We start from the raw sequence: 72,089 nt of genomic DNA, 5'->3' as shown, positions 1-72,089 counted from the left end.
GGAAACCAAGAATCTGCAATCTTACTGAAGGTGCAAGAACTTGGGAGCCCACAGTCCCACTGATTCTACTCACTGATAAGACTTCTGAACATATGGTTGCCTGCTGCTACTGCCAGATCCGGAGGCAGAAAATGGGGGTGGGTGTGGGGGTGGAGGGATGGCTTCTCTCTTCTTCCCACCTTCTAGTCTTTTCCCAAGATCTGCCTTTGGCAGAATCTAACTGGCGACTGCCGAGCAAGGAAACCTAGGAAATATAGTTTGCAGATTTTTCAACACCCTGCAATTTAGAAGAGAATGTTGAAGGGCAGGGATAAAGCTAAAATTTCGTTTTCCCACAGATTAATATCATTGTATTAATTTGTATTATTTCCTGAGTTTTAAAAGCCTCTTTTTGTATAAACTGTGTTGTGATCCAGTCTCCCTTGGCTAAGCGACTGGGTCTCTATTTCTTAAACAAGAAAGGAATTTACTGGAAGGATATTGGATGACTCAGAGAAATGCAAGAAACCTGAAGAAACCGGTTGAAGGAACAACAGAATTTGGAAAGTAGGAAATGATGAGGTAGAGTCTTTGCAGATCACTCTTGCTTTAACGAATTCATTTAAACCAATGTTCATCTTAAAATCTCTACTGAAAATTCAAAGTCCAAAGGAAGAGAATTGAATTGATAAACCTTGGGAAAGATAGCACCTTCACTGAGAAAGGCAATTTCTCCAAAGTAATAAAGAGAACTTTCACCCAAAAGATATGGAAATGGTTCCTGGGCATTGAACAAACATACAAACAAGACTGGCTGTCCCTGCCATTCCCCTTTGGCCATATTTGGTTCTCTCTTTCCCTTCTTTCCACCCTGAGTCCATTCTATAGTCTTCTGACCATTTGTATCCATTCTTCCTTCCTGGGAATTGCAGCTGTATCTTTTTTTCCTAGCCTGTGGCCTGGAGTTTGGTGACCTACTCTGGACTTACTGCTTAGAAACCACTTTTCTCCTGAACAGGTCTTCTGAGCACCAGAGCAGGTACCTGCATATTTGTTGAAGCAAATAGTTGCTTTAGCTTGAAAATTTTTGAGAGGATTCCTTAAGAGGAGTTCAGTTTTTGCTTAAATTTGAATATAAGATTTTTGATGTTGTTGGGTTCTTTTTCAAAGAATATTTTTAGTTATAGACGGACACAGTTCCTTTATTTAATTTGTTTATTTTTATGTGGTGGTGAGGATTGAACCCAGTACCGCACACATGCTACGCAAGCGCTCTACCACTAAGCTACAACCCCAGCCCCATTGTTTTTGGGTTCCCTGTGTGTGTGTGTGTGTGTGTGTGTGTGTGTGTAAGAGAGAGAGAGAGACAGAGACAGAGAGACAGAGAGAAAGAGAGAGAAATTACCAATTTATTGTACTTTCATAATTTTTTAAAAACTTTATGCAGAGAAAGTTGCTTTGTATAGCAGGGAAGTTTTACATAATTATATGTAGTGAAACATTTACAAGAAATAAAGTACCCTTGTTACAATATAAAACATTTTTGGTGTTTTTTTTGTTTGTTTGTTTGTTTTTTGGTGGTGGTGGTGCTGGGGATATAACTCAGGGCCTTGTACATGTGAGCTATATCCCCAGCCCACAATTTTAAATTCAAACTAAATAGTATAAACAATGAAAACTAAATATTTAAAATTTTTAAGGAAAGTTCACCTCTGTGAACAAATACCCTTCAACAAATGAATGGATAAAGAAAATGTGGTATATATACACAATGGAATATTACTCAGCCTTAAAGAAGAATGAAATTATGGAATTTGCAGGTAAATGGATGGAGCTGGAAAATATCATGCTAAGCTAAATAAGCCAATCCCAACAAACTAAAGGCTGAATGTTTTTTTCTGATATGCAGATGCTAATTCACAATAAGGGAGCCTGCTGGGGAAGAATAGAGGTACTTTGGATTAGACAGAGGGGAGTGAAGGAAAGGGAGGGACATGGGAGTAGGAATGATAGAAGAATGAATTCGGCATTATTACCCTATGTACATAGATAATTACATGACTGATGTAATTCTACATCATGTACAACCAGAAGAATGACAAGTTATACTCCAGTTATGTATGATGTGTCAAGATGCATTCTGTTGTTATGTATAAATAATCAGAATGATTTTTAAAAATGAAGAAAAAAATTCACAGAACAATTTAACATTATAGCTAAGATCAGGTAGGTTCTATGTATTGTATAACAAGGTTTTAAGTGGTAGCAAATATTTTGAAGAATGCTGTTATTTACTTTTTTGATCCACAAGCAGCATAGTTAAAAATGTTACTAGTGTTTTGCTTATCTGACAGTTTTCCTTATTACTGAGACTTATAGAGTGATCAGTAACTAGTTAGGTTGAATCATGAAATTGTTGATACTCAGAATGGTAACTTATTATTTGGTGACCTGAATGATTGCTCTCTGGTTGTGGCTTTGGCTTTTAGTTGTGGGATTAGGGGCACTGTATATTCCACCCAGTTGAAATATGAATAGAAGACATTATTATCTGTAACATGAATTAAGAAACTCATTTGTTTTTTAATGCTGATTCTGATATTGGGTTAATTGTACTCTCAAGCTCTACTTTATTTTTATTAGATCTTTATGGTTATACCTAGGAGTTGAGTTCATCCCAACAAACTCAGACATGCTTGGAAATCGATTTCAGTTCATGATTGCCCATTTTCCCTCCCCTCCTCCCCAAGTTTTTTTTTTAACCTTTATTTTATTTATTTATATGTGGTGTTGAGGATTGAACCCAGGGCCTCACATGTGCTAGGTGAGCACTTTGCCACTGAGCCACAACCCCAGCCCCTCCCCAAGTTTTAATGAACTTTGAACTTTCTTTTTCAATATGATGAAGGGTTTTTTTTTTTTTTAAGCATCCTCTGCATCCATGAGAGCATCCCAAGTAAGCTAGTACTCATGGTTCTTTAGAAATTTCCTTAAAAATTAATAAAAAGGCCCAGCATTCTCTCCTCATTCTATATATACCTTCTTCTTTCTCTTCTTCCTTCCCCTCAAGGGATATTTTCTGGCCTACTTCATTTTCCTGACTGGTCTAATCTCCATAATAAATACCATTTTGGCTCTCATTTATTGTGTACCTCTTACCTTTCTGGGGCTTTGTGCACATTACTTCATTTAATTCACACCAGAACCCTGAATAATTTCTCATAACAAAGATAGCACAAATAAGACTCGAAAAATTACATGGCTGATCCAAGGTTATATATCTGATTAAACGTAAAACCCATTGAAACCAAGTCAGCCTGAATCTAAAACATCTTATTATAGAAGTGTGGGAGTACATCATCCCATGTGAGTACAGGAGATAAAAGAGAGATCAGAAAGTTTTCTTAAGCTTCCTTCCAGGTCTTAGTTTCAAGAGAACATGTAGGACAAAATGAAAAGATGTGAAAATATAAACAGAATTAGAAAAGCAGGAAATCCCTTTTTCATGATTATTTAATCTCGGTATTTTAGAATAAGGGCATACACAGTGATTTTGGGATTCTTTGGAATTTAGTCTCTCTTCAGTTTGTCTTGACAGTAGAAAATGGAAAATTAAATTAGAAAAATTTAAGAAATTACTCTGTAGTTTCATCCAGAGGCATAATCCCTGCATGGGTTTTGTCAGATTTTATTTAGAGCCAACCCTTTATTGTTTAGGAGAAATAATTTGTGAACCAAAAGAAACAATCCTTGAGACGGATGCTATGAGTACATATACAGAACTCATCATTCCACAAAATGCCTAATGACAGCTGCAAGTATGATGATAGCTGCTTTCATCTAGAAAGATTTGCCATTAATCCGATACTTTCATCAAGATTCTTAACACAACCTGAGAGATACAGAAAGAAAGAGTTTCCATTTACTGAGTATTAACAATGTTCCAAGCTCTTGTAGTGGGTACTTTGATTTATCTACATTGTCTCTTTGAAGACAGCAATATTGTGAAGCAGGTGTTTTATTCTCTCTGTTTTCCAATAAAGTAAAACTTAAGAGTTGAACTCAGTACATCCTGACTCTAAATTTTGGCTTCCTGTCATAACCTCTTGTCTCTGTTTTATTAAGTTCAATAAAGGGGTTTGATAGAGTAATAGACATTGAAGAATGTCTAGAGACCCCAAGAGGTCACCTTTAAGAGAGAGCATAGTGGGTTTCAGTCTTAGGTCATCTTTTGTTATTCTGTGGATTCTCCCAAGGCCATTTTATCTATGCCCAAGTCTCAACTGCCTTGTATAAATCAATGATTTTCAAATCTATGTCCAAATCCAGACTTCTCTACTAAATCCCTTTTCACATATCTACCTATCTTCTGAATATCTGACTTGGGTGATCCACAGGCATCTCTAAAGTAGCATGCTCCAAATCAAAGTATTTTCCTGCCACTCTGCCACTGCTTCCTGTTTCATGCTCCACTGAATGGCACCATCATATGCTTGATCGCCCAAATAAACACCCAGGCAGCTTCCTTGATCTTTTATTTCCCTTACTATTCTCCACCCACCCACCCCACCTCAATCTAATCAGTAGCCAAATCCTGTCAGCTCTGTCTTCCAAACATCTCTGGAATCTACATGCTTGTCTTTGCTAGGAGCTCAGCCAAGCTATTAGGAGTTAGAGTAGTTGATTAAAAATGAACAAATGAAAGTTAACAGTCAAATCTTGAATAACCTAACTGCAATAGTCTAAGGAAGAGGCTAAAAGCAGAGGAAGTGCAGACTCCCGCCCTTTATTTTCCCCCAGGAAAGTGCTGATAAAGAGAGTCCCAAACAAAGGACTGAAACCTGAAGCCAGAGATACAGAAGAGGCAGGAGGGCTAGAAGTGGAAAAATATATACTACTGACAAAGTGAGAAAAGTGTCTTCCAGGTCTGTTGATAAGCAAAATTTCTTCAAATGCAGGTGCCTAGGATAGGATTGCAGCTATGTGTAAGACAGAGCATGGCTGGTCAGGGAGGCCTGATTCCTTAACTGCAATTCCCTTCAGAGACTGCTTTGCATTGGCTGTGCACCATTTCTGGTGTGGAAAAGACAGCTTTTCTTCCATGAGGTCTGCCATGTAAGGCCTTTGTCATTGTCTATGATCAGGCCTGAAAGATCACACATATGGTTTTGTCCAGGGGCTAGATTCCTCACTTCTCAACCCTAGTTTTACTACCTTAACCCTCTACAATTACAACATCCTCTTCACTAGTCTCCTTGAAACCAGTCTTGCCACCCTCCATCCTGTTTTCCATAAAGCAGCCAAAGAGATCTTTATAAAACACAATATGACAAAAACAACTGTAGCAGTCATGGTCCCCAAAGGAAATAGAATTTTAACTCAGGTGGTTCAAATGAAAAGCTTTGATGATGGGGCCACTTATAGAGGGTATGGGTAGGATTTAAGAGACTAGAAATGAGAAGTCTTATCCATCTGTATGTTTGATGGGGTAAGCAATATTTATTCAGTGAAAGCTGGTGCCATAAAAGGACTAGCTGGCAGGAAACTGTGGTCAAGGAGGGATGTTTCCACTGTTAGAGATGTAGCACTGGAATGAGTGAGCACAGGACACGGGCACCTCATATATATGGGTTTATATAATATCTATAAACCCATCTAGGTAATGGTGTCTGGGTGACAGACCCTATAGGGATAATAGCTTTCCAGGGCAGGATCCGAGAAGGGAAGAGAATGGATCTGAATCAGTTGTTCAGTTACCAAACTGAACAACTCTTCTGCATATTATCAACCAATGTCTTCCCTTTGCATATAAGATAAAGTCCAGGCTCTTAAATATGTCTACTAGAGCCTTCCTAATCTGGGATTCCTCATGAGTTTTATCACAATCTTCATCCACTCTCATTCTATACTTCTTTAACATCCATGCCTTTGTTAAGAGCTATTGTGTCCCCCAGATAGTTTCTCCCATCAATCTTTCTTTAGTCTGGGTCATCTTATCACTTTTAAGATCTTAATTTGTTGCCTTATAGACCCTGACTGGGCTTAATGTTTTCTCCTGGGTTCCCATATCCAACTTCCAAATCAAAGTCTTAAGTAAACTGCCTGTGTCTCCCATTGTACTGAAAGCTGTGGGAAGCACAGATTGTATCTATTATAATCACTATTGTAATCCCAGAAACTGTCTGCTACTGTTAGGAACTTAAATTTTTATTCAATGAATGAACACTTATTATATTTCATATACTTGCCATTGATTCTCTTTTTCATTGATTTTCTTCTATTCCTACTTTGTGTAGAGATTTTATTAGGTAAGGCTGATGAATTTCATCAGTGATTTTTCAATATTGATATGGTCATGTACTTTTTCTTTTCTTTCATGGGTTGTTGTAATGAATGATATTAAATTATTGGTTTTAGACCACACCCTTAGATTCCTTAAACATACACCACTTGGAAGTAACAATATGTATGTGTAATGAAAAATTGATCACATTGTTGTAGAAACTGGCAAGTCAAAATCTGTCCAGAGGGCTGGCAGGGAGAACAGATATCCCAGCTCAAAGACAACGAGGCAGGAAATGCCATTGTCACAGATGAACCCCAGTGGCATACTGCTGGAAAATTCTTACTCTAGAAGAATCTGTTTCTGTTTTTTGGGTTTTGTTGTTGTTGTTGTTGTTGTTGTTCTATTTAATCCTTCAAGTAACTGGATGAGTTCTGTCCACATAATGGAGGGCAATCTATTTATTCTATGGATTAAAATGTTAATTTTATCCCAAAACAAAGAAGAGGTAGATATTGGTTAGACAAGACTACAACAATTGCAACAGAGATGAGAAGAGAGACAATTTATTTTCTGGCTTTGGACATCATGGTGCTGGAGCTTTTGCCATGAAAGAAGGTTGTGTGAAGATGAAGACAGGCTAATTAATTTGAAAAAAATCTGGCTCTTCTTTATTGATATACTTGCATCACTCTAGGGTGATCTCATACTTGGGCTTTGTATAAATTTTCCTTTTTTTTTAAAGTCATTTTGATGTCTGAAACTCACAGCCAAAAGCATCTTTATGAATATAGTAATTACATATTCTTTTGTCTAGAATCTTTTACATTTATTCTAAAATTTTATAATAATTTTTTCTGTATATTTAGTATTCCTATTCAAACTGGAACACTTCAATATATATATATATATATTAAAATTTTTTAATGTCAGGGAAATTTTTATCTGATAGTTGGTTGTTATTACCTTGTCTCTATTTTATTTCACATTCTCAAATTTTAGTTAACCATGGGTTAAGTCTATCTAGTCTCTTGTTTTTTTCTTCCTTAGAATATCCTTCCCTGTGTATTTTTTTTTTTTTTTGTTCTGTGTAGTGATGCATTTCTTTTACTTCATCTTGCAGATAGTACCTTTACTACACTTCAAACTTCACATTTCTGGTTCTTGCCTAATATGTGCAAGGCTTTGAGTTCCATCCTCAGCACCACAAAACAAATAAACAAACAAACAAACGAGAGAAAGAGAGAGGGAGAGATGAAATTTAGTAGTAGGATCTGATGCAGGATTTCAATTTTTAACTTTGTAGCCTCCTATTCTTATTATCCATTATAAATTATATATTTATATATACATTATAAATTTTATTATTTTTCTTTAAAGGTAGATTGGACTTTAAGTAATCATTCCTTCTGTAGAAATAGACAAGAATAAGAATTCTAAGAGCCAGTAACACCAGTTTGAGGCTTTGCAATAAAAGTTTGAACAAGCTAATAATTTAAGTGACTTTATCATTGGTCCAAGAAATATTTTGACATGGAAAGAATAACACATTCAAATTTATTTCTTAGCTTCTTTGGCAAAGGATTAATCAAAAGTCTCTTCTTTGGACAGACAAGGATTAAGAAAACTAATTCAATTCCCTGAACCCAATGTATCAGAAATGCAATGGTTTCTGTATGAATCTGAACACCAAGGTGCTATTTGGGGCACAGAGAATATCCAAGCAAAATGAAATATGGTCCCTGAGTTCAAGGTCATACAATCAGATTCAAGGAGGAATCTTATGCCCTTGACCCAAGGAAGAAAGAATTTTGAGTGACCTCATCTCCCTCCTGATGCATTTTTAAGAGGAAGTAGTTCCAGGCCCCAGCGTATGAAGATTTAAAGTGCTCATGATATGATTTTATCTGGGAACTGGGTACAATAATTTCTTTTGTTCTGGGATGGTGTTGAAATATCTCCTGAAGTATTTTCCTGATAATTAATTTCTTCTTCACACAGCTCCTCTAACAGTATGATTAGGCCTTAAGCCAGGTGCAGTAGTGCAAGCCTGTGATTCCAATGGCTCAAGGGGCTGAAGCAGGAGGATTGTGAGTTCAAAGCCAGCCTCAGCAATTTAACAAGGCCCTAAGCAATTTAGTGAGACCCTGTCTCAAAATAAAATATAATAAGGGTTGGGGGCTGTGACTCACTGGTTAACCTCCCCTGGGTTAACTCCTTGGTACAAAAAAAAAAAAAAAAAATAGGTATGAGCCCAGGATTAATTGCCCCAGAGAAGGAAAGGCAGATACTGTGTAGACAGCTCTGAGGTGTTTTTTTTTTTTCTAATGTTTGTACACTTTTTTACCTAATTTTTCATTCTATTGACAAATATATGATAAAATAATAATGACTAGCCTGTTGCTAGGCAAGTGGGAGACATCACAATACCTGATTTTAAGATATACTGCCTAGGCACAGTAACAAAAACAGCACTGTATTGGCATAAAAACAGATACATAGATCAAAGGAACAGAATAGAGAACCCAGCTCTGATTTTTTTTGAAATCATGAAAACTTCTAAGATGGAATCACTTTAGTCAGAAAGAGAGCCTTCCAAAAGGGAATCTAGAAATCATTTGACAAGCAGGCAGCATGTAGGCTGACTTTGAAACAAGCCAAGTAGAATATTGGAATATCATCTGATTCTTGCAGCTACCTGAAGCTATAATCACAATCTGCCAATCAGTCTGGGATCTGTACCTGGAAACTTATTGACCACTTGGCTATGGACTCATGGACTTTAACACTTACTTGCACCAATCATTGTAGGTTTTAGCTTTCTTAAACCCCAGCTCTTTGTTCTCCTCTTTAGAACATTCTTTTGTTCTAAATCTGTGTCTCCCAAATAATAATTCCTAGGACTCCAAATAAAGTTCTTTTGTGCTTTTAGCCTCTATATTGATTATTAATGAATAGTTTAAAGGCAAACTTTTGAAAATCCATGGTAATAAAAGGGTTTTCATTGAACTCCCAAAGCTAGGTTTCTACATTTTAAAACAGAATCTTGGATATTGAAATAGATTTAACCTTAGATTGGGAAGGTCCTGCCACACAGAAATGATATCACTTGGGTAGGAGGGGAAGTTCACAAATAATAGTGTATTAATCCCCCACAAAGGATAGTGGGGGATTAATCTCTTTAAGTGCTATTATAATTAGTTCAAAGTGTTATTTTTCCAACAGCTCTGGCTAGTTCTCTCCTTTGGCTTATCTGTACCCTCTGACTCCAGCAGCTTCCATACTTCTGAGCTGTTCTGTAGTCTGAATTGCATATGAGGCACTAGATCATGAGGACATTAAGCAGGTCTTTTTTAAAAATTTTTTTTAGTTATAGATGGACACAATATGTTTATGTTATTTATTTATGTGGTGCTGAGGATTGAACCCAGAGCCTCACACGTGCTAGGCAAGCACTCTACTACTGAGCCAGAACCCCAGCCCCTCAAGCAGGTTTTTTATTATTATTTTTTTCTTCAGCCACTTTTAAACCATTATTTTCTTACTTGGTTCATAGATCTTGCTGCAGTAGACAGGTGGCTCTTATGAACTTAACATTTTAAATTATAAATATTTATAAGTGGTCACACTTTCCTATGATATATGTTTGAATGAGAGGTATTTTAAATGTTTGGGGTTACTTTGACAAAGAGTGTACCTAGCTGACCACTCAACATCTAAAGTCTTGTCTTGCCTTTGTTGAACTGTAGTCATTGTAATAAACTACATTAGTGAAAAGATGGAAGCAAGTTTTTTGTAGATATAAAAATGGCTATTAGAGGACAGAGTTGAAAGGGATCTTCCTGTGCAGTATGAGGATATGCCCAGGAAACATGAAATTGTCAGTGGGAACTGTGATTTGGGAGGAAGCCAGGAACCTGCCTAAACATTGCTATTTTCACAAATTTGAGATTTATGATCATCTTGGAATGTGTCCATAGTGCATATTAAGGTTCTTGATAGTTAATTCCCCTCAAACATGGAACACAATTGATTGAGTCATTTATTAGCAAGATGTGATTACTTTCTACATGTGTCTTTCTCACTTAGTTTACAAGAAAGAAATGCTGCCTTCCCAATCAGTTTTGGATCATCACAAAGGGAAATAACTGCATTGCATATGACTCATGAATAATAAAGCCTATGCCAGCCATGATCAGAAATAGATAGAAATAATGTTCTATTTATATCATGCCAAGACTAACAGAAAGGCCCAGGTAGCAGGATACCTTCAGATATCACTTCCAGTCAAACTCTTGCCAATATAAGAAGCTAACATAAAAATGAGAAGGTAATTTTTTTCCCTTCTTTTTCTCCCCAAAGATAGAATGGTGCAGGCTTAGTGTTATTCTGAGTTTGGGGATCCTTTGTTTTAGATGTGGGAATGTAATGTTTAGGGCATAAACTGACACATGATAGTATGACAGCCTCCAGGTTGGTTTTTATTTGGGTAGTATTAAATGAGAGTAAGAAGGATGGCAGGTGGTGGCTTGTACTGTGAGTTGATAAAGGCAAATCAAACCTGATCAGGGTGAGAAAGGATTAGCTTCTCCAAAACTGGGTCAAGCCTTTAGAATTTTCATGAATGACAGAGATTGTCCCAAGGTTGCTTGTTGCACTCTCAGTAGGAGGTGGTTAGGGAAGGCCTGCAGTATTCACACTAAGTATTATAATCTTGAGAATAGTACTGAAAGCCTCTATGGTTATACCTTTGGTCAGTGGATAGAACTACTACTACTGGACATTCTTTGAACCCATCCAGAGCAGGATATGACAGAAAGCAGAGGACCAGGCTTGAGAGCAGAAATTTAGAAAGAGGAGCAAAATGATCAGTAATAACCAATATAGTTAAAGAGCTGGAATCATTTCATTGCCTGATAAAATAACTCTCCTACATTATCACAGTTAGTAAGTGCAGAAAGAGAGTTGAACTAATGGGTTGAACCACACAAAATTTTCAACACTTGAACATATTTTAGCTATACAAGTGGAGATTTCACATGACTCAACCAAATAATTCTGAACAGTTTCAAAGTTGTTCTGTTATAAAGAGGTTGAAAGAATTTACCATTTCCCAAACTGTAGTGGTTTAAGAATCAATTTTATGATATTTTGCCATATCTGTGTACTATTGTCATCATGGCAAAATTTATACACTTATGACATACAAGTATTTTGCATTTATTAACACATAGTCATTGTGAAATCACAGTCTGGTGCCTTATCTATATTTTCTACTATATACTAATATAAAAATATACATGTTGGAATTTAAAGTATTTATCTCTACAACCCCTTAAAGTCACTTTTCATACCAGGTGGAGTATCTGTACCACACTTTGAGAAACGTTGGATTAGGGGATTACCAAGATTCGTTTTAGCTTTAACATTCTAACTGGTTGACCCTTACTACACAGAGAATCTGTGCCATGTGACATTTAAGTCTTTGGGCTTTCTGGATCCACTTTTTTTTTTTCTGATACTTGCTGGCTATATGAACTTAGGCAAGTTATTTAAGACCTCTTGGCTACATTGGCACTTCCCTGGGTCTCTGTGAGTTAATGAAATAATAAATGCTAAGTGTTTGGTAGGTGCTTAACCTGTACTATGCACTCAATAAATCCTCATCATTACCAATATCAGAATCACAGCTAAGGTAGAATAATTAAGGCTTTGTTATAGGGCACTGAGATTCTGGAGAGGCCAAAAATTTAACAAATTTAAAAGGTAATGAGGAAAAAGTCAATGTTTACTTTCTGACATGTTTTTATCTCTTGGGAAATAACCACCCAGTTTTTTCTATTGCTCTATCATCTGAATTTCTCTGGGCCCTGAAGTCAGCACTTTTGACCTTAGGAGAAAATGGAAGTAGCAGAGACTCAGGTAATGACTATGATTCCAGTTAAGGTGGCTTTTTAGACATGTTGGAACTATTTTCTTCTCATGATATGAGACATTGCCCCACTAATTTGAAGGTATGTTTCTTTCTGTTTGCCAGTACAACTAGTTAGGACAAGTTCTTCTCACTAAGGTGGAACTTGTAAGGCTAGGTGAGGTTTGAGAAAGCGATTATTTTCTTCTGGAAGTTTTTCTACAATTGATAAAAATCATCCTACAGTGGAATAAGATGCTTTAATAAAAGTTACCAGCTAGGTGTAGTGGTGCACACCTGTAACCCCGGTGACTCAGGAGGCTGAGGCAGCAAGATCACAAGTTTGAGGCCAGCCTCAGCAACTTAATGAGATCCTGTCTCAAAATAAAAAGGGCAGGAAAAAAATAAAAAATAAAAAAATAATAAAAAAAAAAAGGGCAGGTGGTGTGGTTCAGTGGTTAAGCACCCTTGAGTTCAATCCCTGATACCAAAAAAAGAAAAAAAAAGTTACCATCTATGCAGATTTGAATATTTCATAGATTGTCCTAATAGCATTATTTGAAGTAGGCACAGATGAGAAAAGTGAGATGTGGGGAGTGAATCAACTCAAAGCTATAGGGCTGATAAGTAACAAAATGGAGATTTAAAGCCAAACAGTCCTGCCCACATCCCATGTGGGCTGTGGAAGTGAAGGTTCCTCTTGGTAGAGTGGACTGGCAGTGTTATAAAAGCTAAGAAAGAGAAAATGGGGGGTGGAGGCGGGAAACCAGGACACAGAAAGTAATTTTTAAAAATGGGGGCGGGACAGCTAGCCAATATTAGGGATCAAGCTTCCACATTAGAAAGAGAGAATTGGAGCCCATGGTTGCTTTATTTATATGGGGGAACATCAAAGGTTTTCAATAAAACATTTTTTGCCAAATCAGATAGGAGTTGGGCTGACTAGTTCCCAACGGGTTACACCCAACTCCAGAACTTCTGAAGCAGTCTCCCTAGAGCTCTCCCGCCTTGGACAATCTGATGCGCACAGGGGAGCTGGTATAGTTCCTGAGGAAAAACATAAATCTCTAGCTCAATAGCGAGTGAAGACTCTCAATAGTTCACGGGTGGCTCCCTGCAAAACATCTTGGATTAGTCAACATGCTCTTTGTCATTCACAGCACATTGTCTTTCTTTTTCTCTGGTGCTAGGGTTTAAAGCCAGTCAGTTAAGCACACTACCACTGAGCTACATACCCAGCTCCTCAACATTTGCCTTTTTATTTAACCTTCTTACTTATCTTTGATAGACCCAACCTGATCTTTTCTTAAAATTGGGCATCTCGCCCCAAACCATGAAAAGATAATTTCGGCTTTACTATAAATTACTGCAAATTCTGAACCTGCTTGGAATGCCTGCCTGTGCCTTGAACTCACCCATGCCTGGCTCTCTGACCAGATAGCAGCCCTCTCTGAAACTTAGTGACACCTCATAAATATTGGCCTTCCCTGGCCAGACAACGACCCTCTCTGAGGCTCTAATGGTCCTCATAAATTCTGATGTTGGGGCCAGCAAAAAATGTAAACTACCATTAGTGTGATGCTTGTCAGAGTTCTGTTATCTGTAACCCCCCTTTGTGTAACATTCTGGGCTATAAAGCTGGGCTGCAGGAAAGCTGGGGTGCTGTCTTGTTCCCGCCGTTTTGGGAGGGAGAGGCAGCCTGGCCAGTCGAAATAATAAGCTTGCTTTAATTTGATTTTAATTGGAGTCAGTGGTCTTTTTTTGTGTCCTGGTCTAACAATCTTTACCCCAAATCAGCTACTGGCCACATTATTTCCCTGGTTCCTCAGGTAGACTCTGGAGCTTACTGCCACCACTTACAAATTACATGAACTTAGGTAAATTATCTAACTTCTATGCTTTCATTTCCCTATATATAACATGTAGATGATAATAATATCTACTTCATGAGGTTGTTGTAAATATTAATGAGTTTATATTGTATACGATGTTTAGAACTCAAAATAAGTACAGCTATTAGTTATTATTAGTTTCTACCCCCCACATGGAGTGACCATAAAGATACCTTCCAATTCATCATAAAATTTTTAAAAAATTTAGATCTCATGGTTCTTCTCAAGCTTCAGGACTTCCTGTTTATTTAAAATCTGAAACTTTTGTAAGACTTTCTTCCCTTGCTTTCCCTCGGTGGTTATTAAAGTTAGTAATGTGAGTGATCTTGTTGGCCTTCCTAGGCTAGTCCTAACAGTACCTTCCCAATCCTTTGGATTCCAGCCCCTGACAAAGAAAAAAAATTTAAAACTACAATGTATATTTAACATCACTAAAGTACTGATACTAAACCAATCAATATTATGTTACATAATGAAGGAGGAAGGAAGGAAATCCTGTCTTGGGTCTTTCCTTCCAATCAAGAATCTACCTGCTAAAACCCTGATTTCTTTTTATTTTTCTTTTCAATTCAGGGCATAGGACATGCCTTGTTTTTCTTAGTTTTTAACACCTTTCTTCCTCTTTACCAAAAAATTAGGTTTTTGTTTTGTTTGAAACAGGGCCTCGCTATGTTGCCCAGGCTGGTCTGAATTCCCAAAAAACTCAATTTCCTTCTTGATCTTGGTAAGCTAGTGTCATGCGTACCAAAACAGAACTTTAAAAACACACTGTTTCGCTGGGGGTGCGGTGTTACACGCCTGTGATCCCAGCAGCTTGGGGGGCTGATACAGGAGGATCGTGAGTTCAAAGCCAGCCTCAGCAAAAGCGAAGCGCTAAGCAATTCAGTGAGACTCTGTCTCTAAATAAAATACAAAATAGGCTGGGGATGTGGCTTCGTGGTCTAGTGCCCCTGAATTCAATCCCTGGTATCCCCGCTCAAAAAAAAAAAAAAATCACCTGAAAACACACTATTTCAGGGACCAGGGTTATGGCTCAGTGGTAGAGCGCTTGCCTAGCATGTGTGAGGGACTGGGTTCAATCACTGGCACCACATAAAAATAAACAAATAAAATAAAGGTATTGTGTTCACTTACAACTAAAAAAAAAACAAAACCATTGTTTCTGAAGTCAATGAGGTCATTAAATAAGTTTTTAAAATAGTTTCACTAAAGGTCACAGAAAATCTGAAGGCAATATTTCTCTCATTTCTTATTGTGTAAAATATGCATGACCAAATCAAAAGCCCTTCCAAAATAAATGATATTGTTGATGTACACAGATATATTTTATAATAGAGCTGCAGGAATTTATTTTTTAAAATAAGCTGTATCTAATTTAAAACATATTTCTAGGATCTTTCAGGTCGAGTGGATATTGTAAAGATGCCAGGAAATTTTTCAAGTAAAAAGCCAAGTTTGAGGAGATAATGGCTGAGAAGTTTCAGATTTAATTAAAGACATGTCCACATATTGAGGAAGCACATTATTTATTATGTTTGTTTTTTTAGTAATGCATTATTAGACATAGATAGCATGAGAATGAAGCAATTCATGATTAGATATTGAATAATACCAAAAATAAATCTGTATTAAAAGCACTAAAGGAAGAGGTATGTGGAGGGAGAGGGAGGGGAAAGAGAGGGAGAGAGAGGGAGGGAGGGGAAGAGAGAGGGAGGGAAGGAGAGAGGGAGGGAGGGAAAAAGGAATAACATAGAAAGAAATGAAAATTGGGCAGGTTATGTATTGTTTCCAATATTTTAACTGTGGTTAAGTACACATAGCATTTACCATCCTAAACATTTTAAAGTATAGAGTTCAGTGGTATTAAATATATTCATAATGTAATGCAGTGACCACCACCATCCAACTCTAACTCTTGTCATCTCATAAAGGTGAAATTCTGTACCTATTAGACAGAAACACTCCAACTCTCCTTTCAGGACCTGACAATTCTAATTTCTCTCTTATGATTTTAACTACTCTAAGTACCTTATTAAATGGAATCATATAGAATTTGTTTTATTTTGTGACTATCTCATTTCACTTAGTGTAGTATCCTCAAGGTTCATCCAGGTTATTGTATATTGCAGAATTTTCTTCCCTTTTAAGACTGAATGATATACCATTGTATGAATCTACCATTGTATGAATCTTCCATATTTACTTATCCATTCCATGTTTTAATTGTAATGAATAATGCTGCTATGAACATGGGTATACAGATATCGCAAGACTTTGCTTTCAGTTCTTTGGAGTGCATACTCAGAAATGGAATTGCTAGATCATATAATAAATCTATTTTAACTTTTTGAGGAACTACCATAATCTTTTCCACAATGACTGTGCAATTTACATTTTTTGAAGTTTTAAACATTTTATTACTCATGTAATCCTCAGAGATGGGCCATAGAGGGCCATACCATGCCCACAAGCAGGAGGAATATATAGGATAGGTTGCATGCCCACTGCACAGGTGGATTTGTCCAGATGTTTTTTGAGTACAGTCCTTTACTTTACAGCCAGGGTCACTGTTTTGATTGTCACCTAAAGATTGGAGGTAAGGGAAGTGCCAACTTCCCTTCTCCATTTCCTTTCTTATCATACTCTATATAGTCCTTGTTTCACCATAAGCTTTCCTAGGTACTGATTAATGTTTTTTTTTTAATATTTTTTAGTTGTTGATGGACCTTTATTTTATTTGTTTGTATGTGGTGCTGAGACTTGAACCCAGTGCCTCATGCATACTAGGCAAGCACGTTACCACTGAGCCTCAACCCCAGTCCCATGATTAATGTTTTTTAAAAAATTATTCTAATTAGTTATACATGACAGTAGAATGTATTTTGATACATCATACATAAATGGAGTATAACTTGTCATTCTTATGGTTGAACATGATGTAGAATTACACCAGTCATGTAATCATATATGCACATAGGGTAATAATGTCTGATTCATTCTACTCTCCTTCCTACCTCCATACTCTCTCCCCTCCCTTCACTCCCCTCTGCCTAATCCAAAGTACCTCTATTTTTCCCTAGCTCCCACCCCCAGCTTATTGTGAATTAGCATCCACAGATCAAAAAAAAAAAAAAACATTCAAGCTTTGATGTTTTGAGATTGGCTTATTTCCCTTAGCATGATATTTTCCAGCTCCATTCATTTACCTGCAAATGCCATAATTTCATTCTTATTTAAGGCTGAGTAATATTCCATTAGGTATATATACCACATTTTCTTTATCCATTTATCTGTTACATTTTTTAGTACAAGGATTATAATTTCTCTACATCTTGCCAATACTTCTTATTTTATGTTGGAGAGTAGCCATTCTAATGGGTGTGAATTGTTATCTTGTATTTTGATTTGCATTTTCCTAATTAGTGATGTTGGGCAAATTTTCATTTGGAAAATGTCTATTCAAGTCCTTGCCCATTTTTTAATCTTCTTATTTGGGGTTTGTTGTTATTGTTTTTTAGCTTGAGGTGTTGTCTGTTTATTCTGTGTGTAAATCTCTTATCACATTTGTAATTTGCAAATATTTTCTCCCAATTCTGTGGGTTACCTTTTTTGCTCTGTTGATACTGTCCTTTCATAAAACTTTTAAATTACCATGCAGTCTAGCTTGTCTATTTTTCATTCTGTTGTTTATGCTTTTGATGCCCTATCCAATAAATTATCACCAAATTCAATGTTGTGAAGCTTTGTCCATGTTTATCCTAAAGCATTTATTGTTTCAGGTATTAGATTTAGATCCTGATTCATTGATTTAATTTTTGTGTATGACTAAGTAAAGTTCTAATTTTATTCTTTCACATGTGTATTCCTAGTCACCATTTGTTGAAAAGACTGTCCTTTTACCATTTATGGTCTTGGCACCACTACTAAAAATTATTTGACCATTGTATTAGTCAGGATTCTCTAGAGGAACAGAACCAATGGGAAATCATATATATATATATATATATATATATATATATATATATATATATATATATATATATATATATTTGTGTATATATGATTTATATATACATACACAACAGAAATCATATATATTATATATATATATGATTGTGTATATATGATTTATGTATATACATACACAACAGAAATTATATATTATATTTATATATATATATATATATATATATATATATATATACACGCACACACACACATATACACACACACAACCAATGGGAAATCATATATTTATATATAAATAATCATATATATATATATATATGACTATAAAAAGGGGCTTTTTAGATTGACTTACACATTCTGAAACTGGATAATCCCACAGTGGCCGTCTGCAGGTTGGACAGCTGGAGGAACTAGTAGGTGTTAATTCCAAGAAACTGGATCCTTAGAAAAAGAGGGACCAATGATGAAGTCCCTGTCCTGAACTGAAGGCCTGGAAACACACTACAAGATGCAGTGATGAGAGTCCCAGTTGAAAGAGTGAAGGAGCTGGAGTCTGATGTCCACAGGTGATGGCAGCAGCAATAGGTGCACCCATTCAAGAAGAACTGAGCTTTCATTTGCTGCCACTTCTTCTTCCTTCTACCTTTTGTTCCTCTAGGCCCCCAGCCTATTGGACAATACTACCCACATTCAGAGTGGGTCTTCCCAGCTCATTTTGCTGTCCCACATGCCTGTCTCTTCTCTGCAAATACCCTCACGGACACACCCAAGTCTCTTACTAGTAGGCATTTCCTAGGCATCTCAATCCAATCAAGTTGAAAATCCAGATGAACTATTACAAATCCACTCCTTGTCAGTTTGACACCAGTGATTCTGTTTGTTTGGAGATTAAGTATGATTTAAATACAATAACAAGGCCATAATTCTGCCTAACCTGAGATAACTATCCTGCATACAAACAAAAATGCACTAATTCCTTCCCTGTATAGAAGCAAAGTTTCTGAGTGATGCCTATTCTTTTTCTGACATCCCACAATTTAAAATCTGCAATGTGCATTTAACATCACTTAAGTACTGATGCTAAGCCAATCAATATTATGTTACATAATAAAGGAGAGAAAACAAAGACATCCACTTAACTTATGTTTATACATATACACACCTATTCTTAACAAAACAGGAAAGAAATAACTCATGACAATTAACATCCTCATTTCTGTAACTGGTCATGTCATTGTAGCTGGTATTTATAACTACTTTCTTTTTGTTCTTTACCCTTCATTCCTGAAGGCTCTAGGTCATTTGTCATTCTGCCTGGATTGGTGATTGTAGTTTCCCATTGACCTAAATAAAAGGACATGGTAATACTAAGGGACATGTTGAACGTCTCCTGCATTCCAAGCATCTTCTTCCTTACCTCCACTGTGGAGTATAGTCCAATAGTCCTTTTAGTAATCTGAATTAATCACCCTCACCTACACCATAACTACCTTCTTACCCTGTTGACTCAGAGGCATGAGCCCAAAGTAGCTAAGGAGAAGGTTTAACTTCCAGTTAAGCATTCTCCACTGTGAAACTAAGATTTCTAGTCCAGCAGAGAATATGGTTGCAGGGACACAAAACAGAAATAATGCTAGTGGGGGTTCACTAAGGGTAATGGTGAGTGGTACCATTCCCATATCTCCTTTTGATTCTTGGACCCATGAATCCTAACTATGACAAAAACAGTAGATTTATTGGGTTATGATTTAGCGAATGTACAGCCTCTGCAAAACCTTGTCCAAGCCCTGCAAGTTACTGCCACCTACCTGGCACTGTAACTGAATCTTCAAAAGGCCATAGTTCTCTCAAACAAGCTGCTTTGGGATAGTGGGAGATACGGTAAGATCAGTGAGCCCCATGAGCATGATCCCATTGCTGCGTTTCTTTGGCTGTAAAATGAGTTCCTTGATTATAAAAAAAATGCTGTGTGAAACACCATGATGGTGAATATGACATTCTGTAAGTCCATGGATGGTAGGTTTGGCAGATGCATTACATGCAGGGAAGGTAAGTCCATACCTGGAAGAAGTTTCTATTCAGTGAGGACAAAGTTCTGCCTTCCCTGATGAAAGTAGTCCAATATAATCAACTTGCCAACAGGTCAATGGCTGATAACCCTAAGGCATAATGCCATATCAGAACTCAGTATTGGTCTCTGCTACTGGCATTTGGGGCACTCAGCAGTGTCTGAACCCTGATCAGCCTTAGTAAGTGGAATGACATGTTGCTGAGCCCATGCATACCCTCCATTCCTGCCACCATAGCCACTTTGTTCATGTTCCCACTGAGTATTGAAGGAGTGACTGGTAAAGGAGGTTGACTGCTATCCAGAAACTGATTCATCCTATCCACCTTAGTATTAAAATCCTCCTCTGCTGAGATCACCTTTGATGGGCATTTACATGGGTAACAAATGTCTTCACATCTTTCACCCATTTGGAAATGTCTATCCACATACCTCTTCTCCAAATGTCTTTGTCACCAATTTTCCAATCATACTTTTTCCATATCTCTGGCCATTGAGCCACAACACTGGCTACAGCCCATAAATGGATATGTAATGCACATTTGGCCATTTTTCTTTCCGGGTAAAATTTACAACCAGTTGCGCTGCCCAAAGTTCTGCCTACTGTGAAGATTTCCATTCAGGGATATCTCAGAAAAGGGCTATGATACTGAAGCTATCCACTTTTGGGTGGTACCTGTGTGTCATACAGAACCATCTATAAACCAGGCCCTACTTTTCCCTCTTTCTATTGATTATAGGGTATACTGCATGAGACCATAGGTTAATTCTGGAGGACAGAAGCTTTGCAGAAGGAGTAGGAGCCATGGGCATTTGGGCCACCTCTTCATCTAACTTATTTGTGTCTTCAAGACCTTCTTGGGTGTGGTGGTATATATAGCCACTTCTATTAGATGATGGATTGCTGCTGTGCATGTCCAACATTATGATTTGGTGGGTCAGATAACACCAAGTTCACAATGGGCAACTCGGATCCCATGGTAACTTGGTGGCCAGTGTTCAAGTGTTCAGTTTCAACTAAGGGCCACTCACAGGCCAGATCTGCTTCACAAAGTAAGAGTAGTTGTGTGCAGATGACGGGAGGGCCTGTCCATTTTAGTCTGGTTTTAGGTGTAGGAGAAAATTGGGTGGTGAGGGTGGGTCCAGAGGAGTGTCAGCATTGCATCATCAGTTGCACTACAGCTCAGCAACTCCATCTAGAAAGACTTTACTGTTCCCAATGGCAATGCAGGTTTCATTCCTTGAAAAAGAGGTGGAGAGGCCAATACCACAGAGGGTGGGGAGGCCATTTCCTTTGGCACAATAATCTGAAAAGAATGTAGGAGTTTCATGTCCCCAGTCTCATCAGGGTCTTCCCATACATCTCCCTCCCATTTACCGGATACCTTTCTTTTCTGGTCAATGCCCTCACTTTAATTGCAGACATCCTCTGAGGCTGAGAGTTAAACTTGCATTGTAATTCAGCCAATTGTAAGATGAAGGCTTGTGTTTGGTTTTCAGCAACTTCAGCCCTATCACTACAAGAGAGAATATTCTCCTTCAGAGCACACCAAGAAGGCTTTAGTTTGGTTATGTGCATATGGAGCTGAGAAATTGAATCTCTGAGCTCATTCTTGTCCCTTGTTACTTTGTGGATTGAAGCCTGAAGGAACCAGTCAACATCATTATATTCCTTAATTCTCTAGAAATGTTCAAAAATATCATGTATAGTCACTAAAGTCCTTACCTCTCACAAGTGATGAATTAGGAACATGAAATACACACTTACTTTGCATATCTGTTTTTTGTTTGTTTCTTTGTTTCTTTGTTTTATTTTGTTTTCTTATTTTTATGTGGTGTTGAGGATCCAACCCAGGACTTCAAATGTGCTAGGCAAGCGCTCTACCACTGAGCCACAACCCTAGCCCTGCATATCTGTTTTAACACTTCATGCCATGGATTATCAGTGCTTTCTATCCTTCCAGGAGGTGAGTCTTTAGCAACATTAGGCCTATCCAATCTGGAGAGTCATCTTCAGAAACCACAGAATCAAAAAAAAATTCATCTTTACAATTCTTTTTCTCTAGACCTTTCCTGGTACCAAATCTGTATTAGTCAGGGTTCTCTGGAAGAACAGAACCAATAGAATATACATATTTGTGATTATATAAGGGAATTTATTATATCGCTTTACATGATCAGAAGCTGGATAGTCTCACAATGTAGAGATGGAGGAATCAGTAGCTTCTCAGTCCAAAGTGGGAGCCTCAAAACAAGAGATGTCAATAATGCAACCCCAGTCCAAGGTTGAAGGCCTGGAAAATCACTGGAGAATCACTGATGAGAATCTTCACTGGAAAAGTGAAAGAGAGGAGTCTGATGTCCACAGGTGCAGGCAGCAGCAACAGATGCACCTGCTCAAAAAGAAAAAGCTTGCATCTGCTGCCACTGCCTCCTCCTTTTTTTTTTTTTTTTGTCTTTTGTTCTGTCTTGGATCCCCAGCCTACTGGACAGTGCCCTACACTCTCAGAGCAGGTCTCCCCATTTGCTGTCCCATATACCAATCATCTTTGGAAACATCCTCATAGACACACCAAGAAGTCTCATATTTAGGCCTTTCGTAGATACCTCTCAGTCCAATGAAGTTGACAATTCAGATTAACCATCACAACCATATGAAAGTTTACACTTGCGTTTGGTAGAACTGACCATTTGGAAGTTCTTCCAGGTCTTAGGAAGATTCTTAGTGGAGCAAGGGTGATGGGGAAAGAACAGTGACATCAATGGAATAGTCAAATTAAAAGGGCTAGGGGGTATCAGGGGGCAAAAGTGGACCTTTTAAAGCATCAGAAGCAAGTCAAACCCTCAGCTTATATTGTGTTTTCCAGGCAGCTTAGTTGAAGTTTTGCTAATGCCTAGCTAACATCGGTAAGTTAAAAATGAATAAGGTATAGCACCCAGAAACCAAAATCTAGTTCAAATTCAAAGGAAGCAGACTGGGATGTGAGATTTATTCAAGAAAAAGCAGGTTCTTTGTGACTTAATAGCAGATAACCAGGCAAGTTACTAACCTCTCCATATCTCCTTTTAACCATATGGAATGTGAGCATAATATTAATCACCTACCCTATGAACTTGTTCCAGGAATCAATGCTTCAATGATGTCTGGTAAATCCTAACCACTCTAAAAACATTAGCTATTATTACTCATTCTGAAATAATCCAAGCCAGTTTCTTTTTCTTTTTTTCATCTTTCAATGAATCTTTTATTTCTTTTAAATATTCCAGGAGGGTCTAAAGATGTTTTATGCTTTAATTAAAAGAAAAGGAACTAGGTGACTTCAAATTTGTTTACACATTTCCAAGTCATTATTTTCTTACACAAGTTTGTTGAATACTAATAGCTGCCTGAAGTTTGAATATTTTTTAAATTTATATATGACAGCAGAATGCATTACAATTCTTATTACACATATAGAGCACAATTTTTCATATTTCTGGTTGTATACACAGTATATTCACACCAATTTGTGTCTTCATACATGTACTTTGTATAGTAATGATCATCACATTACACCATCATTAATAACCCCATGCCCCCTCCCTTCCCCTTCCACCCCTCTGCCCTATCTAGAGTTCATCTATTCCTCCCATGCTCCCACTCCCTATCCCACTATGAATAGTGGGATCACCAGGAGCAAGGGTGATGGGGAAAGATGCCTCCTTATATCAAAGAAAACACTTGGGATTTGATTTTGGGGGATTGGCTAACTTCACTTAGCATTATTTTCTCTAACTCCATCCATTTACCTGCAAATGCCATGATTTTATTCTTTTATTGCTGAGTAATATTCCATTGTGTATATATGCCACATTTTTTATCCATTCATCTTTTGAAGGGCATCTATGTTGGTTCCACAGTTTAGCTATTGTGAATTGTGCTGCTGTAAACATTGATGTGGCTGTGCCCTGTAGTATGCTTTTTTAAGAATCCAATCAATAAATGGGCCAAGGACGTGAAGAAACATTTCTCAGAAGACGATGTACAATCAATCAACAAATACATGAAAAAAATGTTTATCATCACTAGCAATTAGAGAAATGCAAATCAAAACCATTCTAAGATTTCATCTCACACTAGTCAGAGTGGCAGCTATTATGCATATGAACAACATTAAGTGTTGGCAAGGATGTGGGGGAAAAGGTACACTCATATACTGCTTGTGGGACTGCAAATTGGTGCAGCCAATATGGAAATCAGTATGGAGATTTCTTGGAAAATTGGGAATGGAACCACCATTTGACCCAGCTATCCCTCTCCAAGCCAGTTTCTTAAAGGCAATTGCCTTCGGAGCTTTCACCATTGGTTTATTATGTGAATCACAAATCGTTGTATTTCAAATTTCATTATTAATGAGATCAAAGACATTAACATTTTAGTTACTTTTATTGAAAACACTTTGGGGATAGCTGAACTTTTGTGACTCACTGTTATGATCTTTTTCTTATTTTCTAACTATGTTATTTATGTAATATTTTTCTTTAAACACATCTTTTTCTTACATAGAGTAGGCCTTTTTCCAAATGATCATAATGTTATGAGTTCAATGTCCTAAAAACATTTTCTTGCCGCAGTCTGGCTGGGCACAATTCAGGAGCCACTTGTCAAAAGAAACGAACTTTATTTTTAGAACACACACACCACACCACACAGCTCCTCAGGAAAAAACCTCAGAGCCCAACTGCCACCACCGGCTTCCCACAAGCCTCTCAACCTCCCCCACTCCTCCTGCTCTTGAGGCAGATTGGCTGGGTCATGTGGGCGGAGCCAAAAAAAGTCCCCCAATGAGCAGCTCCGTGGTCTGAAAGGGCAGGGAAACAGCCCAATGAGCATCACCGCAGAGGAGCCAATCAGTTGGCAGCTAGAAGTTTGCTGGCAGCTGGAAGTTTGCTGGCAGCTAGAAGTTTGCTGGGGCCCCTTCAGCTGTGGCTCTCAACATCTTCTACTGAAATACATGACAGTAAACTAATCAGCATAAGTATTTAAAACAAAAACATCCATCTATGGAATCACCTCAAATCATTTTATGTACTATAGCTTCTCGGTTTTGTAGGTTCTTTAGGGGTTTACCTGATATAATTTTCTGATATATTAATCCTTTAGGCTAAGAACCCTAATGAATGTCTAGTTTCTTTCTTGGAGGGGCAAAATGAAGAAGAAGTTATTGGATTCAGCTAAGGGATACATGCTGAGAACCTACTTTTTTTTTTTTTTTTTTTTTGGCAGTACTGGGGATTGAACTTAGGGTCTCAAACATGCTAGACAAACTCCCTATTATGAGCTACATCCCCAGCCCTTTTGATTTTATTTTGAGATAGGGTTTTAATCCTCCTGCCTCAGCCACCCCAGTAGCTGGAATTATAGATGTGTGCCACTGTGCCCTACTCTGAGAACACTTTTTGATTTTGAAAAGTACTTTCTCAAGTACACTCCCTTAGCCAAAGAAAGTATCTCAGTGTCAATGACAAACTATGGGAGACAATTGACTGGACTAGATTAGGTAAGCCAGGTCATAATTTGCTTGCTAGCATAAAGGTGGACAACATCTGAGGAAGATTCTTGGGGAAGTCAGTGACCTGAAAATTTAGCAGACAGTTCAAAACTTATTTTCTCCACCTCTGCAGATAAATCCACATCTTATTTCAGCTCAGAAGTCCTAGTGTATTGTATAATATCATATCATATCTTCTCAATTTGGGGGAACCCTCAAGTTTGGCAAAGAACACCTTAATAAAATATTTCATGTATTGTTTGATAACTTCAGTTCACTGGAAAAGTCACAGCAACTACTATGGAGGCAATGCCTTTTTGACAGAGATGGATGGTAACTCCAGTAGAGCAATATATCCTTTGTGGTCACTTTTTATAGTCCAGTAAAACCCTGGGACTTTTTTATTGCTGCTTACTTAACAATTGTCCATTTTGAGGGGGGAAGGTACTGGGGATTGAACTCAGGAGCACTGGACCACTGAGCCACATCCCCAGCCCTATTTTGTTTATTATTCCAACTACTCCCCCAAAGTTCTACCACTAAACATTGCTGCATTGAGGACCAATCATTCAACACATGAGCCTTTGTGGGACATTGCAGATTCAAACCTTAATAACCATTAACATGAATTTATGGATTGTTTCTAATACATGAAATTTGGGGTATACATTCAAACCATGGCAGAGCACATTTTGTTGCCACAATAATGCCATCCGAAAACTCAACGATTCATTAACAACCATTTATGTCAAGTCTATAGGCCAGTGGGGGTGGTTCTGCTGATTTTGACAGCACTTCTACCACAGTTGTGACTCCTCTCTTAGTTGTGGCTTGATGGCTGGCTGATCTAGGCTGGCCTTGGCTTAGGAAGAATGGTTTTGCTCCATATTTCTCCATCTTCCAATAGATGCCAAGCTCCAACATGTTCCCGTGGTAAAGACAAAGAAGAGAGAGTGTGTGTTCAAGAACTTTGAAGTCTAGACTTAAGACTGAAGACACTTTTGCTGCTTAGACAACTTCAGGACAGCCCAGATTCAAGGGATGGGGAAACAGACTCCACATCTTAATGAGAATAGCTGAATCGCAAGAGGCAGGAGAAAACTGAGGCCATTTTGTAATCAATCAACTTCACTAAGCTTCTTGCTTTTTCATAAATAAACACTTATTTTTTTAAATCTCAGTGCTGTGACAGAGAAGTATGATTAAACCCACATGAACAGTAGAGATGAGATGGCAGTCATGCACACTATAAAACTATATAAATATGTATCCAGTGGCCCTAGGGAAGAAAATAAAGTATTGCTAATGGTTGGTTGAGAATACTTATAAAATATCCTAGGGGAAGCCCTGAGAAAATTAGGAGTATTCAGAAAGAATGACAATAACCATGATGGTCAATCTAGCAGCTTTTACTAGAAGCCACACGGGCAGAATATTTTAACTTTTTTAATCTAGTTTCTTTTTCTAGTGTCTTTAGATATCTCCTCCTGTCTTTCTCACCCTTCCACAGCTCTCCCTCCCACTTCTTACATATTTTAAGTTATCTATTTCTTGCTTTGTTTTAAATAAATATATGAAACAAAATAAAATATTCATAGAAAACAATACAGTTAACAGAGGTGATATTTTTCCCCTTACAGAGTAGAAAGGATAGCCCAGGGACAGGAGGTGGATGAAAGCTGTAGGTCAAGTGCCCTGTGCCTGATGTCTGTGGCTGTGGCTATTAGTAGCCACAGTATGGCTGTGGCTCTCAACATCTCCCCCTCTCTGTTTAAACAACAAGCATGTGGCTTAGGGACCGTGCCTGTTAGGCAGTCCAATTCAACATATGGTCCTTACCCGTCATCGGATGAACTGACCTCTAGGCGTCAGCCTCCTGTCTTAGGTTGGTACCACTGCAATTGGATCATACCTGTCACTGACTACCGGTCCAGCATACAGCCATACTTGTGGATAGGCCTTTGCACCTGTGGGGGGTGAGGTTCTTTGCCTCACCTCTGTTGGCCCCCAAATTTTAGACCATCACTAGTAGAGGAGGATGCAAAATGCCATGACATTAAGCCAATTGAGGGCTCCTTTGAAAAATTGTACCACCGGTGACACCATCAGCAAAAATACTCCAGCACTACCACAATTCGCTGTACCAACAGATAGTTCACAATGCATACAGGTGAGCTCACAATGTGTCCAGGCAAGTTCTGCAAGCAGTTCAGTGATGGCTATTGTAGAAGCTGTAGATTGGTTTTATCTTTGACTTCACCAGCACTGGGATGAAGATAGGAATTCTGGCAATAATGGCTAAAGAAAAAATTATGTAACATTACAGAAGGCACTAAAAGAAAACAATTTTCTTAACAATTTACATTGTCTTCACCGGCACTGGGATGAAGATAGGAATTCTGGCAATAATGGCTAAAGAAAAAATTATGTAACATTACAGAAGGCACTAAAAGAAAACAATTTTCTTAACAATTTACATTGTCTTCAAGAGAATTATTAAATATAATGAAAAGGAAAGGTGAAAGTAAACAAACAGATCTGTTAACCTTCTTTTTTGTTTACATATTAAAACAATCCTCAACAGTTGTTTACCCAATTTAAATTAAACCATATAAATCACGTGAAAAAAAATATTTGGATCCATTTTATCATGAGCGCTCATCATATATGATATATGGACATACGTACATTCAAACATATAACACAAAACACAAGTGTGCACACATAATATAATACATACAACACATAACATTATAGTAAAGGCCTTATAACTTTTTACAGGTGAAATCTCCATTGCAATGTTTAAAAACTCTATAGTCAAAAAATAGAACTGATCAGCAAAACATTAACCTAGGTCTGTATGAGCTCAAAAAACAAAATAGAACTTCATGATATGGCAAAGGGCAATAATAAAATAGATATTGAAAAAAGCATCCTGGTTCTGTTGCAGATGTAAGAATAGCCAAACTGGAGTTTTGGATATCAGTTGTTATGGATTTGAGCCAAATCATCTTCTTTTTGGTCTGTAGAAATCGCTTTAGTTAATCTTTCTGGAATCCAAATCGGCTGCTGTTCTCCCTGTGGAAACACATAAACAGACCCCCGACTCCAGACAATTACTGGGTCAGGACCTTTCCATTGTCCTGTTAGAATATCCTTCCAAAGTACCTTGGGCTTATGTACATTTTTTGGACACATATGCCTTTCCGCAGCACTAAGTCCTGATGAATCCAAATTTAAAAAGTTTAGAGTAAAAAGGGTTATTTTAAGTTTATCTTTGGGGAATATATACCCCTTCCCAGTCTAGCAAACAAAGCATACCTAGGAAAGGGGGTCAGAGACAGAAGCAGCAGGAGGATTCTTGAGACCCCAAATGTGTCAGGGAAACAGCAGAGACTGCTGGTCACCTCAAGGGAGCCACACTGACAGTCACAAGGGATGATATGATGTACTTGTTAAACTTGAATGCTCTGGAGACAGACTCAATGGGTTCCAATACCAGTTCTGTCCTTTACTAGCCTGTGTGACCTTGTGCAAATAAGTAACTTCTATGTGCTTTGGCTTCCTTATCTGTAAAACAGAAGAAAAGAGAAACCAACTTGAAGGGTTGCTGTTTAAATTAATTATCATGCAAAATTTTGAGGTAATGCTTGGTACATAGCAAGTACTATGAAAGGATAAGCTGTAATTATCACTATCTCAGCATCAGTGTTTTCAGTCCAGCAACCAGTTGAGCCTCTGGATGTCGCTGAAGCTGTCTCGGAGGTAGATTCCAGACTAAAGACTAAAGACCCAAGTGTGTCTACTCCATCTCTCATTCTTGTGCACTATGTCAAGCCTCAGACATTTAGAAAAAGCTCTGGCAAAAAAAGAGAAGAATCCTAAATTTGCTGAAATTTTATTTCTGCTACTTTAATGAAATGAAAGTTTCAAATAAGAAGGAGGTTGACTTTAAAAAAATAATCACTTGTTTTTACTTTATGCATTGGGATTTGTATGCACTCTGTCCCCTAGACTAGCTTGTGGGTACCTTACAGGCTAGGATCATTTGTCTTTCATATGTGTAGTTCCTAGAATGTAGAGTTTCTCAATAGACATTAGATGAATGAAGGAATATGGTTATTTTTAATTTCTGAATTTAAAAATTATTTTTATTTTAACCATTTGTAATAAGTAAAGTTGGTAAAATACAATAATATAAAAAATGTTCATCTTAAACGTTTTAAGTGTTCATTAGCATTAAGTACATCACATTGTTATACAAGTATTACCTCTGTCTAGTTCAAAAACATCATTCTAAAAGGAAACTCCATGCTCATTAAATAGTTACTCCTCATTCCCCCACCTTCCAGTCTCCAGCAACTACTAATCTGCTTTCTTTTGCTATATTTACCTGCTATGGATAATTCATATAAATGGAATCATTCAAGTGACCCTTTGTATTTGTTTTCTTTCACTTAGAGTAATGTTTTCAAGCATCATCCATGTTGTAGCAAGTATCAATACTTAATTTTCTTACATGTCCAACTAGTAGTCCACTGTACATGTATTTCACATTTTGTTTATCTTTTCATCCCTTCATGAACATTTAGATTATTTCCACCTTGGAGGTACTGTGAATAAGTTCTACTGTGAACATGCATGCACATGTATTGGTTAAATAAATTAACTAATTTAGTTTTAATTAATTAATTAATTAATTTTAATTAATTAATTCTTCTTTAGGAGAAGAATTGCTAGAAAATGTGGTAAATTTACGTTTAAGTTTTTGAGAAATGGTCAAGCTCCTTGCAGATTAGGAGTAGGGTTATTAATCGAACCAAAGCTTTATCATATTGTCTTTCTAAATATCTTGGATGGCCAGACCATTTCTTCACCAATTTCCCTCTAGCCCAGTGGTTCCCAGAATTCTATTATCTGTTCTTAAGAGCCTGAGATGGAGATCATAGTTTCTATTTCTCAGGAAGCAGCTGGAGCTGCCCTTTGCCTCCTGGAAGATCCATGGAACACCATACTTCTCTTCACTCTGTTTATACTCTCTCCATTCTGCTTTCTTGGAACTGATTCTTGGCCCAGCTCATGGGTACATATTATTGCAAACCTAAATCTGCTATTACTTCCTTCAGACTTAATGATTTAAAAACAATTTTTTTAGTTGTAAATGGACACAATTCCTTTATTTTGTTTATTTATTTTTATGTTGGGATCAGGATGGAACCCATTGCCTCACACTATGCTAAATCACAACCCCAGCCTCAGACTTAATGATTTTTAAAAGTGTTTTAGTGCTAAAATAGCACAATAACAGAAAAAGTCTTAAATATGAAACTTAATGAATTATCAAGAGTTTTATTTTTCTTTCTTTCTTTCTTTTTTCTTTTTTTTTTTTTTTTTTGTTGTTGTTGTTTCATTTTGGTTTTGATTCTGGAGATTAAACCCAGGGCCTCATTCATGCTAAGCACAAACTCTCCCGCTGAGCTACACCCTTAGCCCCAGGAAACATTACTTTAAACTACCATCCATAAAAGTAGAACTCTGCCAACCAACCCAGAAGCTCTCTTTGAGCTCCCTCCACAATTTAACCCCTTAATGTGTCTCTACTGAGAATAGCCACTATCCTAACAATTTTGGGAATCGTGTCCTTTATTTTATTTAGTTTTATCACCCAACTGTGCATCTCTGTTCTCTATATTTTCAAAGTTGATTTTTTTTTTTTTAGAGTGAAAACTGCTTTATAGATGTTGTCCTGTTAACTAAGAGGCACCCGTTGTCTGGAATGTTTTGTTAGCAACCATGGATGTTCAGTATTTATATCTTTAATTCATTTGGTATTGCAAAATGTGGGCATTTCAATTCTGTCATTTCATCTTCATTTACTTGGCACGTTATATCAAGAGACACTTTCCCTCATCTGATATTTAGCTATCCAGGAGAACTATCTGGTAAAGGCAGAATAAATGCTTGAGTCTGGCTAATTTTTCAAAATAAAGCATCTTCCAAGGGCTTGTAATTAGGATTTAAATGATTTCATTATGAACTCATGGTTTAAAAAATATTCAGTGTGTTTCTATCTGTTGTAGCTGTTGACTTTATTTGATGCTCAGTTTGCCAGTTTTAGTTTTGATCTGTTGACCAAGTGATGCTTGAATAGTTACTGAGTTGTTTCACAGGATTCACCTAAGGTTTAATGAGAGGTTTGGGGATTAAACCTACCAGCTACATCCTCAGCCTTTTTTTTTTTTCTTTTGAGATGGGTCTTGCTAAATTGCTGATGTTGACCTTGAGTTTATAATCCTTCTAACTCAACCTTGCACCAGTGTGCTTTGTAAGAGTTCTTAAACATGATTTTGTGCTTTTAGAATCTTCTGATAAAGCATGGCTCCTAGCTTAGCAAAAGCACCTGAAACTACTGTATCTCTTTTTAAGGTAGAAGCATCTAGGAAGATGGATTCCTTGATTCACACCTCTGCCTACCTCTAGCTCTTATGGCATCAGCACCTGTGACCCAATATATTGAAGAAAAAAATAGGGTTCTCTTACTATGCTCATGTAAGCAGAATTTGTACAGGTTTTTGTCTTGGGATGCCTTGTAGTCCTCTATACTTTTCCAAACTGCCACAGACGCTTACATTTCCAAAAGATGTGTCCCAGCTTAGCCAAACCCACTTCTACTGATTAAAGGAGGAATAAAGGAGCAATCTTTGGATTCATAAACTTAGTAACCAAAGACAGTTGTCCCTGAGTCTTTATATTGTGGCATACGCATTCAAAAGAAACTATGCAGTGGTTAAAAAGATACAGTAAAGTTTTGTCAATTGACTTGGAAATACAAATGCCCCAAAAGTCTTAACAAAGCTTTTAGCTTTATCCTAGAAATGTAAATGCTGAATACTGATAAAATAATATCACTTGAAAGCTTAATCACTTACATTTTTTAAAATTTTTTTAAAGTTGTAGGTGGACACAATACCTTTATTTAATTAATTAATTTATTTATTTATTTATTTATATGTGGTGCTAAGGATCAAACCCAGGTCCTCACATGTGTCAGGCGAGCGCTCTACTGCTAAGCCACAACCCCATTTAATTATCTTTTTAACATTTTCAGTCAAGAGTTCTATGGGATTTTATTGGATATTATTAGAAGTCAAGTGAGTGATATTATAAAAATGGAGAAAATAAAGTGAGCATGGCCTTTAGGAGTTTGAAACTATAAAAAATTATTCTAAATGAAGAAAAGCTAAAAGCATTTCCTCTAAAAACAGGAACAAGACAGGGAGGCCCACTTTCACCACTTCTATTCATCATAGTCCTTGAATTGCTAGCCAGAGCAATTAGGCAAAAGTAAGAAATTAAAGGAATACAAATAGGAAAAAAAGAGCTAAAACTATCTTTGTTTGCTGAGACATGATTCTATATTTAAAAGACTCAAAAATCTCCACCAGAAAACTTCTAGAACTCATAAATGAATTCAGCAAAGTGGCAAGATACAAAAATTAACATTCATAAATAAATTGTGTTCCTATACTCTAATGATGAATAAGCTGAAAGACAAATTAGGAAAATCATCCCATTCACAATAGCCTCAAAACAACAACAACAACAACAACAACAAAAACAACTTGGGAATCAACCTAACAAAAGAGAGGAAAGACCTCTATGATGAAAACTATAGAACACTAAAGAAAGAAATTGAAGAAGACCTTAGAAGATGACAAGATCTCCCATGTTCTTGAATAGGCAGAATTAATATAGTCAAAATGGCCATACTACCAAAAGTGCTGTACAGATTTAATGCAATTTCTATTAAAATTTCAATGAAATTCTTTATAGAAATAGAAAAAGCAGTCATGAAATTCATTTGGAATAATAAGAGGCCCAAAAGAGCCAAAGAAATCCTTAGCCAGAAAAGTTAAGCAGGCAGCATCACAATATCAGACCTTAAATTATACTATAGAGCTATAGTTTTTTAAAAAAACACACACACATAAACTTACAAACAACAACAACAAAAACAGCATGATATTGGCACCAAAATAGGCAAGAAGATGAATGGTACAGAATAGAAGACAAAGAAATAAACCCACTTATACACAGTTGTCTCATATAAGACAAAGGTGTCATTAACATACATTGGAGAAAAGGTAGCCTCTTCAACAAATGGTGCTAGGAAAACTGGAAATCCATATGTAATAGAATGAAATTTAATCCCTATCTCTCGCCCTGCAAAAAATTCCACTCAAAATGGACTAAGGATCAGAGTCTCTGTGCCTACTAGAAGAAAAAGGAGGACCAATTGTCTAGTATGTTGGCTTAGTCCTTTGGGTATAGTCTGAGGAGAGGGATAACTGGGTCAAATGGTGGTTTCATTCCCAGATTTCCAAGGAATCTCCACTCCACACTGCTTTACAAATTGGCTGCACCAATTTGCAGTCCCACCAGCAATGTATGAGTGTACCTTTTCCCCCATATCCTCACCAACAATTATTGTTGTTTGTCTCCATAATAGTTGCCATTCTGACTGTAGTGAGATGATATCTTAAAGTAGTTTTGATTTGCATTTCTCTGATAGCTAGAGATGATGAGCATCTTTTCATATATTTATTGATTAATTGTATATCCTCTTCTGAGAAGTGTCTGTTCAGGTCCTTGGACCATTTGTTGATTTGGGTTTTTTTGTTTGTTTGTTTGTTTTGTTTTTTGGTGCTTAGCTTTTTGAGTTCTTTATATGCCCTCGATATTAGTGCTCTATCTGATGTGTGAGGGGTAAAAAATTGATCCCAGGATGTAGGCTGTCTGTTCACCTCACAGATTGTTTCTTTTGCTGAGAAGAAACTTTTTAGTTTGATTCCATCCCATTTATTGATTCTTGGTTTTAATTCTTGTGCTATAGAAGTCTTATTAAGGAAGTTGGGACCTAATCCCACATGATGAAGATTAGGGTCTACTTTTTCTTCTGTAAGATACAGAGTCTCTGGTTTAATTCCTAGGTTCTTGATCCATTTTGATTTAAATTTTGTGCATGGTGAGAAATATGGGTTTAATTTCATTTTGTTGCATATGGATTTCCAGTTTTCCCAACACCACTTGTTGAAGATGCTATCTTTTCTCTGGTGCATGTTTTTGGAAACTTTGTCTAATATAATTGTAATTTTGCCTTTCCTATTCTCATCCCTGCTCCCTCCCTTTATCCCCATTTGTCAAATCCATTGAACTTCTGTCCCCCCTGCATTGTGTATTAGTATCAACATATCAGACAGAACATTTGGCCTTTGGGTGTTGGGGGACTGGCTTATTTCACTTAGCATAATAGTCTTCAGTTTTATCCATTTACTGGAAAATGCCATAATTTTATTCTTCTTTATGGCTGAATAATATTCTAGTGTGTGTGTGTGTGTGTGGGTGTGTGTATCTCCCAAATTTTCTTTACCTATTCATCTGTTGAAGGGCACCCACATTGGTTCCACAGCTTAACTATTGTGAATTGAGCTGCTATAAACATTAAAGTGGTGCATCACTGTAGTATGCTGATTTTAAGTCCTTTGGGTATATGCTGAGGAGCTGGATAACTGGGTCAAATAGTGGTTCCATTTCAAAAGTTTTCTGAGGAATCTCCATACTGCTTTCCATAATGGTTGAAACAATTTGCAGTCCCACCAGTAATATATGAGTGTACCTTTTTCCCCACATCCTCACCAAAATTTATTGTTACTTCTGTTCTTGAAAATTTGCATTCTAACTGGAGTGAGATGGAATCTCAGTGTAGTTTTAATTTGCATTTCTCTAATTGCTAGAGATGTTGAACATTTTTTCATATATTTGTTCACATTTGTATTTCTTCTTCTATGAACTGCCTGTTCAGTTCTCTTGCCCATTTATTGATTGGGTTATTTGTTTTTTTTTTGGTGATAGGTTTTTTTTAGTTCTTCATATATCCTGGAGATTAATGCTCTATCTAAAGTACAGGTGGCAAAGATTTTTCTCCCATTCTGTAGGCTCTCTGTTCACATTCTTGATTGTTTCCTTTGCTATGAATAAGATTTTTAGTTTGATATCATCCTATTTATGATGCTCTATTTCACTTCTTGTGCTTTAAAAGTCTTATTGAGGGGGCTGGAATTGTGGCTGAGTGGTAGAGTGCTTGCCTAGTATGTGTGAGGCCGTGGGTTCATGCCGCAGTCTGGCTGGGCACACAATCACGAGCCACCACACACCTTGTAGATTCAAACAGCAATTCTTTATTCCCGAACTCACACCGGCACTCTACAAACACGTTCTGGGGAAATCCACGTTCTCTGCCCAAATCCACCCCCACTGGGCTTCTGTCTCCCAAAAACTACTGTCTGAATCCCGTGAGAACTCAAGGGGAACTCAGGCAGCAGGATACGCCCTATTCCCAGCAGGAATAACCTTAAACCTGGAATGTCCTAAACCGAGAACGCCCTAAACCCAGATTATCCTAAACCGGGAACACCCTAAACCCGGATCCGCCCTGGTCCTTGAGCAAGGTCACCTACATGCAATGTCACTGCAAAATGTCCTATTTCCACGAGTCCTTCCACTAAGCAACATGGGGTACGCTGGCAAGGAAATTGTCATACCTACTTGGCTAATGGCTCCCAGCGGGTTCAATTCTCAGCACCACTTATAAATAAATAAAGTCCATTGACAACTTAAAAAATATTTTTAAAAAAAGTCTTATTGAGGAATTTGGTTCCTAAGATGACATGATGGGGATTTGGACCTACATTTTCTTCTAGCAGGTGTAGGTTCTCTGATCTAATGCCTAGGTCCTTGATCTACCTTGAATTGGTTTTGTGCAAGGTGACAGATAGGGGTTTATTTCATTTTGCTACATATGGATTTCCAGTTTACCCAGCACCATTTGTTGAAGAGGCTATCTTTTCTCCAACATATATTAATGGTGCCTTTGTCTAGTATGAGACCACTGTGTATATGTGGGTTTTGCCTCTTTGTCTTCTATTCTGTACCATTGAGAAGACCAACTTTTAAATAATTTTGTTTCTGTAGAATTGAAAGATAAGAAGTAAGATCTTCAAATTCAAGATGGAGCATTTACAGAAACTATTTGAGTGTTCAAGTGAGGCCATACTTTGCTCAACAAAGGGAAAATTTTTTCAGATGAAGAGATTATCCAGCATATCTTATGTAATATGATCCTCTGAAACAGTGTGGCAGAAATGAATGGTTCTATACGTACTTGGCACCTATATATTACATCTCCATGAGCAGGTGCTGGTCACAAAGTATACATAAAAAATGAGACACCATTAGGAATTTTTTCTAGGAAGGAATGTTAGTCTGGGAAAATGGCTTGTGAACCGGGGCCATACTGCGAGCTGTGCCTCAGGCTAGAGCTCTGTGCCTCAGACATGGTATCTACCCCAGGAAGATGTCAAAAAACATGGAAACCTGGCCTTTGGGATGGATGCCTTATTTTTAACCCCTTCAGGTGTGCTCTCTACCCCTCTCAACACTGCTCTGTGGCCACAGATGCTGACCTTCTGGGTTACCCCACTCAGTCACCTTATCCTTAGATTTCTGGGAGAATTTAGTGAGCTTTCACCAGTGATGCTACATAGCCTAGCTTGTTACAACAAATATCTATTTCTTTCTCATAATACAGGAGGACTGCTGATCAGCAGCACGTCTATGTCTCTGTGGTTCAACTGCAGGCTGCAGGGACACTGCAGTTCTATTCTACATATCTGTCTTCTCCTCTAGGGACTGCAGCTAAAGGACTAGATGAAAATGAAGTCAGGGCTTTAAATTCCTGGACTCCCTTCTTACCAGGGCTCTCTAATTTGGCCAGTTCCTTCTACTGAACCCCAGTTACTACTTGGAAGTCCCTTCCTAGAGCTATGTACTCTGGACCAAGTCCTTGCTCTCTTCTTTTTGACTCTTCAGGACAGAAAGCTGTACCTTTCTGTTTGATTTTCCTTCACTCCAACCAACTTTTAGTAACTAGTTCTTCTGTTCTCTTCTTAATTTCCCTGTTTGGGCTGTGCTGTATTTTGAGTGCATGTCTTCACCAAAGTTCATGTTGAGACTTTATTCCTCAATATGACAGTTTGGGGGGTGAGGCCTAGCAGAAGCCATTTGAGTCACAGGCATAGGGCCCACATAAATAGATTAATGCATTCTGGAGAGAAAAGGTTCTCACTTTCTGGGAACTGAGTCAGTTAATGTGAGAGTAGGTTGGTATAAAGCAAGGTGACCCTTCATGTTTTTTCTCTTTCCCTTGTGCTCCCACTTTTTTCCCCCACCATGTTATGATGAAGCATGAGGCCCTCTCCAGATGCAGCTGTCTGATCTTGAACTTCCTAACTTTAAGAACCATGAGCAAAATAAACGTATTTTCTTTATAAATTACCCAGGTGTTCTATTAGAGTAACAGAAAATGGGATAAGACAGGGTGCCATGGTTTTCCTACCTGGACCTAGGTGATTGGGCATTGTTATCCAAGCTGAAAACTGCATTGATAAACCTGTTCTCATAGGGTGGTCAAGGTTACAGGAGTGGTGTGAATGCCTGGGACAACAGAACCTAAATTCTGAGCCAGAAGAGTCAGCTTTCCAGCAATCACAATGCATCCTACAAAGTGACTACCTTTCCATTTATCTAACATCCCTGGTACTTGCCTTTGGTTAGAATTTCTTCACCTCTTCTGTTTCCCCTGGACATAACTGAGATCTTCATCTGATGATTCCACTGCTTCACAGGTCCAGAGCTACATCCAGGCCCATACCCTCAGATTTAGACCCTTTTTTATATTAATCCCTTCCTGGAATTTGATTGCAGCTTCCCCCCTTTGCCCCAAAAAGTTAATGCTAGAAATAAAAATAAGGTAACATAAATAAAGAATGCCTACTCATCAGTAGACTCTATATGGTTGAAGAATCAGTGAGCGTAAGGATAGGTCAGTAGAAATTTCCTAAGCATTTCAGCAAAGAAAAGAAGAAGGAAGGAAGGAAATAAACCAGAGCTATACCCCAAGAACAGTATCAAAAAGTAAAACAAAAATATAATTGGAATACCAGATGGAAAAGAAATAGAAGGAACAGAAGAAACTTTTTAAGTAACAATGACCAAGAACTTTCCAAAATTAATGCCAGACAAACCATAGATCTAAAGATAAATCTATATTGGATTAGGACTTCAATACCCTTAAGTCAGTAATAGATCCAACTAAACAACACAAAAAATTCTACATACGTAACTAAACATCATATTTAAACTATGAAAAACCAAAGGAAAAAAGAAAAATTTAATACATGGGACAATAATAACTCTTGTTATAATGTATTTTAATCATAAGAAGTATAGTCATCTGAAGGGGGCTTAAATTAGTTAAAATCATATTATAAACTTCAGGGCAACCACTTAAAAGCTTTTTGAAAAATAATTGATAAACTGAAAGAAGAGATAAAATGCAATCATATAAAATGTTCAGTTAAATCAAGAAAAAGCAGAAGAAGCTGCAAAAATACATAAAGAAGAAATTTGATGAATAGAAAACAATTCCAAACATGGTAAATATTACTTCACGTTCAGTGTGAATAGTCTAAGTATACCAAGTAAAATATAGCTATTATCCAAGTGAAGAAAAAAACACAAGACACAGCTATATGTCATCTACTGGAAACCACCTTAAAGATGAAGAATTTATTAAGTTAAAAATAAAGAAATGAAATGAGATACCATGCTAACAATAAGCAAAAGAAAGCTGGAGGCCTATACTAATTTCATACAAAACACTTCAGAAGGAAGATTATTAGGGTTAAAGAAGGGCTTTTCATAATAATAAAGGAGCTAATTCTCTATTTAGAATAGTAATCCTAAATGTCAATGCATCTAACAAGAAAATGTAAAAATATATGAGACAAAAACTGATAGAACTGAAAGATAAATCTATTTTATTGGATTAGGACTTCAATACCCTTAAGTCAGTAATAGATCAAGCAAGCTGGAATAAATAACTTGAATAGTCCCGTATCTATTAAAGGAGATTATTTTTTTTTTTTACTGAGAAGCTATTGAATTTCTTGAGTGTTTATTTTAAAAATTATTATCAATTCAGTCTAATTCATAATTAACTCCATTCTGGTTTTAAAAACAGGACTCATTCATCTATAAAAAAAGGATAAAGAAGAAAGAGAAAAATCCACTTCAAAGGCTCAATCATTTCCATTGCTTAAGGGCTTGCTATATGGACTCTTTATCCCATGCCAGTTTTGCATTTATGGTTTTTTTTAATTTATTATTGTTAGTTATTCAAAACATTACATAGTTCTTGATATATCATATTTCACACTTTGATTTAAGTGGGTTATGAGCTCCCATTTTTACCCATATACAGATTGCAGAATCACATCAGTTACACATCCATTGATTTACATATTGCCATACTAGTGTCTGTTGTGTTCTGCTGCCTTTCCTATCCTCTACTATCCCCCCTCCCCTCCCCTCCCCTCCCCTTTTCTCTCTCTGCCCCCTCTACTGACATTCATTTGTCCCCCTTGTATTATTTTTCCCTTTCCCCTCACTTCCTCTTGTATGTACTTTTGTATAACCCTGAGGGTCTCCTTCCATTTCCATGCAATTTCCCTTCTCTCTCCCTTTCCCTCCTACCTCTTATCCCTGTTTAATTTTAATCTTCTTCTCATGCTCTTCAACCCTACTCTGTTCTTAGTTACTCTCCTTATATCAAAGAAGACATTTGGCATTTGTTTTTTAGGGATTGGCTGGCTTCACTTAGCATAATGTGCTCTAATGCCATCCATTTCCCTGTAAATTCTATGATTTTGTCATTTTTTTATGCAGAGTAATACTCCATTGTGTATAAATGCCACATTTTTTTTATCCATTCATCTATTGAAGGGCATCTAGGTTGGTTCCACAGTCTTGCTATTGTGAATTGTGCTGCTATGAACATCGATGTAGCAGTGTCCCTGTAGCATGCTCTTTTTAGGTCTTTAGGGAATAGACCGAGAAGGGGAATAGCTGGGTCAAATGGTGGCTCCATTCCCAGCTTTCCAAGAAATCTCCATACTGCTTTCCAAATTGGCTGCATCAATTTGCAGTCCCACCAGCAATGTACAAGTGTACCCTTTTCCCCACATCCTCGCCAGCACTTGTTGTTTGACTTCATAATGGCTGCCAATCTTACTGGAGTGAGATGGTATCTTAGGGTGGTTTTGATTTGCATTTCTCTGACTGCTAGAGATGGTGAGCATTTTTTCATGTACTTGTTGATTGATTGTATGTCCTCCTCTAAGAAGTGTCTGTTCAGGTCCTTGGCCCATTTGTTGATTGGGTTGTTTGTTATTTTATTGTCTAATTTTTTGAGTTCTTTGTGTACTCTGGATATTAGGGCTCTATCTGAAGTGTGAGGAGTAAAGATTCGTTCCCAGGATGTAGGCTCCCTATTTACCTCTCTTATTGTTTCTTTTGCTGAGAAAAAACTTTTTAGTTTGAGTAAGTCCCATTTGTTGATTCTAGTTATTAACTTTTGTGCTATGGGTGTCCTATTGAGGAATTTGGAGCCCGACCCCACCGAATGTAGATCGTAGCCAACTTTTTCTTCTATCAGACGGCATGTCTCTGATTTGATATCAAGCTCCTTGATCCATTTTGAATTCACTTTTGTGCATGGTGAGAGAAAGGGATTCAGTTTCATTTTGTTGCATATGGATTTACAGTTTTCCCAGCACCATTTGTTGAAGATGCTATCATTCCTCCATTGCATGCTTTTAGCCCCTTTATCAAATATAAGATAGTTGTAGTTTTGTGGATTGGTTTCTGTGTCCTCTATTCTGTACCATTGGTCCTCCCGCCTGTTTTGGTACCAGTACCATGCTGTTTTTGTTACTATTGCTCTGTAGTATAGTTTGAAGTCTGGTATCGCTATACCGCCTGATTCACACTTCCTGCTTAGCGTTGTTTTTGCTATTCTGGGTCTTTTATTTTTCCATATGAATTTCATGATTGCTTTCTCTATTTCTACAAGAAATGCCTTTGGGATTTTGATTGGCATTGCATTAAACCTATAGAGAACTTTTGGTAATATCGCCATTTTGATGATGTTAGTTCTGCCTATCCATGAACAGGGTATATTTTTCCATCTTCTAAGATCTTCTTCTATTTCTCTCTTTAGGGTTCTGTAGTTTTCATTGTATAAGTCTTTCACCTCTTTTGTTAGGTTGATTCCCAAGTATTTTATTTTTTTTGAAGATATTGTGAATGGAGTGGTTGTCCTCATTTCCATTTCAGAGGATTTGTCGCTGATATACAGGAATGCCTTTGATTTATGCGTGTTGATTTTATATCCTGCCACTTTGCTGAATTCATTTATTAGCTCTAATAGTTTCTTTGTAGACCCTTTTGGGTCTGCTAGGTATAGAATCATGTCATCAGCAAATAGTGATAATTTAAGTTCTTCTTTTCCTATTTTGATGCCTTTAATTTCTTTCGTCTGTCTAATTGCTGTGGCCAGTGTTTCGAGAACTATGTTGAACAGAAGTGGTGAGAGAGGGCATCCCTGTCTTGTTCCAGATTTTAGAGGGAATGCCTTCAATTTTTCTCCATTCAGAATGATGCTAGCCTGAGGCTTAGCATAGATTGCTTTTACAATATTGAGGTATGTTCCTGTTATCCCTAGTTTTTCTAGAGTTTTGAACATAAAGGGATGCTGTACTTTGTCGAATGCTTTTTCAACATCTATCGAGATGATCATATGATTCTTATTTTTAAGTCTATTGATGTGGTGAATAACATTTATTGATTTCCGTATATTGAACCAGCCTTGCATCCCAGGGATGAATCCTACTTGATCATGGTGCACAATTTTTTTGATATGTTTTTGTATCCGATTCGCCAGAATTTTATTGAGGATTTTTGCATCTAGGTTCATTAGAGATATTGGTCTGTAGTTTTCTTTCTTTGAAGTGTCTTTGTCTGGTTTAGGTATCAGGGTGATGTTGGCCTCGTAGAATGAATTTGGAAGTTCTCCCTCTTTTTCTATTTCCTGAAGTAGCTTGAAAAGTATTGGTATTAGTTCCTCTTTAAAGGTTTTGTAAAACTCTGCTGTATACCCATCCGGTCCTGGGCTTTTCTTAGTTGGTAGTCTTTTGATGGTTTCTTCTATTTCCTCAATTGATATTGGTCTGTTTAGGTTGTCTATATCTTCCTGACTCAATCTGGGCAGATCATATGACTTAAGAAATTTATCTATGCCTTCACTATCTTCTAATTTATTGGAGTATAAGGATTCAAAATAATTTTTGATTATCTTCTGTATTTCTGAAATGTCTGTTGTGATATTGCCTTTTTCATCCCGTATGCTAGTAATTTGAGTTCTCTCTCTTCTTCTCTTTGCTAGCATGGCTAAGGGTCTGTCAATTTTGTTTATTTTTTCAAAGAACCAACTTTTAGTTTTGCCAATTTTTTCAATTGTTTCTTTGTTTCAATTTCATTAATTTCAGCTCTGATTTTAATGATTTCTTGCCTTCTACTTCTTTTGCTGTTGTTTTGCTCTTCTTTTTCTAGGATTTTGAGATGAAGTATGAGATCATTTATTTGTTGGTTTTTTCTTTTTTTAAGGAATGAACTCCATGCAATGAATTTTCCTCTTAGAACTGCTTTCAATGTGTCCCATAGATTCCGATATGTTGTGTCTGTGTTTTCATTCATCTCTAAGAATTTTTTAATTTCCTCCTTGATGTCTTCTATAACCCATTGATCATTCAGTAACCTATTGTTCATTCTCCAAGTGATGCATGATTTTTCCTTCCTTCTTTTATCGTTGATTTTCAGTTCCATTCCATTATGATCAGATAAGATGCATGGTATTATCTCTACTCCTTTATATTGTTTAAGAGTTTCCCTGTGACATAATATATGATCTATTTTTGAGAAGGATCCATGTGCTGCTGAGAAAAAAAGTGTAACTGCTTGATGTTGGGTAGTATATTCTATATATGTCAATTAAGTCTGGGTTATTAATTGTGTTATTGAGTTCTATAGTTTCCTTATTCAACTTTTGTTTGGAAGATCTGTCCATTGGTGAGAGAGGTGTGTTGAAGTCTCCCACGATTATTGTATGGTGGTCTATTAGACTCTTGAACTTGAGAAGAGTTTTTTTGATGAACATAGCTGCACCATTGTTAGGGGCATATATATTTATGATTGTTATGTCTTGTTGGTGTATGGTTCCCTTGAGCAGTATGTAGTGTCCCTCTTTATCCCTTTTGATTAACTTTGGCTTGAAATCTATTTTATTTGATATGAGTATGGACACACCTGCTTGTTTCCGAAGTCCATATGAGTGATATGATTTTTCCCAACCTTTCACCTTCAGCCTATGTATGTCTTTTCCTATCAAATGCGTCTCCTGTAGGCAGCATATTGTTGGGTCTTGTTTTGTGATCCATTCTACTAGCCTGTGTCTCTTAATTGGTGAGTTTAAGCCACTAACATTTAGGGTTATTATTGAGATATGGGTTGTTCTTCCAGCCATATTTGTTTATTTATGTTACTAAACATGGTTTGTTTTCCTCTTTGATTATTTTCCCCCCTTTACTGTCCTACCTCCCACTGTTGGTTTTCATTGTTATTTTCCATTTCCTCCTCCTGTAATGTTTTGCCGAGGATGTTTTGAAGAGATGGTTTTCTAGCTGCAAATTCTTTTAACTTTTGTTTATCGTGGAAGGTTTTAATTTCATCTTCCATCCTGAAGCTTAATTTCGCTGGAAACACAATTCTTGGTTGGAACCCATTTTCTTTCAGTGTTTGAAATATGTTATTCCAGGATCTTCTAGCTTTCAGAGTCTGTGTTGAAAGATCAGCTGTTATCCTGATTGGCTTACCCCTAAATGTAATCTGCTTCCTTTCTCTTGTAGCTTTTAAAATTCTCTCCTTATTCTGTATGTTGGGCATCTTAATTATAATGTGTCTAGGTGTGGTTCTCATGATTTTGCACATTCGGCGTCCTGTAGGCTTCTAGGATTTGGGATTCTGTCTCATTCTTCAAGTCTGGGAAGTTTTCTCGTATTATTTCATTGAATAGATTGCTCATTCCTTTGGTTTGAAACTCTGTCCCTTCCTGTATCCCAGTGACTCTTAAATTTGGTCTCTTGATGTTATCCCATATTTCTTGGATGTTCTGCTCATGGTTTCTTAACAGTCTTGCTGAGCTGTCTATGTTCTTTTCAAGTTGAAATACTTTATCTTCATTGTCTGATGTTCTATCTTCTAAGTGTTCTACTCTGCTGGTAGTATTCTCAATTGAGTTTTTAAGTTGGTTTATTGCTTCCTGCATTTCTAGGATTTCTGTTTGTTTGTTTTTTATAACCTCTATCTCCCTGTATAGTTGATCTTTTGCTTCTTGGATTTGTTTATGTAATTCATTGTTGAAGTGATCTTTCATTGTCTGATTTTGCTGTCTGATGTCTTCCTTGAGACTCCAGATCATCTGAAGCATGTATATCCTGAATTCTTTATCTGACATTCCATCTGCTGCAGCTATTATCTCTTCTAACGTTGAGTTGACCTGCATTGCTTGTGATCCTTTCTTTCCTTGTCTCTTCGCGTTTCTTTCTGCTTGGTGAAACTTTGTGCTATTGAATTTTCCCCCTATATATTTATATTGGTCTTGTATAGTTGCAAAGTCTCCCTCGCAGGCGCGGGTGGCAGCTCTGCCCCTCCTCCAATTGGGGCAATGTGCCTACCATGCCGGCAGGCCACTGGGCCTGTTCTGCCGGTCAGTAGCAGGTCCGCCTACCTTGCAGGAGTGTTTGGCGGCTCTGCCCCTCAGCAGGCCGCTGGGCCTGCTCTGTGGGTGGTCACAGTTCCGCCTACCTTGCAGGCGCGGGTGGTGGGGGGCGGCTCTGCCTCTCAGCAGGCCGCTGCTCCTGTTCTGCCGGTGGGTCGCAGGCCCGCCTACCTTGCAGGAGTGGTTGGCGGCTCTGCCCCTCAGCAGGCCGCTGGGCCTGCTCTGTGGGTGGTCACAGTTCCGCCTACCTTGCAGGCGCTGGGGGGGTGGCGGCTCTGCCTCTCAGCAGGCCGCTGCTCCTGTTCTGCCAGTGGGTCGCAGACCCCCCTACCTTGCAGGAGTGGTTGGCAGCTCTGCCCCTCCACGGGCCACTGGGCCTTTTCTGTCGGTGGTCACAGTTCTGCCTACCTGGCAGGCGCGGGGGGTGGGGGGCGGCTCTGCTCCTCAGTAGGCCGCTGGGCCTGTTCTGTGGGTGGTCACAGTTCCATCTACCTTCAGGAGATTAATTTTTAATTATTTAATTTTTTTGAAAAGGAAAGCACAAGGTCCAAGATGGTTCACTAGTAAATTCTACCAGACATATAAGGAAAAAAATAATACTAATTCTCTACAATTTCTTTCTAGAAAATAGAATGGAAAGGAACACTTCTTAATAAAATCTATGAGACAAGTATTATATTAATATCAAAACTAGATATAGACATTACACAAAAGGAAAACTATAAGCAAATATATCTCATAAACATAGATGCAAGAATCTTCAACAAAATACTAGCACATCAACCCCAAAATGCTTGGAAATTATATACCAAAACTAAACGGAACTTATTTCAAGTATGCAAGAGTGTTTCAATATTGAAAACTGGCCAGTTTAATACACCATAGTGACAGGCTAAAGAAAAAAAAACCATCATATCAATTGGTGAAAAACAGAAAGAGATAGAAATGAGTGGCTAGAGCGACCCTGAGGGGGCGGGTGGCAGGAAAAGCTTAGAACAGCTGCTGGAGGTGACGGAGCAGCAGCCCCACTGGGTGCGCTGGAAGACGAACCTTCCAGCTCCAGACAACCTGAGCCCAGGTTCCCACAGCTCAGTACAGCCATGTACGGAGGTGAAAGTGACGGGGCAGAACCAGGAGCAATTTTTGCTCCTGGCCAAGTCGGCCAAAGGGGCAGCGCTGGCCACACTCATCCACCAGGTGCTGGAGGCCCCTGGTGTCTACGTGATTGGGGAACTGCTGGATATGCCCAATGTTAGAGAGCTGGCTGAAAGTGACTTTGCTTCCACATTCCGGCTGCTCACAGTGTTTGCTTGTGGAACATATACCGACTACTTAGCTGAAGCCAGGAATCTTCCTCCACTCACTGAAGCTCACCTCTCAGTTGTCACCCTGGCTGCTAAAGTCAAGTGCATCCCATATGCAGTGTTGCTAGAAGCCCTTGCTCTGCTTAATGTGCAGCAGCTAGAAGACCTGGTGATTGAGGCTGTATATGCTGATGTGCTTCGAGGCTCACTGGATCAACGCAATCAGCGTCTAGAGGTTGACTACAGCATTGGACCGGACATCCAGCGCCAAGACCTTAGTGCCATTGCCCAAACCCTGCAGGAGTGGTGTGTGGGCTGTGAGGTTGTGCTGTCAGGTATCGAAGAGCAAGTGAGCCGTGCCAACCAGCACAAGGAGCAGCAGCTGGGCCTAAAGCAGCAGATTGAAAGTGAGGTTGCCAACCTTAAAAAAACCATTAAAGTTACAACAGCAGCATCTGCTGCAGCCACATCTCAGGACCCCGAGCAACACCTGACTGAACTGAGGAACCCAGCTCCAGGCACCAACCAGCGCCAGCCCAGCAAGAAGGCCTCAAAAGGGAAGGGGCTCGGAGGGAGTGCCAAGATTTGGTCCAAGTCGAACTGAAGGGATTCATTATTTCTTTCCTGGGGATATGGGGCCCCAGCTGCCTGTCTACCTGCCCCTTAGGAATCCTCAGAGAGCCTTCCTGTGCCCCTGGCCAGCTGATAATCCTAGTTCATGACCTTTCACCTCCTGCACCCCAAAGCATAGATTACATCTTTTCTAGGGAAGAGGCCAGTACAGGTCATATTTTTATTGGTACTTTTTGCTCTACATGATTTTCCCATGTGTTTCGTTGTTCCTTCTCCCTGTCATGCTCTCCTCTCTATTTCTTTAATAATTCAGCATCTGTCCCTGTTTATTACTTCTGTCATTGAGTAGGTGGGTAGTCCTGAAGGTTGCTCAGTCTCCAGCATAAGCCTCGGGTGTTCCTTCTACCACCCTTTCCCTGCATGTCAAATACCTGATTCCTACTCCCTACCCGTGCCTATTGGCTAGCATCTGAAGAGTGAGGGCCCTACCAGAATTCTTACCGTGAGAATTCTGGGAGCCAGTCTGCCATTCTGAGAGTGACTGGACACTTTCATTCTAGAGTCCCAGCACACTACAGTTTGCTTTCCCCCATCTTCCCCTTGGATCCTGGGAATGCTGCTGCTTCAATGATTCTAGAGCCTAAGAAGGACAGCTATTGAGATGTTGAGAAATGGTTCTTTCTTGGCTCTGACCATCTTGGGAAGCCCAATGGCAATCCTGGAAAGATTTATATCTCCTTTTGGAGTTTGGTGGGGAAGGGAATATAGATTGTATTTTTTAAAAAAGTATATATGCATATATCTATCTATAACAGAACAGAAATAAATATAAGAAGTCTATCTACAAACACGCCCAGAAAAAAAAAGAAAAGAAAAACAGAAAGAATATTTTGACAAAATTCAACACCCATTTGTGACCCCCCCCCCCCCGAACTAAGAATAGAGTGGACTTTCTCAACTTGTTAAAGAATATCTGTGAAAAACCTATAACTAGAATCATAGTTAATGGTAAGAGAAATGGATGCTTTCATCTTTTTTTTTTCATCCAAAAGTTCACCATATATTGTTTCTCAGAGTTAATATTTGTAAAACATTAATCCATACATGACATATGAATAATAGAATTTTATACAAATGGCATTATACTGTGATATTTTTATTAAAAATATATGTTTGAATTTTATTTTTTTTATTTTTAAATCTTTTTTTATATATATATATTTTAATTTTTTATTGTTGGTTGTTCAAAACATTACATAGTTCTTGATCTGATGTGATTCTGCAATCTGTATATGGGGTAAAAATGGGAGCTCATAACCCACTTGAATCAAAGTGTGAAATATGATATATCAAGAACTATGTAATGCTTTCATCTTAATCAGGAGCAAAACAGTAGTGGTCATATATTACCACTCATATTTGGCAGCATACTGGAAGTCTGAACTTGTGCAATAAGGAAATTAAAAGTACACAGATTAGAAAGAAAGAGCAGAAAAAGGTGCAGAAATACATACACACATGGGTTATCTATGTGGAAAACCTACATGAAAAGAATTGACAAAAACATACAAAAACTTCAGAAGGAGGAAGATTATTAGGGTTAAAGAAAGGCCTTTCATAATGATAAAGGAGCTAATTATCTATTTAGGATAGCAATCCTAAATGTCAATACATCTAACAAGAAAATGTAAAAATATATAAAACAAAAACTGATAGAACTGAAACAAACAGAAACAGAAATAAATTGAATGACTAACATTACCTAATATCAAGATTTCCTGTAAATTATAGTAATCATAATAGCATGCTATTGAGGAAAGCATAGACAGATAGATCAGTGGAACAAATAGAAAATCCAGAAATAATGTCATACATATATGATCAAATGATTTTTGACAAAGGCACAAAGTCACTAACTGGAAAAAGGATAGTCTTATCAACAAATGGTGTTGAAAATGGTGACAACTCAATGTTCATATACAGAAAAATGAACACAGACACAGGCCTTATACCCACACAAATATTAACTAAAAAGAGATCTAAGATCTAAATGCACAACAATAAAACTTCTAAAAGAAAACACAGGAGAAAATTTATGTCACCTTTGGTTTGTTGGTGAATTTTTAGATACAACAAAAAAGCATAATCCATGAAAGTTAGACTTTATTAGAAGTAAAAACTTCATTTCTACAAAAGGCACTGTTAAGAGAGTGAAAATGTAAGCTATATATTAGGAGAATTTGCAGTCTATGTATTCGATGAGGACTTGTATCCAAAACGTACAAAGATCACTTAAAATTCAATAATAAGCAAACAACCCAATTTAAAAATACAAAAAATCTGAATAAACACTTCATAAATGAAGAGATAGGTAGATGACAAGGATATAAAGATGCTCAACATTATTTATCTTTAAAGAGATGCAAAATAAAACAACAATCAGATATCACTACATACCCATTAAAATAGCTAAAATATGGCACACTGACACCACCAAATGCTAAAGGGGATGTGAAAAGAAGAAAATCATTTATTACTGGTGGGAATGCAAAATGATAAAGCCATTTTTGCAGACAATTTAGCAGTTTCTGACAAAATTACATATTCTTACAACATAGCTCAGCCCTTTTATTTCTAGATACTTACCCAAAGTGATATGAAAACTTACATTCACACAAAAACCTGCACATAAATGCTTGAATCAGTTTTATTCACAGTCACCCCAAATTGCAGTACTCAAGATGTCCTTAATAGAGAAATGGGTAAACAAAAAGTGGTACATCTATACAGTGGAATAATTCAGAAATAATAAGGAATGAGCTATAAAGCCATACAAAGATCCATATTTTCAAAGGCTATATCCTTTATGATTTCATTTATGACATTTTAGAAATAGCAAAGCTATAGAGATGGGAAACAATAGAGCAGTTGCCATAATATAAGGCTGGTGGAAGGTTGAATTGATGAAACACAGGGGATTATTTGGGGTTGTGAAATTGTCCTGTATCATACTCTAATGATGAATACATGACTCAATGCAGTTTTCAAGACTCATAGAACTTATAACATGAAAAGAAAAGCTTAATGTATGTAAATTTTTAAAAATTAGGAGGTTGGGGGATCTCAGCAGGGATGCTTGCTATGATAAGATAATCTAAATATATTACAAATGTGTGAATCATCCTTACTAAAAGGTATGAGTGAAATTGATAGCTTAAGTAAGTTTGAAATTAAGTGTAATATATAAAACTAAAAACAAAAGAATTAGACATTAGCAGTACACTCTAGTTGATAGAATTGTTTCCCACAGGGATAAAAATTAAAAACTCAGGCTGCTGCTATACATGTACTCTAGAATTGAACAATTAAGTAAGTAGATAGCAGATGGTGGGAACCAGGTTTCTTAATTATCAGAATGGAAATTTACAGAGAAGCATAGGGAAGAGCTGGAAAGATCTGTTTCATAATAGATTAGTTGAGACATCTATATAAACTCATGTTTAGCTCAGTGTAAATATACATAGTTACATATGGAAATACTTATAGATATGTGTATTAAGATTAGATTACATGAATTCCTTGCTAGGTCAGCCTAAAAGAACTAGAAGCTATGAAACACCAGTGACAATGAGCACATCTAATATACAGGTCTTGGTATCTAATACCATTTCCCATTAAAAGGAACCAGGGATCACTGAAGAAATGACAGAATTTAAGAATGGGGTAGGAAATATGCAAGATGAGTTTGGAGTCCCTTGTAGTTCCAGAAAGTAAGGAAGTACTAAAAATACTAAAAAGCACTAAAAAAATAAATAAATAAGCACAATAATGGGGGTATGTCAAAGGAAGACACAGACGCCAACTGAAGGAGTTCTCAGTGACTGAAACTAGAACAATTTGAGCAACAAAATATATAACATAGTATTGGATTATAGGCAAATATAAAATCTATATCCATGATTCCATATTGATACATATGATAGATTGAGTAAATAAATGGGTGAAAATAGACAAATCTCTCATGCAAAAAGAATATTACCCATATAGAATTCTAATTAATTTCTGTACACGCTCTGCCCTCAGATAGTGAAACATGGAAAAATGGAACAAAGAATAACTCTACAGTAAAAAACCTGACAAACTACCTTAATATCAACAGTAGTAAGATATACTGATAGTATCTACCCTTGTAATGATGTGATGAGAATGGTACTTTACCCCTGTGGTCTTCCTCCCCCAAACCCATAACTCCAATCTAGTCATGAGGAAAACAATCATACAAATCTCAGTTGAGGAATATTCTATAAAATAGCTGATCAGCAGTCTTCCTTTGATGTCAAAGTCATCTAAAACCAGGAATATCTAAGAAACTATCAAGCGAAGAAGAGCATAAGGGAGGGCTGTGGCTGTGGCTCAGTGATAGAGCGCTTGACTAGCATGTGTGAGGCACTGGGTTCAATTCTCAGCATCACATATAAATAAATAAAGTCCCATTGACAGCTAAGAAAATATTTAATAAAAAAAAAAGAGCATAAGGAGATGTGATGACTAAATGTAATGTGTTGTCCTGGATAGGATTCTGGAATATAAAAGGTACATTACATGAAAATTAATGAAATCTAAAAAAACTTATGGAGTTACTTAATACCAATATTGATTGGTTCTGACAAAAGAACCATACTAACATAAGATGTTAGTAATTAGAGACATTTGATATAGGGTATGTGGGAACTCTGTACTATCTTCACAAGATTTTCAATATACATGGTAGTATTCTAAACCAAAATGTTTAATTTTAAAAGTTGAGGTGAAAAGAAAGGAAGAATAGAACATCACTAAAGGAAGCCAAATATCTGACTAACATCAATTTCACAAACCCTGGAGGAAACATATGAAAACTATTAAAGAAGATGAGAGAACTTCCCAGAACTGAGAGATATATTTCCATACTGAGAGGGCTGCCTGCGTAGCATTCAGCAGAAATTAAAGATTAAAAAACACCCATGTAAAGATAAATCATAATATTTCATGTTTCGGGTAAATGAAGTCACTAAAAGCTTTCAGGGGCAAAGGGAATCATAAACAACGAAACAGAAATTACAAAAGCATCTAATTTCCCAATAGTATTCCTAAATGAAGAATGCATTGGGAAATGCCTTAAAATTTTGTAGGAAAATTATTTTCAATACTTTTCAGTCAAGTGTAATGGTGAAATCAAAGCATTTTTAGATGAATATAGTATCAATAAATTTACCTCCAAATATTTTTTCTCAAGAAATTATGGAAAATGTGCTTCACCAAATGAGAAAACAAGCAAAACAGTGGAAAGAAACTGGGAATCCAAGGCAACAGAAGAAATGAGATTACATAGGGCCATGGCCAAGTAAGATCCAGGTTGATAGATCTGTAACTATCCCAGATAACACTAGATCAGAGGCAGAGGGCTTCAAGAAACACACACAAATGCATACACACAGATTAAATACCTTACATGGGAAATTTTGTTCACAGTTTGCTGTACAGTGTGGAAGCACTGTAATAGGTACATAGAAAAGCAAGTAACTGAAAAGAAAAGATAATGATTATTATGGAGAAATAATCAACAAAGAATATAAAATCATAGTATACTTGGCTAAGCAGAAAGATAAATAGATAGATAGATAGATATGAAAATATTGATTTAAGCAAAAATTTTAATAAACTTGTGGGAACAGAAGAACAAGAGTGAGAATGAAGGAAATGGACTGAGGTAAGTTGGGTACAGTAAGCTGGTCCTTCACTCACTTCATTAATTTCCAAGGGCTACTATAACAAAGTACCACAAACTGAGAGGTAAAATAGGATAAATTGATTCTGTCACGGTTACTGAAGCTAGAAGTCTAGAATCATCAAGGTGTCATCAGGGCCATGCTCCTTCTGAAGACTCTAGCAAAGAATCCTTCTTTGCCTCTCTCCATCTTCTTATGGCCCCAGGAATTCCTTGACCTGTGACAACATAACTCTGATCTCTGCCTCTGTCTTTACATGACCTTTTCTCCATGTTTCTATGTATCCTTTCTTTTTCTTATGAAGGCACCAGTCATTAAATTAGGAATTCCTTGAATCCATGTTGATTTTGTCTCAATATCCCTAGCTACATCTACAAAGATCTTACTTCTAAACAAGGTGCCATTCTGAGGTTCCAGGTAGACATGAATGGGGGTGGAGGGAGCTATTCAACTTATTACCATAAGAGAAATTCTAAGACTGATACTATATGCATCTAAAAATGCCTTGGTTTTACCATTCCACTTGACTATTAGTATGACTAGGATTAACATAATTTTCCTACAAAATTTTAAGGCATTTACATATGAAAATAAAGTCTAAAAGTTCATTCAATATTTGAAGAGGTTGCTTGTGGTGTCTAAAGTGGGGGAAAAATGAGATGGGGGTTGCAGATTTTTATTTCAAACCATTTTATATTATGCACAACAGATGAATGGATAAAGAAAATGTGGTATATATACAAAGCCAGAAAAAGAATGACTTTATGATATTTGCTGGTAAATGGATGGATCTGGAGACAATCATGTTAAGTGAAAGAAGCACATCTCAAAAAACCAAAGGTTAAATAGTCTCTCTGATATGTGGACACTAACACACAACAAAGAGGAGGGGGGAAAGAATAAAAGTTTAATGAATTAGGCAAATGGAAATGAAGGAAAGGGAGGAGATATAGAAATAAGAAAAATAGTGGAATGAATAAGACATTACTTTCCTATGTTCATAAATGAATACACCATCAGTAAATCTCCACATCATATACAACCACAGAATGGATCCTGATTAGAATAAGTTATACTCCATAATGTACAGTAAGCAAAAATAATACACTCCACAGATATATATATATATATATATATATATATATATATATATATATATATATAATTTTTAAAATGAAATCTATCTTAAAATGCAAAGACAAACTATGAATATGTATTGCTTTGATATAAATTTAAAATTTGAAAAATAATAGGGGAATAAAAAAAAGTAAATGATGTTTTTCCGGGTATGGTGGTGCACACCTGTAATCCCAGTGGCTCAGGAGGCTGAGGCAGAAGGATTGTGAGTTCAAAGCCCGCCTCGGCAATTTAGTGAGGTCCTAAGCAACTCAGCAAGACCCTGTAACTAAATAAAATATTTAAAAAGGCTGGAGTGCCCCTGGGTTCAATCCCCTGTACCAATAAATAAATAAATAATTTAAAAAACAATTTAGCAATGAAAACCTTATTTTTCCTTTCAATCCAACTCAAAGCAAACATTTATTAAAGATATTTATATTTGAGGGAAAATCAGTTCTGTAGAGAGCCAGAAAGCATTCATATAAGAAGCAAAAAAGGTATAAATTCCTTGTGATTTTTTTTTTAAACTACAGTATATGCTTTATAGAGATATCCCTACCTCTTTGTCCAATTTCTGGTACAGGGTAGGTTGTTGAGTTCATATAAAAATTAATTAGATTGAATTCTTTATTACAACAGTTTTAGAATAGCAAATATCAGAACTGAAGGTGAGTTTCTTGATCATTTAATTAAGTGGTTTTTAAAAAAAAATTATTTTTTTCCAATAAGTTATACATGAGAGTAGATTGAATTTTGACACATTGTACACAAATGGAGCACAACTTCTCATTCCTCTGGCTATATATGTTCAGAGTCATACTAGTAGTGTAATCATACATGTATATAGGGTAATTCTACCATCCTTCCCATCCCCACAGCCCTTTCCCTCTCCTCACTCCATTCTACACAATTCAAAGTTCCTTCATTCTTCCCTACTCCTCCACTATGGATCAGCATCAGCCTTTGTCTTTTGGGATTGGCTCATTTCACCATAAGCATGGTATTCTCTAGTTCCATCCATTTACCTGAAAATGCCATGATTTCATTCTTCTTTAAAACTGAGTAATATTCCATTGTATGTATGTACCACATTTTCTTTATCCATTCATGTGTTGAAGGGTATCTAGGTTGGTTCCAAAGTTTAGCTATTGTGAATTGAGCTGCTATAAACATTGATGTGGCTGCATCACTGTAGTGTGTTGATTTTAAATCCTTTGGGTGTAAACTGAGGAGTAGAAATAGCTGGATCAAATGGTGGTTCCATTCCAAGTTTTCTGAGCAATCTCCATACTGCTTTCCATAGTGGAAGAACACACTCTTAAGACAGGAGAGTAATGAACTGGAAGGAGTTCGGGCAACTACATGGAACAATTAGTACAGCCCTGAACTGCCAGTCAGTGGATTTCGTTTTCTCTTCCACATTGAGAGACCACATAGTACAGAGTAGAGTAAGAACAAGATCAAAACCTACATCCTCCACACTCTTCCTCCAAAACAACCCACCGTCACAATTTTCCACTGACCTGTTTTATCCAAAAAGGGTCTAACACACAGAAAGATCGGGTGGGCTTTGAGGATCCAAAAGAATCTTAGATTTAGGAATATGTAACTTCCATTCTTTCTCAGTTTTGAAAAACAGAATAAAAGGACCTTGATACCAGTGAGTGGTGATATAACTGTGGGAAATCCTAAATAAGCCCTCCAGTTTTACTTGCTTTTAATTGACTTTAAAAATTACTAATTTTGGAGATCATTAGGCTGAACAATATATTATTAGTCTCCAACTAGTTTGGCTGGAGATGAGACATACTTCTGACTGAAACTATTGTACAAGTTAAAATTTTTGCCTTTATCTCCCTCTGTTGTCCAATGAAAGATACATTTCACATCTTAATAATTAACTGTAAGTTTAGCTATTCTTGGAAGAAGGAACTAAAAAGACATACATTGTAAAATTTACTCATTAGTAAGTTTCTTCTAGATTTATAAAATCCAGAACAGCTGATAGTCTTCAGATAACATCAAAGAATGAATCAAGGATTTGATAATTTTGTTCTTTAATTAAAAGTAAAATAATGCTTAACTTGTAGGGAAATACTGTGTCTATCAAAAAAATTATAAGGACTGACCTGATATCTCAGGGATGTTCTGAAAGAAAAGAAAATATAGGCCCTGGAGGATGAAGTCACCACTAGGCACTCAGCATCTTGCCTTCCTGCTCATTGCCCTTCTCTTCCTCCTTTCTCTCCCGATAAAGCCACTTTGCACCCCTAAGTTCCCTAAGATGCTCTTTGTTGGCAACAGCCTCCCTTCTTCTTCGGTTTACTAGCTTTTCAAATAAATATTTTTCCTTACCCCAACAAATTGTCCTCAGCCTTTTTGAGTGGCAAACAAATGAAACTGGGTTTATTTACAGTGACTTCTCACATTTCTATATTTCTATACTAAACCTGTATTACTTTTGTAAAGAGGGGGAAAACGCTCCTTAGCTCTTCATTCACATGAAAGCTATCAATGAGCCAGTTGTAGAATGAATATGTAGACCTGCAGTGGGGAGCCCAGTCAAACCATAAAGGAATAATTCAAGTAGACTTGCCTGGTAAGGAGAAAGGAAAAAAAAGCCTCTGTTAAAAGAAATCAGAATAAACCACTTTTTTAAAAAGAATTTTGTATTCCTAGGTACCAAAATTAACCACAAGTTCTGTAGTCCAAAGCAGCTGACAGCTGTTAACAATCCAGCCCCTGTTAGCTGTTATCTGATTGGAGCTACTACAGATAACAAAATATGTAAGTTTTTCTTGTAGCACTGTAGGGCACATTGAAGTCTTCTAGATCATTGGTAAATGACAATTGATTTCATAGAGAATTCTGCATGTGTCACATGCACACATGTGAGTGTGCACATGTGTGCTTAATGTTTATTTAAATTCTTGCTTTTTCATTTCTATTACATGTCTTTTGGCACTACCACTTCTTTGCTTCTAATGGAAAACTTGTAAGTTTTCATTATTATTTGATTAATGTCTGATCAGACACAAGACTGCAGTCCTCATGACATCAAAGACCAGAATGTTCTGCTCACTGTGGAGTTCTCCAGAAAAGTTTCAAGTAAATACATGTTGAATAAATAAAGATAAATGCATGATCTTATTGCCAAGAGACAGTGCAGTGTTGGATCAGAAGTCAGAATTCTTCCATGCAAATAATGGTTCTGCCAGTAGCTGTGATAGCTGGAGCATATGTTCTTTGTACCTGTTTCCTCATTTATGAAAGGCAAAATAATAGGTACCTCACAGTAGTAGATAAAAAATACCCTAAGTTGATATTAGAGACTTTCTGATTAATTTCCATGAAGAGATCTTAAATTCACTGCTTTTGGGTTTGTGTCTGATCATAAATCTCCTCCATGTCTATGATCTAAGTTATAAATCCTTCTACCACCAGTGTCAACATTCATTAAAGAGGCATCAAACACCGCACATTTGTGTCAAACAGATAGTTTAGAACCACTGTGCAGAACACAGAGAGGGAGTAGGTTAACACAAAGTCGGGGGAGCTAATCTTTTATCAAGGTGGCCAGCACCCTGATAGAGCAGGTTCCTGCCCAGTCGTGAGCTGCCTAGAAAAATAAAAAGTCTGAAATAATCAATAAGAAATAAAGACAGAACCAGAAATTAGATATAAATCGAGGAGTGCCTGATGGATCTTCCAGTTCTGATAGGAGCCGGAACTGAACAACTAAAAAAGGCCCCAAATTTTTATTTAAGAGCGGGGAGTACATCAAAGGCAGGGATAAGGTTTCAGCTGGAGGAGTCTTGTTTGGTGCTTCCTTCTTGGTGTGGCAGGGGTCTTGCAGTAAATAGATTGATTAGCATTTGACAAGCTCCACCCACCTCTGAGAGGCTGTTTTGGAAACACAATATTTTAAGCCTAGAAGGGTTTGATCATGAACATGTCAAGGATACAACTCAAATAATGCATGAGCAGGTCACTCACATCTTGACTGGTGAGCTGAGCAGGGCACCACATGAATCAGGGATTCTTAAACCAGTGGATTCCTACTGGGAGTTCCTGATACCAGGATTTTCTGCTTAATGGCTGCAATATCACTCAGTTTACCCAGGGCTCATAGATGGCTCTCGACAATCTTCCACCCTTAGGGCTTGAGCCCCAACTTAGAAGCTCCCTTTGCCAATAGCTACTGAACCAGAAAAAGCCAGAAAGCTACAAACCAGTTTCCATCTCCTCTTCTTCAGCTTCAGCATCAATTAGATGATGTTGGGCTATGTTATGGTTTGGATATGAGGTGTCCCCTGAAAGCTCATGTGTGAGACAATGCAGGAAGTTTCAGAGGAGAAATGATTGGATTGTGAGAGTTTTAACCTGATCAGTGAATTAATACCTGAAGGGATTAAACTGAATTAATACCTGAAGGGATTAAACTGAGTGGTAACTAGAGTCAGGTGGGGTGTGGCTGGAGGAAATGGTTAAATTGAGGGCATGGCTATGGGATATATATTTTGTATCTGGAACAGGAGTCTCTCTGTCTGCTTCTTGATCACCATGATATGAGCTGCCTTCTTCAATTACCCTTTCCCACCATGATGCTCAGCCTCACCTTGTGCCACAAGGAATGGAGCTAAGACTTCTCTGGACTAAGACTCTGGAACTGTGAGCCCTCAAATAAATTTTTTCTCTCCTACAGTTGTGCTGGTCAGATCCTTTAGTCACAGCAGTGAAAAAGCAGACTAAGACAGGCTACAAAGCAGCAGTTCTGACTTCCTGAGTTTACCAGGATACCCATCGGGAGGGAGACTTTGAACACTTCATGCAAGGATTGTGTACACACGTATGTGTGTGTATGTGATGGAAGAAATGGAAGGAATGGAAACACAATATTTTAAGCCTAGAGGGGTTTGATCATGAACATGTCAAGGATACAACTCAAATAATGCATGAGCAGAAAACAACATGTATCAGGTTGCACTTGAAAGTTATATAAATTTTATCTTGAAATGTAGAACAAATTTTGGCCAGGAGAGTAGGGCTAAGTGATAAAATCAATGATGTCTGGGCCCATGGCCCATAACTTTAGCCTAGACCCATATAAGAGGTGTGTACAAGGAATTCCAGACAAAAGGTGCAGGTAGCCAGGGAATTCAGCCAGATTTGTTGTCAGAAGATTGGCTGCTAGGCATTATTCTGCCACTTAATTGTGTTACCTTAAGTACACGTCTTCACTAATATGTATTTATCTGAATGTGTTATAGAAGTGATAATGGGTTGCACCAGGAGACGTTAGGGGAATTTTAAGTAATTGATACATATGTAGTGTTCATCATAACTGCAGTTTGTAGTGAGCTTTCAATGATATTATTATTATTATTACTATTACTATTATTATTATTATTATTATTATAAAATCCATACAAATGTGAAAACATCAATATTTTTCTTACCTTCCCTCAGTATATGTATTTCAACAGTGAGATGTGAGGACAAGTGTATGGAGTACTGCATACATGGCATACATTAAGGCTTCTGAGTGGCAAACCACTCCCTGGTGCTAGGCATGTGAGCCGCAAACAGCTTACCCTCTAGGATCAGCCCTGGGCATGAAGCCATGAGTTGCAGTCCCTGTACTTGTTCCACGGCCCACTCCTTAATTGGTTCCTGCAAGGACAGTTGGCCAGAAATTGTATTGGTGGCTGCCTGTAATCTGCTTAGCCACTGCCTGAGTATATATACATGGTAACTTCGAATAAAATCATACCTGCTTTCTGCTTGGTTTCCGGAGGTCTTGATTAGTGACTCTGCAGCCATGCTCTCCTCTACCCTGTTCCATGGACATCCTCGCTGGATGAGAGAGAACCCATGCAGTGAGTTTTTCAAAACAATTCAACTAAGAACTATGCTTTACTCTGAGATTATGTTCTTCCTGAGTGTTGGTGTGTAAAATGTTCTCTTAGTGAAATCATAGGCAGTACTTAATGGCATCACTTGACAAAATAAAAAGCAATCAACTCTAAGTCTGTTGCCACAAATATGGAAAACTTGACAATCTGTGAAATCAAATGTATGAATTTACTGGTGTCATGGAAAAGTGGGGATGAAATATTGGGTCACATTTGGTCTTCGTTATGGTTTGGATAGGAGGTGTCCCCCAAAGTGCCTATGTCAATGTAGGAATATTCAGAAGTGAAATGATTAGATTATGAGAGCTATAACCTAATTAGCTTATCCTAGTTTAAATGGACTAACTAGGTGGTAACTATAGGCAGGTGGGGTATGGCTGGAGGAGGTGGGTCACTGGAAGAGTGCCTTGGAAGAGGTCATCTTCCTTGTAGTCCCTTCCCCTTCCTCTCTTTGCTTCCTGTCCATCATGAATGGTGCAGCATTCTTCCACCATTTCTTACCACCATTATGTTCTGCCTCACCTTTGGCCCAGACAAATAGAATTGAATGACCATGGACTGAATCTCTGAAACCATGAATCAAAATAAATTTTTCTTCCTCTAAATTGTTCTTGTTGGGTATTTTGGTCACAGTAACAAAAAGCTGACTATCGCACGCAGTCTTGTATCTTCTTCCAAATCCCATTACACTGTGGAAAATTAAGTCTTGAATAAGAAGTTGGGAAAGAATGAAACAAAGAAAATATCACTTACTTCCTTAATTTTTCTTACCTTTGCATATAGAGATCTATCTTTAAGCAAGTTACACATTAAGTTGTTGTCGTTACCCTTCCTGCACAGTTTTGCACTACTGGCCCTGGAACTCTGAAAACATCATTTCTGTGTAGCTAGCTGCTCCTGCTAGCTATGTCAGTAGATGCTAGAGGAAGACAACAAGGATGGAGGAGGGAGAAAGGGTGTGTTCCTTTCTGTTTGTTCATCATAGGTTTCTCGTCAGCTTGTGGTTTGTGTAAGATCACTCCAGCAAGTCATCTTCACCCAGCAACAGTAATGCTTAACCATAGTAGCAGCTGAATCCAATTTGCGGTTTTTCCAACAATTGCAAAACCAGCCTCATCATGTTCCCAGCCTCAGAGACACCAGGGAACCAGTACCACATACTTAAAGTTTGGTCACAGGCCCATAGTGCCCCTAATGCCAGCCCAGAGACACAGCACAAGCTAAGACACAGCTTTGTTTTAGGTTTGAGTTTTACCTCTGTGGGGCCCCTTCTCAACATTTCTAAGTTTTAATAATTCTGGCTACTTCCCTTCTGCTTCCCAGCCCCCAGGGTGGGAGCTACTTCCTGTAGTTGCTACTGCCATGATACCTTCTTTTTTATCCTTCAGTTGCCTAGTTAAGCAATCTTTCATTAAATTCTCTCTGTTCAAGTAACTAGTATGTTTTTGTCTCCTGTTTGGACTCTGATTGACACATTATATATAAATCTGTTTTCAAGAAAACTTTAAAATCTCCAATTTGCTGACTCAAGAGTTTGTTTTAGGCTTATAGCAACAATCATGGGTGTGTCTTCTAAAGCAATCTAAAATAACCAATTAAAAAATTGGCAACTCTATCTTAAAAATAATATATACTTTTTAAAGTGGCCTTTTAAAAATATCTTTATTTTTTTATTTTTATGTGGTGCTGAGGATCGAACCCAGTGCCTCATGCATGGTAGGCGAGCACTCTACCTCTGAGCCACAACCCCAGCCCCAAAATAATATATTTAAAAAAATTTTTTTTGTAGCTGTTATAGAGACAGCATGCCTTTATTTTATTTGTTTATTTTTATGTGGTGCTGAGGTTCAAACCCAGTGCCTCACACATGCAACGCAAGCTCTCTGCCACTGAACTATAGACTCAGCCCTTGAAAATAATATTTTTAAAAATATTTTTTAGTTGTAAATGGACACAGTATCTTTTTATGGTTTTTGTTTTTGTTTTTTGTTTTTTTTGTGTGTGTGGTGCTGAGGATTAAACCCAGTGCCTCACATGTGTAAGGCAAGTGCTCCACCACTGAGCTACAGCCCCAGCCTGAAAATAATATTTTTTGATATTGAAAAGTCAGTCCTAGCCCAGAATATCTACCCAAAAGAACCCTAGTGGTTCTTTTCTTCCAGAGAGTATTTTTAAGTTGAAATATGTAGACACAGCTCGATCTAGTTTGGGGTAATGTTCATGACATGAGAGTAGGCTTAGTCCAGAAATTTTTTCTGGTCCTAAATTTTCCCTGCACTCTTCACTGTATCCTTGTAATAACAGAACATTTCTCTATTATGTAATAGGAACAGAAGAGTCCTACCATGATCAAAGGCAGGAAATGGAGGAGGAAAGGTCTAGGCCAGGAACCAACTTCTATGAAGTACTTTCTCTGTTTCAGATGCTGACTCATTTACCTTTTCCAGCAACTCAATATTGCAGGTATTTATATTCCCATTTCACAGATCAAGACACTGATCTTAGAGGCATTAAATAGTTAACCTTCTCTAGGGGCATGAAAAAACATCAGAGCCAGAATCCAAACCCAATCCCTCTAACTTCAAATTTCCTACCTTTCCTTTAGAAAACACTGTTTGGCATCAGTGGGACAAGACACAAAGCAAGGGCATGTGACTACTTGTACTTCAGCTCAGGGAATAAAGTGCAGTGATATGTTATAAGCAGGCATGTATTTACTGACCACATAAGTAGAAGTTCAATAATTGTTTATTATATGCTCATACTGGTTCCTTTTTTTTTTTTTCAATTTATAACTTGCAAACAGGAAAATAGTTTCCAAAGCATAAATTTCTCTGAGAACTTGAAAGCAATCAAATACCAGTACAGAGTGAATCAGCTATCTTTTCACATGATTTTCTAAGATGTCTACGGTGCTGCATAGCATGCAAAGAAGCCCTCTATAAGAATATTTTTGCTAATAAAAAATAATATTATACGATTTGGACATAGATATTGGTAGAAATAAACATTTTTCTTGACAATTTTTGGAAAAAGGAAGAAAAGGGAAAGGCTGATTAAAAAGCTTCAGTGCTGAAAATCTTGTAAATGAAATTGAAAGAGAGATAAAAATAACAGGCAAAATGAGTCTTTCAGTTTCCCACCCCCATAGCTGCTTAAGAAAAACTGGTCTTGACTGATAGAAGAAATACAATTTCTTAATTTATGGTTTATTTCACAACTTGAGTTTGCCTGTATAAGTGATTTTCTTTAAACATATAAGATGACTAATTTTTCAGTAACATAAATAGGAAGGCCAAAATGGCAATTATACTACTGTAAAATTAATTTTGACAATTCCCAGAAAAGATTATTGCCAGTTTAATTTCTCCTAAACACAATCTCTGTTTTAAGGAACTAGCTTGAAATGACTCTTTTTTTTTTTTTGAACCCAGTACCTCACACATGCTAGGCAAGTGAAACACACTGAACTACATCCCAAACTGTTTTATTTCTTGTTTCATACCATTAAAAAAAAACCACCAAAAACCTATGTGATATGACTTTGGTCCTCTTCAATTTGTTACAATGTGTTATATTTGTAGCTTAACAAATGATCTTCTGTAGAGATTGTTCCATGTACACTTGAGAATAAGGCATATTCTGTTGCTATTAGAAGGAATGTCCTATAAATGTCTTGTTAAGTGTAAGTGTAGCTCAAGTCATTGTTTCTTTCTTCCAGAAAGATACTCTTTTTTTTTTTTTTTTTTTTAGCAAGAAAACAATTTAATTGATTAAAACATGTGGAAAGAAGCTGAGTAGACCAAGGGAGGCATCCAAATTTCCAACAAGTATATTAAATGCTCAATATCATTATTGTTCAAAATGCAAATTAAAACATTAAGATATTACCTAATGCTTGTTAGAATAGTTATTTTCAAAATAACAAAAGGTTTGCCAAATATGTGAAGGAAAAAAAAAAACCTCTTTCACATGTTGATGGAGATGTAAGTTCATATAGTCATTATGAAAAACAGAATGAAGCCTTCTCAAAAATATTAATAGGATGGAATTTCCTCAAAAAGAAGAAATGTAGAAGTTCATCAGAAAATTAAAAACAAAATTACCATGTAATCCAGCACCCCCACTACTGGGTATATATCCAAAGGAAATATTTCATATCAGTATTATTCACAATAGCCAAGATAGAAAAGCAACCTTAATATCCATCAATGGATGATAGCATAAAAATGTCCTATAAATACACAATGAAATATTACTTAGCATTAAATAGTGAAATGAAAGAAATTGTGCTGTCCACAACAGCATGGTTGAACCTAGAAAATATTAGATTAAGTAAAATAAACCACACACAGAAAGACAAATAATTCATGATACCACTGATAGATGGGATGCAAAGAAGTTGAATTACTAAAAGTAGAGTAGAATGGTGGTACTAGAGACATGGATTATGTGTAGGGGTGGGAAGGTTTACAGATGTATTGTTCAAAGGATACAAAATATCAGAAGGAATAAATTCAATATGTACAATATGGAGACTGTGGTTAACATGTTATATTTTGTATATCGCTGAGAATAGATTTTAAGTGTTCTTACCATAAAATGTGTTGTGAAATAATGCATATATTAATTCAATTGTGCCATTCTACAATGTATAAATATGTGAAAACATCATATTCTACATAAAAAATCTTTGCAATTTTTTATTTTTCAGTTAAAAATATATATAAATCAATACTACATACACAAATGAATGAAGGAAAAAGTCTGAGTTTCCAGTCTGGATTTTGTTGATATTTATGAATTTGACATATATCAAGCCATAATTGTTTAAGTATGAAGACCTTATTTTGAAACTGGGAATATATATATGAATATTTTGCAAGCTGTATAAATACATATGCATATAAGTTACGACATGATAGTGGAGCTGACAGCTTTAATGCCAAGTTGGTTCACTAATCTATCATAGCATTCGTGTATTAAACCACATGTTTGATGTCTGATTAAATTAGTGGTTTTCTAGGTAGGTTATCAAGCATGGATTACCTAGCTCATTTTGAAGTTAATTGATTTTTTTAAATAATTTTTATTGTTGGTTGTTCAAAACATTACATAGTTCTTGACATATCATATTTCACACTTTGATTCAAGTGGGTTATGAACTCCCATTTTTACCCCATATACAGATTGCAGAATCACATCGGTTACACATCCACTGATTTAAATATTGCCATACTAGTGTCTGATGTATTCTGCTGCCTTTCCTATCCTCTACTATCCCCCCTCCCCTCCCCTCCCCTCCCCTCTTCTCTCTCTACCCCATCTACTGAAATTCATTTCTCCCCCTTGGTTTTTTTTTTCCATTTTCCCTCACTTCCTCTTGTATGTAATTTTGTATAACCATGAGGGTCTCCTTCCATTTCCATGCAATTTCCCTTCTTTCTCCCTTTCCCTCCCACCTCTCATCCCTGTTTAATGTTAATCTTCTTCTCATGCTCTTCCTCCTTACTCTGTTCTTAGTTACTCTCCTTATATCAAAGAAGACATTTGGCATTTGTTTTTTAGGGATTGGCTGGCTTCACTTAGCATAATCTGCTCTAATGCCATCCATTTCCCTGCAAATTCCATGATTTTGTCATTTTTTAATGCTGAGTAATACTCCATTGTGTATAAATGCCACATTTTTTTTTTATCCATTCATCTATTGAAGGGCATCTAGGTTGGTTCCACAGTCTTGCTATTGTGAATTGTGCTGCTATGAACATCGATGTAGCAGTGTCCCTGTAGTATGCTCTTTTTAGGTCTTTAGGGAATAGACCGAGAAGGGCAATAGCTGGGTCAAATGGTGGTTCCATTCCCAGCTTTACAAGAAATCTCCATACTGCTTTCCAAATTGGCTGCACCAATTTGCAGTCCCACCAGCAATGTACAAGTGTACCCTTTTCCCCACATCCTCGCCAGCACTAGAAAGATATTCTTTCTGGATAAAAGTGGGGTATTGAAGTCCCTCACTACTTTCCCACCTCTTATATTTAGGTGCTGTGCTGTTAGATGCATGTATATTTGTGATTATTATATCTTCCTGATGAATTGACCCCTTTTCACTACACAATGGCCTTCTTTGTCTCTGTTTTACAGTTTTTAGTTTAAAGTCTATTTTGTCTGAAATAAACATAGTTATCTTTGCTCTTTATTACCATTTACATGGAATATCTAAAATGTTTCATTATTTTTAGTCAATGAATGTCTTTCAAGTTTCTTATAGTACATATGGTAGATTCTTATTTTCTTATTCATGAAACCACTCTATACTTTTTCATTAGAAAACTTTAACCATTTATATTCAAAGTAATTAATGATAGGTGATGCCTTCTTAGTGCCATTTTATTAATGTTTTTCTAGTTATTTTATAGATCATTTGTTCTTTTCTTGTTTTGTCAGTGATGGATTTCTGTTGCGGTATGCTTTGGATCTTTTTGTGTATCCGTGATAAAATTTTGCTTTGTGGTTATCCTGAAGCTTACATAAAACATCTTATGACTATTCTAAGCTGATAAATAAGTTTGCTCACATATACAAACTCTACAGTTTTATTCCTCCTCCTCCTTCCACATTTTGTGTTTTTGATGTCACAATTAACATTTTTACATTTATGATTTGCATTTTTAAAAAGCAATTTGTACCCTTAATGAATTATTATAGCTTTAGGTTGTTTTTTGTGTTTGTTTGTTTGTCTCGTGGTACTGGGGTTTGAATCCAGAGGCACTCTACCACTGAGCTAAAACTCCAGCCCCAGCCCCTTTTATTTTTTATTTTGAGACAGGGTCACACTATATTCCATGGCTTGCCTCAAACTTGCAATCCTTCTGCCTCAGCCTCCTGAATGTCTGGGATTACAGGCATGAACCACGAAGCCTAGCAGTTGTTTTCAATGGTTTTTGCCTTTTATAATAAAGGCATAATTGTTTTACCCATGACCATTACAGAACTGGAGTGCTTTGGATTTGACAATGTTCCTGTTTTACCAGTGAGTTTTATCCTTTCATATGTTTTCATATTATTAATTAGCATAATGTTTGCTTCAGTTTGAGGAACTCCCTTTAGCATTTATTATAACACAGTTGTAGTGGTGCTAAAGCTTTTCTTTGTCTGAGAAAGTCTTTATCACTCTTCATTTTAAAAAGACAAGGATGCTGGATAGAGTATTCTTGGTTGGGAATTTTTTTCTTTCAGAATTTTGAATATATCATCCCATCCCCTTTTGACCTGAAAAGTTTTTGTTGATATATCCACCAATAACCTTATAGGGTTTCCCTTTTATGTGACAATTTGCTGCCTTCAAATTTATCTCTTTATAACTTTTGACTAAGATGTGTCTCAGTGTGGATCTCTTTAGATTCACCTTATTTGGTGTCGTTTGAGCTTTCCAGATCTGGATTTCTACATCAAAGCAGAAATAAACAAAACAGAGACTAGGAAAACAATGAAAAAGAGCAAAAAAACCAAGAGTTGGTGTTTTTGAAAAGCTAAACAAAATTGACAAACCTTAGCTAAGAAAAAAAGAGAAAATTCTTAAATAAAATCTGAAATTAGAGAGGAAACATTACGATTAATAACAAAGAAATATAAGAGATCATATGAGACTACTATGAGTAATTATATGTTAACAAATTGAACAACCTAGAGGAAATGAATAAAATCCTAAAAACAACCTACCAAGAGTGAATCATGAGGAAACTAGATAGACCAATGAGTAAGGAGATTGAATCAGTATTTTAAAGTATCCCATCAAAAAATCTCAGGACCGTGTAACTTCAAGGCTGAATTCAACCAAACATTTAAAGAACTCATATCAATCTTTCTCAAATTCTTGCAAAAAATTTGAAGAGAAGGGAATAATTCCAAACCAATTTTATAAGACCAGCATTACTCTAACACCAATTCCAGACAAAGACACTACAAGGAAAGAAAACTACAGGGGAATATCACTAATGGGTTTAGATACAAAATCATCAACAAATACTTTCAAACCATATTCCACAATACATTAGAAGGATCTTTCACCATGGTCAAGTCTAATTTACCTCTGGGCTGCAAAGTTGTCTTAACATTTGTAAACAAATAAAAGGAATTCATCCTATTAGCAGAATGAAAGACAAAACCACATGATCATTGCAATAGATTCAGAAAAATCTTTTAGCAAAATTCAGCATCATATCATGATTAAAATAAAGTCAAGAAGTTTAGAAAAATGCCTATTAAAACAATAAAGGCCGTGTGTGACAATTCCACATGTGCTAATATCATAATAATTGGTGAAAAGTTCAAGGCTTTTCCTTTAAGACGAGAAACAAGACAAGAATGCCCACTCTTAGCTGGGCACAGTGATGCATTTCTGTAATTCCAGTGACTCAGGAGGTTGAGACAGGAGGATTCCAACTTATTGAGATCCTTTCTCAAATTTAAAAAAATAAAAAGGGCTGGGGGTATAGCTCAGTGGTAAAGTGTTGCTGGATTTAATCCCCCATAATGCAAAAAAAAAAAAAAAATCCAACTCTCACCATGTCTGTTCAACATAATACTGAAAGTCCTAGCCAGAGTAATTAATAAGAAAAAGAAATAAATAGCATCCAAATAGGAAAGGATAAAGTGAAACTGTTTCTGCATGTTCTTATATATAGAAAATCCTGAAGACTCCCCCAGAAAACTGTTAGAACTAATAAATAAATACAGTAAAACTGTATTATACAAACAAACTTACAAAAATGAATAGCATTTCTTTGCTGACACTGAAGTGTCTGAAAAAAATTAACAATCCAAATTTATAATCAAAGCATCAAAACTTAGCCAATAAAATATTTAAGGCCAAATTTAACCAAGGAATTGAAAGATCTGTAATTTACAAATTAGAAAACATTGGTGAAAGATATCGAAAAAGACACAAATGATAGAAAGATACATGTTCATGGATTGCAATTAATATTGTTAAAATGTTCATACTCAAGTCTCAGTCCATAGAAAGCCAACTCCATTGCTCTGAGACCAAGGTGAGGCAACACATCATCGGAACAGTTCAGAAGAGGGAAGGTGTTTGGCTTATGGTGGGGTCAGGAAGCTGAGGGAGGGAGAGGGGAAAGGGGCCACAAAGAAGATGTACCTACCAGGGGATACCCTCAATGACCCACCTGCTCCAGCCATACCCCACCTGCCTACGGTTACCACCCAGTCAGTCAAACTAGGATGGACCGATTAAATTACACTCTTATAATCCAATCATTTTATCTCCTGCACAAACAAGAACTTTTGAGGGACACCTCATAAACAAACCATAACTCCCAAAGTGATTTATAGAATCAGTGCAGTCCTGTCAAAATTCCAATGTTGTTATTTACAAATAGAAACAAATAGAAAAAACAATCCTTTAAAATTCATATGGAACCACACAAAAAAACTCCAAATAGCCAAATTGACAAATAGGACCAAGGCTGGAAGCACCACAATACCAGATTTCAAAATACATTACAAAGCTATAGTAATGAAAACAGCATGTTTACTGGCATAAAAATACATATTGACCAATGAAACAGGATAGACAGCCCAGAAATAAGCCCACATGTTTGTGGTCAGTTGATTTTTGACAATGCTACCAAAAATACACAATGGGGAAAAAAACAGTCTCTTTAATAAATGGTGCTGGGAAAACTGGAAATTAACAGAAAAGATTGAAAGTAGACTCTTCTTTCCTGCTTTATGTAGTAATCAACTCAAAATGAGTTAAAGATTTAAGTGTAAGACCTGAAAAAAAATAAAACTACTAGAAGAAACAGGGGGAGAGCTCCATAACTTTAGTCTGGCATAGATTTCTTGGATATGACCCCCAAAAAGCAGGCAATGAAAGCAAAAAAGACAAGTTGAGTTGCATCAACCTAAAAAACTTCTGCCTAGCAAAGAATTAATAAAGATACCACCCGCCCACAGACTGGGAGAAGATATTTGCAAATCATACATGAGACAATGGGTTAAAATACAAAATGTATAAGGAACTCAAATTACTCAATAACAAGAAAACAAATAAGCCTATTTAAAATGGGTAAAGAGCCAGGCATGGTGGCACATGCCTGTAATCCTAGAGGCTCAGGAGGAGGAGGCATGAAAATCACAAGTTCAAAGCCAGCCTCAGCAAAAGCGAGGTGTTAAGCAACTCAGTGAGACCCTGTTTCTAAATAAAATGCAAAATAGGCCTGGGGATGTGGTTCAGTGCCCAAGTGCCCCTGATTAAAACCACAATGAACTATCAACTCACAATTGTAATATTGGTTACCAAAAAAAAAAAAAAAAGATGAAAGATAAAAAGTGTGGACAAGGATGTGGAAAATGGAAATTTTTGTATATTGTTGCTATAGTGTTGTAAATTAGTACATCCATTTTAGAAAACAATATGGAGGTTCCTTAAAAACTGAAAATAAAATTACCATATGCAAGGCACAGCATTGCATGCCTATAATCCCAGTAACTCAGGAGACTGAGGCAGGAGGATCACAAGTTTGAGGCCAGCCTCAGCAACTTAGTGAGACCCTGTCTGAAAATAAAAATAAAAAGGGCTGGGGATGTACATCAGCGTTAGAGTACCCATGAATTCAATCCCAGTATATAAAAAAAAATAGGATTACCATATGATCCAGCAATCTCACTACAGGACATATATCCAAAGGAATTGAAACCAGTATGTTGAAGAAATATCTGTACTCTCACGTTCAACGCAGCGTTTGTCACAACAGCCAAGATAGGGAAACAACCTAAGTGTCTATCAATGTATGAATGTATTTTTTTAAAAACATGGTTTATATATACAATGAAGTACTAATCGTCTTTAAGAGAAAAAAAGAAATTCCCTCATTTATGAAAATACATATGAACCTATATAGAACATTATATTAAACAAAATAAGCCAGACAGGCACAAAGAGAAAAATAAAATAAAATCTCACTTATATGTAAAATCTAAAAAAGTTGAACTTGTAGAAGCAGACAATAGAATGGTGACTACCAAAGGCTCGGGGTAGGGAGAGGGGAGGAGAGTGGCACAGAAAGAGGGATGTTGGTCAACAGGCACAAAGTTACCATTAGATTGGAAGAATAAGTTCTGGTGTACAACACAGTGACTATAGTTAATAATATTATAATGTTTATTTCAAAATACCCCAAAGGGAGGTTTTTAAAAGCTTTTATCACAAAGAAATGATAATTAGCCAATTAACCTGATTTGATCATTCCACAATTCATACATATATGAAAACATCACATTATATCCCACAAATTTACATAATTGTTATGTATCAATTAAAAATAACAAAAAACTTTAAAAAGAACTTAAAAAACTTGCTGTTGTCTTATATATGAAAAATAAAGGAATAGGAAGAGAGGAAGACTTGTAGTTTTTTAGCTTGAACAAACTGTGATTTCAGTCTATAAAGAGAAAAATCACTTTCAGGGAAAGTTGATGAGCTTTGTTTTAGATATGCTGAGATTCAGGCATGCAGCTATACTGACTGCTCTGAAAACACTGTATCTCCTCTGATATATCTGAAGCTAAGCACAGTTGGACCTGGTTAGTACTTGGATGAGAGATTTATGTATTCTATGTCCTTCTAATGGAGATGCAGGGTAAATAGTTGGCTATATGCATCTAAGATCAGAAGAGGGGAGAGACCTTGATGAAGAAGGCATCAGCATGTACTTTCTGTTGGAAGCTAGAGGAGTGAATAAAAAGACCTTTGGCTTTTCTGGGTCTCAGTTTCTTCCCAAAAGGATATGATATGACTCCTCCAGTCTCAGTCTCTCAGTCATATGCAAACAGAGTGGTACCATTGTAGAGCCAACCCCATGACACATCATTGTATAACATGCAATTTTCATGTACACATAGAGAGTGACACGGTAAGTGCCTTACATGATGAAAAATGAAAGTCAGGAATATCTATTT

At 37.0% G+C, this 72,089-nt stretch overlaps 1 protein-coding gene across 1 annotated transcript; it reads left to right on the top strand.

Moving 5' to 3' along the window:
- Positions 1-36,963: 36,963 nt before the first annotated feature.
- On the top strand, positions 36,964-48,078 carry LOC124093435 (COP9 signalosome complex subunit 7a-like). The gene is made up of 2 exons (XM_046445851.2): positions 36,964-37,029; positions 46,383-48,078. Exons 1-2 carry the CDS (start codon positions 36,964-36,966, stop codon positions 47,331-47,333), a joined length of 1,017 nt encoding a protein of 338 aa, XP_046301807.1. The 3' UTR covers positions 47,334-48,078.
- The last annotated feature ends 24,011 nt before the right edge of the window (positions 48,079-72,089 follow it).

This window comes from Marmota monax, unplaced genomic scaffold (genome assembly GCF_021218885.2).
Source record: "Marmota monax isolate L192 unplaced genomic scaffold, Marmota_monax_Labrador192_F-V1.1 WCK01_AAM20220418_F8-fsc00124, whole genome shotgun sequence".
NCBI lineage: Eukaryota > Metazoa > Chordata > Mammalia > Rodentia > Sciuridae > Marmota > Marmota monax.
This window is presented reverse-complemented; position numbering and strand designations above follow the sequence as displayed.

Bases quoted from the DNA above. Each gene is read 5' to 3' on its own strand.
- LOC124093435 (XM_046445851.2), top strand. From the start codon at position 36,964: ATGGCTTGTGAACCGGGGCCATACTGCGAGCTGTGCCTCAGGCTAGAG. The intron at 37,030-46,382 runs GTATCTACCCCA...ATGAGTGGCTAG, and splicing joins AGCTCTGTGCCTCAGACATG to AGCGACCCTGAGGGGGCGGG.